Source organism: Chelonoidis abingdonii, chromosome 3, assembly GCF_003597395.2.
Source record: "Chelonoidis abingdonii isolate Lonesome George chromosome 3, CheloAbing_2.0, whole genome shotgun sequence".
NCBI lineage: Eukaryota > Metazoa > Chordata > Testudines > Testudinidae > Chelonoidis > Chelonoidis abingdonii.
Window position 1 is genome coordinate 111,642,690 of NC_133771.1, and position 72,089 is coordinate 111,714,778.

A 72,089-nucleotide genomic window follows, 5' to 3' on the forward strand; every position below is an offset into this window, starting at 1 on the left:
TATTTTTTTAATTAGTTCCAATCAAGACAGCTTCAGACACACCAACTACCTTTAGATATACAACAGGTAGCATGATCACAGTGACAGAAAAATAACTGACGTCTGCAGTCCCATCAATACAACGTGTATACTTGTTAGAACTGGGCAAATAGCTCGTAACAAATAATTTGACACATTTTGACTTTTTTTGCGTCCACAAATTATCTGTAAACACATTAGCCTAATTTTATGCATTATTCAGAGTTTGTTCACCAAATAATTGATCTGTAGCTTGTTTGTGAGCAGACCATTGAATTTTCTATAGACAAATTATGTGGTTTTAACTAGATATGTAGGGCATATAGTACATTTCTGTTGCCAGATTGAATGAATTTAACTCTTAGATTTTGGGTTTTCAGGGCAAATATTCATGATTATGAATTTGACATTTTCTTTTCATTAACATTCTGCAATATTTATTTTAAGAGTGCTGGGCTTGCGTTGCATGAGAATAATTAGAGAAAGGCAACACAAAGGGCTAAGACCACAGGAAAGGGATTTAATTTATTTAAAAATATTAATAAATATTTATGAGGGTGTTTTTACAATATCTGCCTTTAACATTGTGTAGGGCATATTATAGGAATCTTTAGAGACAGAATACTTGTGTTTGCAGAAGGATTTTATTGTGGATCAGATCCTCAGCTGTAAGATCCTTGGATAATGAAGCTTTGTGCCAATTTACATCAGCGGTGAATCAGGCCCATAAGTGTAGGTGGAATTTTCTTGACTTTGGATGAGGAATTTACTTTGGTCACATTATTATTACGAATTGCCAGGCTACCACTCCTTAATGCAAATATGGTCTTCCTGCCCATGTTGCTGATATTGCAAAACATGATAAATGCCTCAGCAGCTTCTGTGAGAGGCTGGCTTCTGTTGTGTGATTGTGTGCATGTTCATGTTCAAGTGCAGGGGATATTTATTGTGTGAACAATGCTTTTGCTTAATAGGCTGTGTTGTTTAAACATATTCCTTCAAACAACTTCACAGCATAAAAACAAAATACAGTAAGAAATGAAAACTGTGTTTAGCTCCTTAATCTGCTGGCTCCCTGTCCTTATGGATTAATTTTGAGCTGTGATCTTGGATAAATATGCCTGGCAAGCAAACTGTCTGTTGTTTTTTTTTTTACTTTTAAATTCTCCAGGCTATAAAGCCTAAAGTGAGTTAAATTAATTTCAATGAAGGAATCTCCATTTTCCTGTCCCCCAGCACAATATTCAAGCTGCATATCCCATAATAAATATCCTGGTAGTTTTGTGATTCATGCATTGACACAACCTATTTACTTTTAACTTACTCATGGTTTCTGAGTCTGCTTGGCAAACTTCAATTTGAAACTTTATTTGGGGAGTTTTTAAAGGGTTTTCTTTGCCACAGTTGAACCTTGGCAAGTGCAGGCTCCAGCTAATCCTATTTGTCTTCATCTAGTGTACCTACCTACCTAGCTACCAGTTACACTTGAAATGCCTAAAATGCAAGTTTTACCATTTTGGAAGATATTTTCTATACATACCATGGAAATTTTAAGGGTCTCATCCCAAACCCATTGAAGTCAATGAAGAGGTCCATGAGTTTTGGATCAGACCTTAAATCTATGCAGCTCTGATAATTTATTCCATGACTGCCATAACAGTAATATCTGAGTGCTTTCAAAGTACTTGGGGGAGGGAAGAGTGACTATTCAGAGTAACATCTAGAGCCAGGGATACAGTGCAAAAATGTTTCCACAAATATTAAGAAGTCCAAGCAAGCTGAAGTGAATTCATTTCTAACTATGTTTTCTATGAATATGTGACAGACTGAATTTTACCTATGCAAGTACTCATGGCAAGTACATTTTAAATGTAAAGATCCACGCATTCAGATTGGATGTGACATATTTTCTGTGAAGTGGGACACTGCTTTGTACAGGAAAAGGACTAACTTTTACAGTTATTGCCACAGCGCTGACAATGAGGGAATCTCTTGAACCAAAAATTCCCTACCCCTTTTTATCTGTTACCTCTCTGAAAGAACTGGTACACAATGGCTTCTTTAGCCCTCCTAATTTAGGAGCCAGATCTTTCTTGGGGGAAACTGGAGTAGCTTCACTGAGAAGTAACAGATAAACAGAATTACAGAATTTTGGCAAATTTTAAACCTTACCCTTGTTGGACCACACAATATTTTGTCTGACACTCCACTAAAATTAAAAGTCTGGATGCAGTTTTCTGTCATTAGTCACACAAGTAATTGCTTATGTGCAATGGACCTAAGCCTTAAAACAGTAATGCTCATCTAATTTAAGGACAAAAAAGCGGGACTAATTATGTGACAACTCATAGCTGCTAAACACACCTTCCGTTTCCAAAAGTCAGTTTCTGAATAATTGAACTAAGCTACTCACAAATACCAAGTGCTAAAAAAAGAATGTAGATACAGCTTTTTTTAGAAAATGAGCATGAAGAATAAAATATTAAAATTTGCTATATGTTTGTGGACATTCTACAAACAGAAAATAAGGCTGAGTTCATCGAATAAATTATTCGCAGCTAATTATTCATCCTGCTCTAATATCAATGGAAACATCAACTAGAAAATGTAGTGCAATAATTTAGCAACGTGAATGAGAAGCATAGCTGTTGTCTAGTGCAGATGAATACAAGATGCAAAACTGTATGACACTAGCCCCAGGATATTGTTTCAGATTTTGTACTGTATTGCAGTCTGTATGACTAGCACTGCTGCAGTAGAAAACAAAAGAAAACAAATTCAAAACCTGTCTACTGGCAAGAAATGTAGCAGGTAATATCCAATATCCCTAAGGATCATGAGTTCAGGTTAAGTCATAAGTGCTCACTTGGCCAATCACTTTCTATTTTCCTTTAGCTATTACTATAGATATTTGTTGCTTAGAGAAAGGTCATTCTTCAAATCCCAGCTTCTTTTTTCGCTTTGATCCTTTAGCGAAATCCTAATCCTATGTCTGTAACATCATAATCCTTTGCTATGGAAATTAATGTGGTGTCACACAAATTCAGCATTGTAGGACTTCAGTGCTGGAAGGGACAGTGAGCCTTGAAAGGATCAAGCTTTTCTTTAAAACAAAACCAACCACCCCCCCCCAAAAAAAATTAAAAACAAGTTAATAAATAACTTGAAGTGGCCAGAAATTATGTAAAGGTTACATCTGCACTAGCAACTGGACATGGGTCCATGTGCCTTGTTGTGCCCAAACCCCCTACTGTCTACCTCTAAACCCCGGAAGCACAGGTTTCAGTTTCAAGGCATGTAGGGGCAAAAACACTAGCTTACCTGATGAGTGTGGGTATGAACGTGCCTTGGGCTGTAGCATGGCTCTGTCTGTGCCAGTTTGTAGTGTGGATGAATGTAAGGGGCATATACCATGTCCTGAGTTCAGTAGTCTTCTAGCTCCGTTCCTACAATGTGCTGACCCTTTCCTGACTGTTCCTTGCCCAAATCTATAAAGGTCTTTGTCCTGCCATTCTCACTGGTAGTAGTAAGTTGTGTGGACCGTTTCAGAACAGTTCTCCACTTCTCTCTTTTCACCGGTATTCATGAACACGCAACATGCTCCGAGAGCAGCCACCTGGTCCACCAACCACATTCAGGTGTGTAGCGAAGTGACAACTCACTAGCACAGTGCCTTCTGCTGGTCATCTAGAGAATTAGCTCTTCCCAGCCCAGAGCACTCTCTGCAGGCCAGTGTCCCGCCTGCCGCTGGCCCCATATCCCTTCCGGACCCCAGTGCCCCCCTATGTCAGGGTCCTGCCCCCTGCAGTAACCCACAATTTGGGTCTCCCTGCCCAGGGGAAACCCCAACCTCTTATCCTCACCTTGCCTCAGGGGCTACTGCCAGTCATCATCTAGCCCCTACTCCCTGGGGCAAATTGCAGTCTATAAACCACTCATCATTGGCAAGGGGGGTTGAACCAGCTGCTGCTGCCTATATCTGGGCTGCCTCACTGCATCCCTAGGACTCTTTTGTGGGCCCTTAACTCGGCCTGCAGCCTGGGGCTTTGCTAGGCTGGAGCTCCCCAGCTCCCTCTGCCCTTCCCCAGCACTGCTCCACACTAGATACCCTTCTCAGCTTCCCAGGCGGCCTGGTCCTTCTCTCTCAAGGAAGCTGGACTGTCTGTCTTTTTCAGTCTCTGGCTCTCAGCCCTGTTATAGAGCCAGCTGTGGTCTGACTGGGGCATGATCCAACCTGTAGCTGCTTCCCCCAATCAGCCTAGCCTTTCTCCACCACAGCCCTCTCCAGGGCTGCTTTAACCCCTTCTGGGCCAGAGCGGGGTGACCACCCTGTTACAAAGTGTTCATCAGTATGTGGTTGTAGTTCATTGTCCTCTGTAACTTATCCTTCAACATCTGAAACTTACACCTGTACTGAGAAGTTTTGGAGAGGCTGGCACAGGCAGACATTCACCATACTCCGTTCCAGTGCCAGGAACAGATAAAGCACCTGAGGTTCCGGTACTGGAAAGCAAAAAAGGTTCCAGTAGATGCTCTGGGAGGAGTCCTCCAAATATGCCTGTTCTTTAAGGAGTTGGACCAAGTGCTCTCCAGTGTTCCATATACTGAACCTAAGGTAATTCATAACACCCCTCCTTAACCCCATTGACCTCATCATCTGACAGGAAGCCAATGAAGGCCAGGGTGTGGAGGCAATGGGTACTGTGGAAGAGGCAGCTCCAGAAGCCGAGGAGAAAGAAGACCAAGTTATCTTTGACCTCTTCCTAGAGGAACCAGTTCATCAAGCACCTCCTGATGAGTCAGAGGATCCCAAGACTCAGCAGAAACTGGAACCTGAGGATGGTAAGTTAAAACCCTCCCCTCTCCATCAACAGCTCATCCCTTTTTCTCTGGGGCTGCATGTAGGACTGAAAGACCACTCCTCCCCCAACAAAGACACAACTATAATTTCAACATTTTATTGAATTTCCACAAACCACTATAAAACTCTGGTAGATGCTCTAGAACAGATTATCAGAGAACTATCATATTGCCCTTTGGTCTGTGCTTTTGTCAGGCCACAGGCTGACAGCTAGGGAAGGGGTGGAAAGGCCCAGTTTAGGTAAAGGACATTTATAAAAGATTAATGGTTCTTCAAAGTTACAACTATTTTTCTGCTTCTTTCAAAGTCACAACTTTCACTACAGTAATCCCCACCTCTTACAAACAGGAGCTGTGCAGAAGGTGGGGAGTAGGTTTAATATCTGGGCCAGTTATGTACAGGAAAAAAAGAAGAGGAAACCTTTGCTTTTCCAAAGCAAGTCACTGCAGTCCTCTGTCATAGTACAAATTTTTCAAGCATTCCCCTGCCTGGGTGACTCCCCACTTGGAACCATGCCGTACAAGCTGGGAGAAATGGGATTGAGTGAGGGATCTCCTCTGGGGGCTGCACAAACACAACACAGTGTTCCTTTGCAGTGGGAACACAAGTGGGTTATAGTCTTGATCAGAAAGTTGTCCCTGCTCACAATCATAGTTGGCAGAAACCAGTTGTAAAAGCCTCTCCCAACCCCTTCATCAATCATATTCTCTAGGTCCTTCAAGCCTTGAGTAATCCTCCATAAACTGTGGTCTTGCTAACTGTTGAGAACATTAACACAAAACAAAAGAATAATAAATTCAATTTCACTGGGCTGACACCCTCCACAGAACAATCACAAACCAGAAGATGTAATATTTGCAGAGGCAACCTGCCCCAGTTACCCATAATGAATCATTAGAAGATAATAAGGTGATAAGTAACAGTCAGCATGGATTTTTCAAAAACAAATCATGTCACACCAACCTGATAGCTTTCTCTGACAGTGTAACAAGATTGGGGATGGGGGAAAGTGGTAGACGTGGTATAACTTGACTTTAGTAAAGCTTTTGATACTGTCTTGCATTACCGTCTCATAAACAAACTAGGGAAATACAACCTAGATGGAGCTACATAAGGTGTGTGCGAAAGTGGTTGGAAAACCGTTCCCAGAGAGCAGTTATCAGTGGATCATAATCATGCTGGAAGGGCATAATGAGTGGGGTCCGGCAGGGATCAGTTTGGTTCTGTTCAATATCTTCATAAATGATATAGATAATGGCATAGAGAGTACACTTATAAAGTTTTCAGACAATACCAAGCTGGGAGGGGTTGCAAGTGTTTTGGAGAATAGGATTAAAATTCAAAATGATCTGGACAAACTGGAGAAATGGTTTGAAGTAAATAGGATGAAATTCAATAAAGACAAATGCAAAATGTTCCTTTCTAAGGGTATGTCTACACTACCCACTGAATTGGTAGGCAGCGATTGATCCAATGGGGATTGATATATCATATCTAGTCATGACGCGATAAATCAACCCCCAAGCAGTCTCCCATCGACTCCTTTACTCCAGCACCACAAGAGGCGCAGGCAGAGTCAATGGGAGAGAGGCAGCTGTCAACTCACTGCGGTGAAAACATCACGGTAAGTCGATCTAAGTAAGTCGACTTCAGCTATGTTATTCACGTAGCTGAAGTTGCGTAATTTAGATCGATCTCTCCTCCACCACCAGTGTAGACCAGGGCTAAGTGGAGCAATCAGTTGCACACATACAAAATGGGAAATGTCTACAAAGAAAGGAGTACCACAGAAAGGGATGTGGGGGTCATAATGGATCACAAGCTAAATATGAGTCAACAGTGTAACACTGTTGCAAAAAAAGCAAACATCATTCTGTGATGTACTAGCAAGAGTGTTGTAAGCAAGACACAAGAAGTAATTCTTCCACTCTACTCCTTGCTGGTTAGGCCTCAACTGGAGTATTGTGTCCAGTTCTTGGTGCCGCATTTCAGGAAAGATGAGGACAAATTGGAGAAAGTCCAGAGAAGATCAACAAAAATGATTAAAGGTCTAGAAAACATGACCTATGAGGGAAGATTGAAATAACTGGGTTTGTTTAATCTGGAGAAGAGAAGACTGAGAGGGGACATGATAACCGTTTTCAAGTATGTATAAGGATTTTTACCAGGAGCAAGGAGAAGAATTGTTCTTCTTAACCTCTGAGGTTAAGACAAGAAGCAATGGGCTTAAATTGCCACAAGGGAGGTTTAGGTTGGATATTAGGAAAAACTTCCTAAATGTCAGGGTGGTTAAACATTGGAATAAATTGCCTAGGGAGGTGGTGCAATCTCCATTATTGGAGATTTTTAAGAGCAGGTTCGACAAACACCTATCAGGAATGGTCTAGATAATAATTAGTCCTGCCATGAGTGCAGGAGACTGGACGATATGACCTCTCGAGGTCCCTTCCAGTCCTATGATTCAATGATTACCTAAATGAATGTCTAATGACCCTTGGGAGGGGAACAAAACTATGTGCATTGAAACAAGTGAGTGGCAATGTTTCCTTTTGTCAACATAAACTATTCTTTTCATTATTTTCTCTGTAGAAAACACTAGAACTAGCCCAAAATATCAGATTATATGAATTTTGTTTTAGATAAATTGTCATATAATTGCTGAGCTAGAACTTTGATTCTGAAAACAGGTTGAAAATTAATATAAAGCTAGGTTAGGCTTCTCATGTGTGGAGAAGAGAAAACAACTCTCAAAACACTGACAGCACCTCTGTCAATTCAGGCAAGAGTCACAAAAAACGCCCCCCAAAAACAAACAAACAAAAAACCCAACACGTACAATCAAAACACCATCCTTCAGAAGGAACATTTTTCAAAAAAATCACCTTGCACATTCAATTGATTTCTACATCGCAAATCCCAGCCCTGGTGGGAAGACAGCTGTTGAGAAATTGCAGTTTATGAATGTTATAATTTGGAATATTTTTATGTACATCCCTTATAATAATTGGGAAATACAACTAGTCCAGTTTTCAAAATGTATTTTGCCACATTTTTAACCATAAAGCTCAAATATTGCCGGCAAATTGTTTATTCAGTGATTCATTATATTGCCCAGCAGGCAGTGAAATCAGCAAGAGCATGGGCTTGTTGGGTTACTCCATATGTCTATTTGCTAGCATATACAGAAAAAGCATCATAAACATATCCTAAAAATGCTGACTACAGCAAATGCAGTGAAGCTGGGAAGGAGAGAGTGGGGGTGATAAAAAGAGACTCTGAAATGCAGAAAGGGAACCTTTTTTATGGTAATGGAGTGAAATAAATGTATAGGAAAAGACAAGGGACTGGATCCTAGATCTTTTGTAAGGTTCCTTTGAGGTATCAAGTGCAAATAGACCTGAAACAATCTCTAAAGGGGCTGATGAAGATTCACCTGATGTGAAGGAATCACCATCACCTGTCCTATACCTCTTCCCCCAACCAATCAATACAGGAAAAGTGTAAGAGTGGCTGGAGGCAGGATGGGCTATGTTCCAAGAGAAGAAGAAAGACACTGCAAGGGCCAGAGCGTAGAGTGCCCTGCTAATACATTTATTTTTTTTCCCTTTGAGTCCTCAGTCATAGATCATGGCACCACTGTGCCAGGCGAAATATTAACAGACAACAAAAAGCCCCTGCCTTGAAGAGTTTACAATCTCTGCAGTTGGAACAAAAGTCCCCAGGGGCCTATTCTTCCCAGTGCACGTTAGAGTAGCTGGCATATTTTTCAACCTGCTGGCCAGCCCAGGATTGGGGGACATCTCCACTCTGACTTCCCGCTCCTCCCTTCAATTCTATATATGTTGGTGATGTCCACCCACACAAGGCAGTGCAGGTTAATTAACCTGATAAGCGGCAACTGAGGGACAGCCAGGGATTGAAAGGCTGATGAAAGATGGAGTTTAGCTAAGAAGGACTAGGCAGGGCTGGTATAAATCCAGGAAGCTGGCAGCAGAAAAGGGCTGCAGGGGAAGTAGTCTTCAGTTGTTCCCTGGGAGGAGGGCATTTGGGTTGATAAGACCAGAAATGGGAGCGGTCAGAAGATAAGAACTGAGAAGTAGGAAGGAGTCTAGGAAAACAGAAATAGGGTCTGGGTTCAAGCAGACCATAGTTGCTGGACATAGGGTCCCAGGACTGGAACCTGGAATAGTGGGCAGACTTGGATTCCCCTGCCAGCTGCTGGGAAAATAGCATATACTGGGCAATGGAACCAAAGACTTCCTAGGACAGTTGTCCAATGAGAATTTGGTACCACAGAAGGGGAGGACTGTACAGTGACTTGGCCAGAGGGCTGAGTCACAAAGAAGGAGTACCCTGAGTCCCAGAGAAAGAGAGAGAGACCTGGTCTACACTATGCGTTTAAACCGATTTTAGCAGCTCTTTAAATCAGTTTCTGTACTCTTCCCTAATGAGAGGAGTAGCGCTAAAATCTGTATTACCATATCGGATTAGGGTTAGTGTGGCCGCAAATCGACAGTATTGGCCTCTGGGCAGTATCCCATAGTGCTCCACTGTGAGCGCTCTGGACAGCAATCTGAACACAGATGCAGTGGCCAGGTAAACAAGAAAAGCCCCACGAACTTTTGAATTTCATTTCCTGTTTGTCCAGCATGGAGCTCTGATCAGCACGGGTGGCGATGCAGTCCCAAATCCAAAAAGAGCTCCAACATGGACTGTACAGGAGATACTGGATTTGACCGCTGTATGGGGAGACAAATCTGTTCTATCAGAGCTCCATTACAGAAGACGAAATGCCAAAGCATTTGAAAAAAAATCTCCAGGCTATGATACAGAGTCACAGCAACAGTGCTGCTTGAATCGTAACAGAAACAAAAGAATCAAAATGGACGCTCATCTTGGAAGGAAGGGAGGGGGTACCGGAGGAACTCCAGCTATCCCAACAGTCCCTGCAGTCCTCCGAAAATCATTGCATTCTTGGCCTGAAGCTCCAATGCCTGTAGGGTCAACAATTGTTCCGGGGTGGTTCACAGTCTAATCTTGTCAATTTACAACCCACCCCCCCTCCGTGGATAGAAAAGGGGATCATTGACTTTCTTTAATATGTCATCCCTATGTATACCTGCATGCTACAGGATAGATCATAGTGCTGCAGCAGTAAACAGTAGCATCCTTCTCCTCCTCCCCGGTGGCAGAGGAAAAGTGCAGTTGGACGATAGCATCCTCGCATGAGCCCATGAGATGCTCCGGGCTGGCCTCAAGTGAGCGCGGCCGGGGTGCCTGGGTAAAAATAGGAATGATCTCACATCATTCCAGTAGATGGTAACAGAAAGGCTGTAACCATCCTCATCTATAGCAACTGAAGGCTGAGCTCCATCACCCCTCCTTTTCATGTGAAAGAAAATGATTCTGTATGCGATGGACTATCGTAGCAGCGAGATGCTGGGTCCTCTCCCCGCACCGTTTAATGTCCTGCCTGGACGATCATAGCAGCTGGAGGCTGCCTCCCCCTCATTTATATTCACTAACATCAGGTTTCATTCCTGCATTCTTTATTACTTCATCACATAAATTGGGGGGCGGCACTGCCCATGGTAGCCCAGTGAAGGTTGGGGAGGAGGGAAGCAACAGGCGGGGTTGTGGCCAGGGCACCCCCCATGATGGCATAGCCATCATTTCTGCGGGATCTGCACGGAGCGCTGTGCTCTCTGATTCTCTGGATTCTCTAGTACAATTTGCCCCATATTCTAGGAAGGACTGACTTCTATTCTAGGAACGAACTGACTCTATTTTAGATACCATAAGGAGGGAATGACTCGGGGAGTCATTCCCCTTTGGCCTTACGCCCGGCCAACGCTCAGCCGGGGGCACCCATGACAGTAGCAGACAGTAAGAACGATTATAACCATTATCTCCTTGCCAATTACAATGGACAGAGATGGTAACAGAACGACTGATAAACCATCTCACTCGCTATCATGCAACGCAAATGATGGTGCTGTGTAGCACTCGCCAGTACGTCTATCAGCCGGCAATCCATACACATACTGTGAGTTGTACAAAAGGCAAACAGGCTCCATAGGTGCCATGCTATGGCATCTTACTCAGGAAAATCAGGGAAAAAGGGACGATGATTGGTCTTACCAATTGCTTTCTTGGAGGAAGAGATATGAGTTGACGACAATTTACCCAGAACCACCCGCAACAATGATTTTCTTGCCCCTCAGGCATGGATCTCAACCAGATCCAAGGGCGGGGGAGACTGTGGGAATTATGGATAGCTACAGAATAGCTACCCACAGTGCAACGCTCCAGAATCGACGCTAGCCTCAGACCATGACGCACACCGCCAAATTAATGTGCTTAGTGTGGCCGCATGCACTCGACTTTATACAATCTGTTTTACAAGAACCAGTTATGTAAAATCGGATATTCCATAGTGTAGACGTACCCAGAGACACCACTGGGTATGAAAAAAGGCATAGGACCAGAGTGGATTAATCCCCAGATTCAGCCATCAGGAGGCTCCCAGCGTTAGGGTATGCAGTGAAAAGCTTCTTATATCATGCTCATCATATCTAAGTGCCTCCCAGGAGTCCATTAAGCAATGTGACTAACATCTGTCATATGTTATTCTCCCATCTCCTCCCTGGAGGAGAAGCAGATGCAGTGGAGCGTCTTGGTTTGGTAGGGCTTTATACATGCACACATACATATATATATGTAGGAATATACACAGTAGCATTTAATTTCAGAAAGGAGAGCTACGCAAAAATGAGGAGGTTATTTAAACAGAAATAAAAAGGTAAAGCTCCAAAAGTGAAATCCCTGCAAGCTGCAGGGAAACTTTTTAAAGGCACTATAATAGTGGCTCAACTTAAATGTATAAATTGATGGAACACAAATTGAAAAAACACAGTAAGAGAACCAAAAAAGTGTCACTATAGCGAAACAACAAAGTAAAAGAAGCAGTGAGAGGCAAAAAGGCATCCTTGAAAAAGTGGAAGTTAAATCCTAGTGAGGAAAATAGAAAAGAACATAAACTCTGGCAAATGAAGTGTAAAAATATAATTAGGAAAGCCAAAAAATGAATTTGAAAAACAGCTAGCCAAAGACTCAAAAAGTAATAGCAAAAATTTTTTTATATACTTCAGAAGCAGGAAGCCTGCTCAACTACCAGTGGGGCCACTGGATGATCAAGATGCTAAAGGAGCACTCACGGACGATAAGGCAATTGTGGAGAAACTAAATGAATTCTTTGCATCGGTCTTCATGGCTGAAGATGTGAGGGAGATTCCCAAAACTGAGCCATTCTTTTTAGGTGACAGATCTGAGGAACTGTCCCAGATTGAGCTGTCATTAGAGGAAGCTTTGGAACAAATTGATAAACTAAACAGTAATAAGTCACCAGGACTGGATGGTATTCACCCAAGATTTCTGAAGGAAATCAGATATGAAACTGAAGAACTATTAAGTGTAGTCTGTAACTCAGTGGTGGGCAACCTGTGGCCTGCGGGCCACATGTGGCCCAACAGAGTAATCTGCTGGCAGGCCATCAGATAGTTTGTTTATGTTTGCATGGCCACCCGCAGCTCCCAGTGGCCACAGTTCACTGTTCCTGGCCAATGGGACCTGCGGGAAGTGGCGCAGGCTGCAGAGATGTGCTAGCTGCCACTTCCCGCAGCTCCCATTGGCCAAGAACAGTGAACTGCAGCCACACGGAAGTTGAGGGTGGCCATGCAAATGTAAAAAACTGTCTGGTGGCCTGCCAGCGGATTACCCTGATGGGCCACATTTGGCCTGTGGGCCGCAGGTTGCCCACCACTGCTGTAACCTATCGTTTAAATCAGCTTCTGTACCAAATGACTGGAAGATAGCTAATGTGATGCCAATTTTTAAACAGGGCTCCAGAGGTGATCCCAGCAATTACAGGTCAGCAAGCCTGACTTCAATACCGGCCAAAATGGTTGAAACTATAGTAAAGAACAAAATTGTCAGACACATAGATGAACATAATTTGTTGGGGAAGAGTCAATATGATTTTTGAAAAGGGAATCCATACCTCACCAATCTACTAGATTCTCTAAGGGTGTCAACAAGCATGTGAACAAGGGAGAGTCAGTGGATATAGTGTACTTAAATTTTCAGAAAGCCTTTGACAAAGTCTCTCACCAAAGGCTCTTAAGCAAAATAAGCTGTCATGGGATAAGAGGGAAGGTCCTTTCATGGATTGGTAACTGATTAAAAGATAGGAAACAAAGGATAGGAATAAATGGTCAGTTTTCAGAATGGAGAGAGGTAAACAGTGGTGTTCCCCACGGGTCTGTACCGGGACTAGTCCTATTCAACATATTCATAAATGATCTGGAAAAAGGGGTAAACAATGAGGTGGCATAATTTGTAGATGATACAAAACTACTCAAGATAGTTATGTCCCAGGCAAACTGTGAAGAGCTACTGAAGGATTTCTTAAAACTAAGTGACTGGGCAACAAAATGGCAGATGAAATTTGGTGTTGATAAATGCAAAGTAATGCACTTTGGAAAAAAAAATCCCAATTATACATAAAAAATGATGGGGTCTAAATTAGCTGTTACCACTCAAGAAAGTGATCTTGAAGTTATTGTGGATAGTTCTCTGAAAACATCCACTCAATGTGCAGTGGCAGTCAAAAAGCAAAATGTTGGGAATCATGAAGAAAAGGATAAATAATAAGACAGAAAATATCTTATTGCCTGTATATAAATCAATGGTACACCCACACCTTGAATATTGTGTGAAAGATATAGATATAGATAAAGATATATTGGAATTGGAAAAGGTTCAGAAAAGAGCAACAAAAATGATTAGGGGTATGGAACAGCTTGCGAATGAGTAGAGATTAATAAGACTGGTACTTTTCAGCTTGGAAAAGACACAACTAAGGGGGTATATGACTCCAGTCTATAAAATAATGACTTGTGTGGAGAAAGTAAATAAGAAAGTGTTATTTACTCCTTCTCATAATACAAGAACTAGGGGTCAAAAATGAAATTAACAGGTAGTAGGTTTAAAACAAACAAAAGGAAGTATTTTTTCACACAACACACAGTCAGCCTGTGGAACTCTTTGCCAGAGGATGTTGTGAAGGCCAAGACTATAACAGCGTTCAAAAAAGAACTAGATAAATTCATGGAGGACAGGTCCATCAATGACTATTAGCCAGGATGGGCAGGAATGGTGTCCGTAGCCTCTTTTTGCCAGAAGCTGTGAATGGACTACAGGGGATGGGTCACTTGATAATTACCTGTTCTGTCCATTCCCTCTGGGGCACCTGGCATTGGCCATTGTCGAAAGACAGGATACTGGGCTAGATGGATCTTTGGTCTGACCCAATATGGCCAGTCTTATGTTCTTATGAATATATTTATGCTAGAGCAGGCAAGGACAAAGAAATTCACCTCACACTTGCTGCTGGAGAAGGTTTGTAGTGGTCCTTAATTCCTGGGGGAGTTCATTTTACAGTCTTGGACCAACCCTCAAGAAAGTTCTCTCTCCTGCACAGATTAACTTTACCCTTAGTGAAAAGAGTTTGATTGTGCCAGGATACCTTAATTGTTAACCATGGTCTTTAGCCTAGAGCTTTAGATGGTCTTTTAGATAATCTGAGACCAGGCCATGATGTGCCTTGAAGATAAGGATCTTGAATCTGAATCAGAATTCCAGTGTACAGAACAGAACACAGGTCTGAGGTGGTCATGCTAGCTTGTGTTGCTGAGGAGATGTGTTTCAGCATTCTGTACTAGTTGGAGTATTATACCCAAGGATAACAGATGTCAGGTATATTTAGGATATGCAGATGATATATACTTCTGACACTTTTTGGTGTGCTAGTGTTATTCCAAAACTTTCTTCCAATCAGTAGTACTCTTGAGAGATGGAGTTCATTTGACTGTAATGTCCTGCCCAACTCTAGGATTTTGTCAAGACATAAGAGCTATTGCTTTGCATGGCGCCTCAGTGAGGAGCCCCATTGACTTCAACGAGACTATTTTTGAAGTAAATTGCTATTCATTGAGTTAGGAGTTCACAATCTGACTCTGGATGAAGAACCCAATAGGCCCCAAGAGATCAGGCCCTGTTGGCCTGATCTCTAGTCAGTCCCACCCTTAGCTCTACCATAGCTTAAAATAAAGCTCATTGCCTGTGTATCCTAATGAAATTTCTGTTTTAGTCGTCTCCTATGTGAAGTAGTTACTAAGTTGTTGCTAGGCAGGCACTGAATAATTTATGCATGGAATACTGAAAAGCCATTTCACCTGTCAGGATTCTAGTTTCATTGAAACTATATATCTAGAGCTCCCTGTTTCTATATAGGGCTGGACAAGAGTGATCAAAATGTATTTTCCTCATAAAATATTTGCCAAAGTTACCTTCATTCACTACGCTGGTCCTGTTTTCCTGGAACTATATTGCTATAAGATTGAACCAAGAATTTAAGTTGAATTCTGTGGGAGCGGGAACATAGTGTACTCTACTCTCTGACAATCATATAAGGGCTACAAGTTCCACAACTATCCTAAAATGTCTACCTTTCAAGATTTGTCAAAGATGGATTGATCTGGGCTGCTGCCTTAGTGGCATCCTATTGGCTGTAATAGAGATAAGTACTCAAAGGAGGTTGTGAATTTCAACTTGATCTGTAATACTAAACAGATGATCTATATTCCTGAGATTTATTATAATACTGAAATGGAATTGTCTCAGTAACCAGAATGCGGGAATACTGGTGAGTAATATAGCCTCAATTTTATTTTATCAGTTATGCAATTCCTTACATTCTTGTTCCAGATATCTGTCTTGCATATTATTTTTAATGCTATTGTGTGCAAATCCCAATACTCTAAATGGCTGATAGATATCATTAGTCATCATAATGCAGATATCTCTTGTAATAACAATGAGTAGAATCTTCAAAAATGCCTAAATGGCTTAGGAGTCTGTGTGCCATTCTCTTTCAGTGGGACTGAGGCCCTTTTGAAAATTTGACTCTGTAATGGTTATTTTTCAGTAAATTGATACAATATTCAAAACTTTCTCTACAGCATTCAGCAGTTTCACGGGTCACATTTTTGTAACATTTCCTTGTTTTTATTTATAATGTTAAAAGCTTAATTAAAATGTGAACCTAATAATAACTTAAGGGTGCTTCCATTTAAACTCAGTAGTCATAATATACTAGTCAAGTAAAACTCCTTGACCAATATTTTCAAGAGACAAATAATTTTAGATGCCTCCATTTTTAGGTAGCTAATCTGGGATACTTTAAAGGTGCCTGATTTCCAGTGGAAATACTTAGCCATTTCATTGTCCCTATTTTCATCTCCAAATCTGTGGCACCCAAAATCACTAGTCACTTTAGAAAATTTTGGCCCTTGGTCTCTGAGGTTGTTTGGGATGAGTACCTCAGCCTTCAGTTTCTGTGTTTACTCACCCCAAGATATAATTATTACAAAAGGAAGCACCTTCATGTTACTATTCTAGAGATAATAATTTTGGGAAAGTTTAGGCTGGACTATTCACCTGAAATCAAAGTTTGAGCCCATAACTAGTGAGTTTAATAATGAAAATATCAATTAGACCCTTTGCTACAGGAATACTGTAATAATACACCTGTTCAAAATGATCTAAGAGTCTTTAAATGAAGATCTTCAATATAAAACAGTAAATCAGAAGTCAATGCAACAAAATGGGATCATGTTATTTTCAACTTTATTTAATCTGAGAGAAATAAAGATCTCTGCTTCCTAAAATTCCACATTAGAGTGAGAAAGGCATTTTGTAATTTACACCTCTGACATTAAGCTGAAAAGAAGCATTACAGACACCTGCTTCAGAATTGTCATTGTTTCCATGGTGCCACTTTCCATCACCTATTTTTAATAGTTTACACAACAAGATCAAGGGTGTCCCAGCTGTTACTGCCACTGTTGCTAGGCAACCTTTAAATCAGAGTTCAAGAAGACAAAGAATCATGCTTGAAAAATTTCTCAAGTGTCTGCCTTCCCCCCCTTTCTTCTATCTACACCATTTTTCAGTGTTTAGTCAGAAGCCATGTTTTCTTCCCCCCTCCCCCGCCACCACCACCCTTTAATTCTTTATATAAACTGATGACCGTCTGCTCAGCCTCTGACAGAATAAGCTAGTTTTTAAATCAAAATTCTGAATACAGTAAACACTTCTTTAGGCAACAGAGACATCGTTGACCCTTAATAAAGAGTTGATAGTATTTCCCTTTTTTAATGAAATTTGAATATTTTTAGGTCGTCATGATCTGCGGCTGGTGTGTAACATCGCTGTGCATGAGTGCATTGTGAAATGACACATAGATCAATGGACAGAGATTCGGTGCCTGTAGAGAATCACAATGCCCTCCTATGCATTCTGGAATCTTAATAGCATCACCTGCAAAAGGGACAGAGGTAAAAAATCCACAGCAAACGGAGGTGCCAGCTAGGAATGGATGAACTCAGATAAATTTTGGGATCTTTTTCTGCCCTAGTTTGTTTAATCAAATATGAAGATGTTTAGAACTTCTTGAAAACCATTGTTTGTCTCCCCACAAAGGGTAATTAGACTACAAGCAATAGTACATCTGTCTACCTAAATCAGTAAGTACAAATCTGTTGTATGGAAAATAAACATAAAGAAAAATCGTAGGGTTAGATCCCTTAGCAATATTCTTTACCATTTTTTTCTCCATTTGAGACCCACCCAGAGAGCTTAGACTCAACTCCTCCTATATTTCTTTGTCTCCGCAGCCCTTTCTCTATTCCCCAAAATTCTTTACCGTATGCCTCCAAGGTCCCTCCTCCTTTTGTCCCTCTTAGACCTTCTTCATCTCTTTTCACATCTGCCTGGCTCATCTTCTCAGCTGCTACCCACTCCACCACCTGCTGCAAACCTTAAGGAAAACTTCTCCTGCTGTCTGTTGCACCTTCTATTCTGTGTGCATTTTCAATTTCTTGTAGTTCTCTGTCACAGATCCATTTGGGCACCCACTTGTTGACCACCAACAAAACTGCTGTGAGAGGAACCCAAGCCTCTGTCCCTGGATCCTGAGGTGTTTTCAGCCTCCAGAGCCTGAACAGAGCCCAGCCACTACTCCAGTCTTGTGGGGGTGCATATTCATCTGCGATCTAACATTCTCTTCTGAGAAATAAAACCTGCTGTCCACTGTCATCCCCGTCTGGGCACAATGGGCACAATCGACCGCAGAGAAGGCAAATGCTGCACATTCAGAATGGAGTTTGCAGCTTGGTAAAGATATCTAGAGATCATAATCTCATCAGAATTCATAAATTGAATTACCAATTTTCTCCTAATGACAGGTATCTCATCTTCTGCAGGCAAGCACCATTGCCCATCTACACTATCCATTCATGCTCCAATGCCACCATTACTCTCCAGCTAATTCTGTCTTTTTTTTCTACATATTAGTCCATGGTCAGCCAGCCCACTGCAGTATGATTGACAATGCACTCACAGATGAACCACATATCATATACCTCTTACTGTTAACTTATAAAAATCACACCTGTCTATTTTTCAGTTTTTTTAAAAAAATGTTTGTATGAATTCAGTGTTCATGAAAGGTGCCAGCTGACAGACCTAGAGCCTGATGTTTTCTATGTACAGAAGTGGAGCAATCTGGCCGTGCCAGAGTATTCTGCCCCAACTGCTGCCTCATTAATGATCCTGACATTCAGAGACTATTTACAAGGTACAAAACATAGCTTGGTCTTCATACCTGTTCAGCCCTTACCCGCCTGCTTGATTTTTTTGCAGTGACTGTCACCAACAGTGTCAATTGTGGTTGTGGTGGTGTGTGGTTGTGTTTTTTGAGGACACTTATCCACTGGGAACAGGACTAAGATCACAAGATTCATTTAACAAAGACCACTGAACTGCTGGATGATGTGACTTTTGGTCTCCTAATTTGCCTAATTTGAATCTGAAACAGCTGCTGAGAAATTAATGGCACTCTTCCCTGAAGCAATTTGGTCCCCTAGGACCTAATTCTTATCTCGTATACATTGGTGTAAATAAGGAGTAACTTCAGTGAAGTCAATGAATTCCCACTGATGTAAAACTGTTTTAAGTAGGGGTATCAGGTTGCTAGAGTTTTTCTCTAAAAGTAATTCCATTGTCAATGTTTGATATGCTCCCTGAGTTATTTCTAACATCCTGAATTAATGAACATCTCTTGTCATAGATTTATTTATATTTGTGCCATTCTGTTTTTCCTTGACAAGAAGTCATAGCCTCCTAAAATTTTTAGGTAGAAATACATGTATGACAGTTTATCTATCCCCACTAATACACTGAAAACATTTTGTTATTTATTTGGAATCTAATGTACACATAGCTTTTTCTACCTAATAACACTTGAGGAATATACCTGCTCTAAATAATTGGTAGTATGATAAAGACTTTTTCTGTCTGTGTCGGTTGTTTTCTCTCCCCAAAAGGAAATAATTAAACTCTGAATCAAAAGGTTTCTGGCTGACCACTGGATGGCTGTGACTGTACTTTGCTTCTCCCCTATAGGAATGTGGGAGCTTCAGATTCTTATTTCACCTTAGTATGATTGTGACAGGTCTTTTTGTTGTTATGTATTTACTATTGAATGTTAGAAGGTTTCTGTTTTTCCATAATCTCACATACAGCTAAGCAAACTAATCAAAGTGGGGTTGGATAAAGACTCAGGAACTATAGGCCTGGGCCTAATTTTCATTTAAAAAACAAAGTGTTTCTAGTCCATATGAAGTAAAGTTGGAAAATGTGACTCAAAGGGTTAATGATGCAAGGATGACTGCCTGAGGCTGTAGCCTGAAACAATAGTTCTAAGGTTACATCTCCTGGTGGAGTTAGGAGTATGACTCCCAGCTAGTATAGACATACGCACACTAGCTGTCATTGTACTAGCACACTAAAAATAGTTATGTAGCTGTGGTAGCATGAGCAGTGGTGAGCAGCAATATGGCCTAGCTGCCCCAAGTAGGAACCTATGGGGTCCAAGCAGGTTTGCACTCACAGCAGCTAGCCCATTTTTTATAAATTGAGCCTTTGGAAAAAATACATTGTTTTTCCCATGTTTAAAAATTCTGGTAATCTTTTCTTCGAACAACCCCTATGCTTTGGAGGCTGCCTTTTGTATCAGGAATGTCTGCTACTGCCCATTGTACCACCTCTACACTAGTATGCTTAGCATGCTTCCTTGACAAAAGCTACTGTGCATATGCTGGGAATCACACTCCTCGCTCCAAGTGTAGATGTAGCCTAAGATGTGTGAAGTATCCCACACAGCTCAACGAGAAGTTAACCTCATAGTCCACTACTTTGAGGAAATCAGCCAATACCACATCAGTAGAGAACTCTAAGTGGCTGGAGAACATGGTATTGACTTTTTAAAAAAATATTTCCCAAAGAGCTGCTAAAATGGCTGTCTGAACTCATATAATATTAATTAATAAACTATTTCTACTGTAGTAGTGCCAGTCCTGGAGCATAGCCTCCCTGTTAGACACGAAACAAACACATAACAACACGATAGTACAAAAACTCATTCTAACACATAGCCACAGGAGTATACATCTCTCTATGTGAATATTCTGAAAACAAAAATTAGTTATTTGCGTAAAGAGACTAAAAGGGTCACAGATATTATTGAAGTCAACTTGTATATTTTGCAAAAAGAACAGGAGTACTTGTGGCACCTTAGAGACTAACAAATTTATCTGAACATAAGCTTTTGTGGGCTACAGCTCACTTCTTCGGATGCATAGAATGGAACATATATTGAGGAGATGTTCCATTCCATGCATCCAAAGAAATGGGCTGTAGCCCACGAAAGCTTATGCTCAAATAAATTTGTTAGTCTCTAAGGTGCTACAAGTACTCCTGTTCTTTTTGCGGATACAGACTAACATGGCTGCTACTCTGAAACTTGTATATTTTGTTCACCCATATATAATCTCATGTAAGGTAGTATTCAAATATTATAATGAAAATTAAATGTACAGAGCAGATTAAAATAAATATGTGGGTGGGGTGATTTTATGGAACAATATAATAGAAACATTTTAAATGCTGAAACAGCACAGCGTAGCTATAATTCCTGATATTTCAATTTCTGCTTCTATATGAGATTAAACCAGTGTTAACAATGCTACTGTAATACAAATAACAACAGAAAACTCATTTCAGAATTTGAATGCATTGCAGTTTTGGTTTCTAGATTTGGATTGCAGAGGTTCCTCCTACTATTTATTACTCATACAATATAACAGACATGCACCTCCCATCCCCTCTACCTACGTCCCACCCTCTACATGTGAATGTCAACAAAAGGAAAATGAATGTACTGGAATACAGATTTGCTTCAAAGACACTTTGAAGATCAGGACAATGAATTTGGAGACTATGCCTCTGATGGGTTTAACCCTTATTAATATTAATAGATGTGCAGGTTTACTGATAGGATTCCACTCTTTTTTTCATTTAGAAAGTCAGTTATGAAAGCAGCACAGTGTAATTTATAAGTGCTTGCCCAAAACTTCCTTCAGGAATCACAAATCACCACCTTTAAAAACTTCATACCAACACTGAGCTAGTTTCTACAGCAAATCAGGGTTTAAAAATGGCTGGAAGAGGCTGAGAACTGAGAGTAGTCCTGAAGCAAATAAATGACAGCTTGCACAAATAAAATGGAAAACTGTTAAACAATAAACAAAAGAGAAACAATTACTAGCTCATTTCAAACATGTCATATTGCATTCTTTATTCTGATTGTTGAAAGTCAGCCATTGACTACCAACTACAATTGATTTTCCTTCACAGCTGTTTTCTAATTACATCTGAACACTGAAAATTCTAGTGCAGCCGCTCAGCTGTACAACAGGTCTTGTTTCATTATTCTTGCTGTTATTACCACAGTGCCCAGTAGCACTGATAGAGTTAGAGGTACTGTATGTCTATGGTGTTTGTACTGCACAACCTGCTTTTCAGGAACGCTATAATTCAAAAATTTTAAATTACCTTGGGCTGGAACTCGGTGTACAAGCTGTCAGCACAGGTACAACTATTTTTCTTCTTCCTTTTTCCTTCTTACAAAAAAATTCTAGGTTAGTATATCTAATTCTTAGTCCTGGTGTAGTCTCTGGTTAGGATTTCAGAACTGCATTTAAAAAAAATTTTGTGGTGGGGATAGGGTAGTCACACTGCTCTGAGCGATGATGACCAGAGTCTGGCCAATCAATGTCATGAATGCATGTTAAGCAGAGTATATGGAAATTTATGATGGACAAATTTCCAGAGGTCTAGTGCAGATAATCAACCCCAGTGATTTTCTGGGCTTAGTCACATAATGGATGTAGCTCTAAAGTAGTAATGATGACCAAACTGAAATGAGAACAACACATGTAAGCAATATTGTAAGTGCATGATTTTTATTTTTAAAAATTAATTTGGAAAAAGCAAACTTAATCAGGCAGAGGGGAGACAGGGGAGAAACCAGTCACTGGTCACGTATTTAAATCCTGTATCATAATGCATATGCACAAAGGGACCAAATTAAGGTTGCATGGGCAAACTTAATTTTGGCAATACTTAACATCTAAGTGCTTGACTTTGTAGCCTTATTAATGTTCTTTTAATGTAGTTTTCTGTGTAACTTCCTAGGCTGTGTTTTGGTTTTGGTTTTTAAAAAACAATTCTTTAAAAAACAAATTCCAACATGTGGAGCCATATTGACTTCAGCATGGTTCATTAGCAGAGTTGCAACCTTTAGATCCCCTGCACTGACCTCTGACAATTAAGCTAAGAGAATAACTGATAGCACTTGTAAGTTTCAGGCCAGCCACTAGACAGAGAGAGTTGAGGCACACATTTTGCTAATGAGTTTCACAGCTATTGGCTGGCATCAGAGGAATAGTGAGAGGAATTCCGGCTTCTATGCCAAGTTCTAAAGGTGGGGGCAGTCTTAAGGGTGGGTGGTCAGGGCAATCCTCCTGGGTGCCAAATCAATATCTGAGTGTGTGTCACCAAATCAGGGGTTTTTTTCTCGGCTGTTCACGGGGCACAGAAAACATTTTCCATCCTGTGTTATGAACATGTAGGGCCCACCTTACTGAGGGAGCATTCTCTAGTCATCACAGATCATTCTCAGGGCACCCTCAAGCCTGATACCTTCCAGTTTGTCCTCATCCTAGTCCTCCCTGGTCTTCTACTCACATCCACTCCCCCATCCCCACTACTCCTCCTCTTCTCAGTCTCCTCTCCTCGACTCCATGTTCCCCCTTCACTTGTCCCAGTCCCATCACCCCCTTTAGTTCCTTGTCTGAATATCCCCCTCCTCCATCAATCACGAGCCCTGTGCATTCCAACTGAGCTCCCAGGCTGCTTTTTCATTTTCCTCCATGCTGCCTGGGCTCTAGCAGCAGGAGCATTGACAGCACAGGAAAGACAGTCTCTCTGCTCCTATTTCTCGTGCCCAGCATGACAACGGCCCATGGCTGTTGTGGGGAAGAAAGTATTGCTGAACCGCTGCACTTCTGTGGGCCTTGCTGAGTTATGGATGGAATCTTTAGATAATTTAGCTGCCAAACTGTAAAAAGTCATAACTGAACATGTGCAAAGTGAGATTTTGAGAGGCTCAGAACTTGAACCAATTTGGGCAGAGTTTTAGAGGGACAGCAAAAGGCATATCCCTTACACCAGGGCACTCCTTGTGTCAAATTTCAAGCGCTTGCTTCAAAGCATGGGGGTACTAGAATTTCTCAATGAAACAGTTATATGGATGTTTTAAACATGGGCAGGACAGCATACTTTCCTCTAATATTGTCCTGCGAAAAGTCTGAACCATTTTGTAATGCTCTGTACCTTGGGAGAACCCCTAGAACCCCCATGTTCATCCTTGTAATATGATTGTTTGGTATCCAATGCAAAGTTTGTCATGTTGGGTGTCTTCGGAAGGCTCATGATGCGCTGAGCATGGTTGTTATAGTGATGTTATAGTAACTGTTACAATAATGTTACAAGTTATAATTCCATGTATATAGTTATGAGACTGAAAAGGTATCCTCATGGCTTAAAGCAAGTCCAGGCAAAAACTCTCCAGAAGCAGAGACCCAGGCAAAAACTCTCCAAGAACAGAGAGGCAGTTCTTACTTCATCAGGGCAGGTATGGGACAAACCAAGCCTAGCCTCACAGGAACAAAGGATGCTGGTCTAGGAAGCAACAAAAGTATCTGTTGGACTCTCGGGGGAGTCACCCCTCTTCCTTTGGTCAGTTTGGAACTGTGATGAGGTAATGCTCACCTGACTCTGAAGGGGTGGGAGCCAAGCCAAGAGGGAAGAAAGAACATGATAAAAGGAGAGACGTTTGCCATGCTCTCTCTCTCTTCCACCTTACATCTACAGACACCACACAAAGTGACTGAAGTGCTCATCAAAGGGGAGAGCCTGGCTGAAAAGCAACCAGCCAGACTATGATGAGAAGCATCTAAGTTTGTAAGGGCATTTAAAGTGTTAGGATCAGCTTAGAATGTATTTTGCTTTTATTTCATTTGACCAAATCTGACTTCTTGTGATTTGACTTATAATCACTTAAAATCTATCTTTCATAGTTAATAAATCTGTTTGTTTATTCTACCTGAAGCAGTGCATTTGATTTGAAGGGTGTCAGAGACTTCCCTTGGGATAACAAGTTTGGTACATATCAATTTCTTTGTTAAACTGATGAACTCATAAGCTTGCAGAATTCAGCAGGCATAACTGCAAGACGGAGGTTCCTAGGGTTGTGTCTTGGACTGGAGATATTGGCCAGTGTCATTCGCTTGCAAGTAGCTAGGAGCAGCTTACATGCCAGAGGCTGTGCTTGAACAGCCCAAGACTGGGGGTTCTCACAGCAGGTAAGGCTGGCACTCAAGGATTGGAGTGACCTAGCAGATCACTGGTCCAGATAACACCAGAAGGGAACATTACACATTTTTTCTGAAATTAATCAATAAAAATAATCAGACTGAGGCAGAGACCTGGCATGGAAAATTTAAGCCCAAATGGTCAAAGTGTGGCAAAATTATAAACAACTGGAAATAGAGTCTGATTCTGGAAAGTTTCAGGCTACCTGTGTTGCCTATTATGAGCTGAACTACTTAACATCTGTAAAAACTGGGTGGGTGGGGGTAAAATATTCCATCCTTGAATGTCTTTTTCATTTAAAAGTCACTAGATACATGCTAAATAGACAAAAATCATCTGTCTTACTATATAGTTATGTGCTCTGCTCATATGATGTACACACTCAGACTGTATTAAAGACTCAGCAATTACCACTCCACATCAGTTATGGTATAGGGGAATTTCCTAGTTTAATAATAGCAAGAAACCACATGAACTCTTACACTTCCTTGGTTTTATCACAGGAGTCTCTATATTTGATGTTTTTCTTAAACCTTCAGATCCTGGGGTCATGTGAATGCGATAATCTCCGTTTTCCATTACAAAAAGAATTCTAGCCCTCCTGATTGTATGATTTGAGGGCAATCTGAAAGCTCAAACATCGTAAGATGAAGACTGTAACATTTTTTAAAAGAGTATCATGATTTTGAGGCAATGATTTTTCAGAAACTGATTCCTGATTTTTGATAGCTTGTGGTATTGTAATACTGAATTGCAAATGTTGTACCTGAGGCTTCTAATGTTGAGTTTTTAAATGGTGCCTACTGTAGGTTTAATCACTTCAAATGCATAAATTAGGTATATCACAGACAAATTAGCAGAAGACTAATTGAAATGCAGGTGGATTCTTAGGTCTCTGTGCTAGGAAAATGTGCACATATTTTCACAGTCAGTTAGACATCGGTAATCATTAGACATCAATAATCAACACTTTGGTTTACATATTACATATTAGAATGATTTGGTTAACTTACAAAAATCCCCTCACCTGCTGCATTTTTGTAAACCTTGCAGAAAAGAGTCAAGAAAGATGAACTACTAAATTAACTTCAAATTTAGTTGTGAGAAATGATATGTCAAAATAGCTTTTAATGTTAATGCTTAGAGCACATGAATGCATAAAGTTTCTAGATCCTGATCCAAAGTCCATTAAAATTAATAGGGGTCTTCCATTATATTCAATATATTTTGCATTAGATTCATAACAAGGGGGAAAAGCATTTAATTTTAAAAAATGATGAAACTTGGTGATATTTGTCCTTTGTAATGGAGAAGGGAAGCCAATATAACTCTTGACAAAAATGTTGGCATCTTAATTGCCAAGTACAGTGTGGTAGCACACAAAAGTAAAATTATTTGGGACAGTACCTCTTTGGAAGGAGTAATTCTGTGATATCAGTAGTCATGTCAGCTAACACTTTATTAAAATCTTAGCTTGTGTATGTTTGTGTAAACTGTAAAATAAAGTTTGTCAGTATGACAGCTTTATGAAAGCTGGTCTCTAGTTTCTAGTAATTTGAGAATGCTGGCACTTATTGAAAGAACAGATGGTGAAACCAATCAATATTCTATGGAAAGATCTTCCTTTAATGTTGGAACTTACACTAGCTAAAATGTGGTCTTAATTTAAATTTAGAAAGCACATTAATAGGAATGTACATCAGTGCAGAAGTATCCTCTTAATTGATACACCCAAGTGGAAACAAACATGCTAATTAAGCAATCATCCTGATGGTAAGAACCTGATAGGAATACACAATGCTCATTTTTATTTCAGCAATTGCCTTAAAAATAATAGAGTACAAAGCTTAAAATATTTAAACTATATTAAGGTATGTGACTCATTTAACAACCATAATAGAACAAGGAATCAGCATGAGGTGAACAGGGCTGCAGTGGAGAACTTTATTACACAAAACAATCTCACAGCTTAAGACTACTTTGAATAGTCTTGTGGACAATATCATATAGGCATTTTAATTTGACAGGTGTGCCAGTTTTCTATTCATTGGTCACTGAAATGCATTGCATTTAATCTGTTTCCTACAATCATTTATTTTAAGCAGACATTTTAACAAGGGTGCCAGTTTAGGGTCTGATCCTGAACTTCTTGTTCAGGCAAAATTGCTCTTGGTTTCACTGCACTACTTGGAATTCTTAGTGCAAAATCTTTCATGTGTTATATTTTGGTTTGAGAATAGTCTGCAATGGATTGAAGCCACAAAATTTGCATCCAAATTTTTGAACACTCCTTTTCACAACTGCATCTTCAAAGCCTTGTAACTTGATACAGTATTTTTTGTCCCATCACAGTTTTACCACAAATAGTCTTCCACTTCAGGAAGGTCGGGGTATCAGGCCACTGGTGTCTTCACACAAGATGTTTCCTGACGAAGGAAAGAGTGTTGAACTGCATTCTTACTTGGCTTCCACACTCCTAACTTTCCACATAGGAGTTTTTGCTGGGGAAAAAAAAAAGGAGTTACTGGGCCTTGGGTTCCTGGTTGCTATTTGTGGCTCCTCTGAGAGACAGCAGATCTCCAGAAAATTCCTTCAGGTTCTTGTATGAGGGACTGTAAGACCTTCGCATGGAAAGCCTGCTGCAGAGGTGAGTAGATTGATCACATTAGAGGACTATGTTAGGGTAGTGCTTAAAAGCTTCAAACAATATCAGGGCTCCATTGTTCTGGACTACATATAGTATAAATGCATACTAAGAGACGGTGCCTTCCTTAAGGAAGTTTACTCTCTAAATAAGTGTAGTTTTAGAGAGTGTAATCTATTTTTTGGAATGAGAACACAGATAATGTTTTCAAAGTGGCACGGAGAGGAGGGCAGCCAAGTGCCTCCTCCAAAACAGTGTCTAAAACAACTAGAGAACTGACTAAAACAGGGATATTCTGAACTGGTGGTGACATGGGGCCATAACTATCCTATCCTTTCCACTTTGCTAACGGGTGTGTGGGGGGAGAGTCTCCGCTAAATCCCAGTTAGCTGGTGGGAGCTTCTTGGGAATGAGGGGATAGTCCTAGTACGGAAAAAACTGAGAAATTCTGATCTACAGAATAGCTGAATCAAATAGGTTTTATCACAGAAGTTCTAAAGCAGATGCTGATTGGCTGAAATATTTTTTTGAGACTTGGAAACCTCCATCTAACCCTTGACCAAGCAGTCTCATACTTTGATTGATACTGACTTCCCAGTTGATATTTACCTCACTGAACATTTTCCATTCTTCTGTCTATTGTGTTTATACCATATGGTGTTCATCACCATAGCATAAAATGTATAATCGTATGTGAGATATTTATGGAAATTTTTTACTCAGGTTGCCTATTTCCATAATTTAGAAGCTTTCATGAGCTCTAAAAAATAGTCCTCTCTCTCCTGTTAATTCCATGTGCTTTGCTACAATGGACATTTATTTTAACAATTGAAATTTTTGTTTAACTTTCTAATTTCTTCGTTGATAAAAAAATTTCAGCTGAAAATAATGGATGGACACTAATAATCTGCATGGACTTCACAGCAAGAAATTTCATCCCCATGGAAAGATCATATGCATGTTACAATACTGTATTGTACAGTACTTTATGAAACACTACAGCTTAATATTTATTTCATTTAAATACAAGTAAAAACAATAGACTTCTATTCCAGGATGTAGGCTTCTCAACAAGACATTTAAGTGCAATCCATCAGACTAGAATAAAAATCATATAATGTTACTGCAGTACTTTTGGTAGCATTTTTATGAGGAAAGTATCAAGAAGAAAGTTTTTAAGAGATGCACCAAGAAATGGGAATGTTTTCACATGATAGTCTGATTCTTGTCAGTCCACTTCTTGCAAGAAGGAGTTTTTATATTAGAAATTAAAAATAGAGTTTGGTATTAAATAAGGCCTTGATCCTGCAAAGAACTCTGCATGGGCACAGAGATCTCCTTGCACAGGGGTTATTTCAGGATCTGAGCTTTACTCAGGATGCAGTATGTGAAACAGACAAAGGCCTGGTCCACACTAGAAAATGATGTCATCTTAACTATGTTACTCAGGGGTGTGAAAAATCAAAGTTCGTACATGGTGCAGTTAAACCGACTTACCCCCCATTGTAGACAGCATAAGGTGAATTACCCTATGTTGATGGGAGAACCTCTTCTGTTAGCATAGGTAGTAACTACACTGAAGCTCCAGAGTGGCGCAGCTGTGCTGCTAAGGCATTTCAAGTGTAGGGAAGCCCAAAGATCACAAGGTTAAAATTGTATGAAAGTATCATTATAGACTTTTTTGAAATGAGTGTATTTTAAAGAGGGATTTGAAGGAATTGGGGGTGGGAAGCGTAGCAGATTGGATTAGGGAGGAGATTCCAGGTGAAGTAAATTGGGCAGAAAGAGACATGACCCTAAGAGTGGGAGACATTAAGTGTCAGATTTTTAAAGGTATTTAGGCCCCTAACAATGTACATAGCTGCCTAATGGGATTTTTAAAAGAGTGTAGGCATCTGACTCCCTTGAAATCAGGCCCTGATCTTGCAAACACTTAAGCACATGCATATCTTTACTGCTGTGGGTGATCTCAATGAAATCAGTGGACCTGTCTGTCCATGCTTGTAAAGTTAAGTACGTGCCAGTGTTTGCAGGATCAGAACCTAAGGATCAGTTAATCATATGATTTCTAATATTTAGAAGATTATAATTTTGATTTAGTCAATTGCTATATCAGGAGGAGATGACTTTGGATATGGCTGTGCTCTCAAGGCACTGATACTTTCAAAAGAGGTAGTCAGTAGTTGTATTCATACCAACTTAGCTCTTAAATCTGAAAAAGTTTATCCATTGTCATAGTCGTGCTGAAGTCAATTGAATTACTTTCAGTACAAAAAGCTAAGCATCTGTGCAAATCTTTGCAGGATGAGGATCTTAAACTTCCACGAAATTAGTGTGATTTTTATTCTAAAGAAAAAGAAGAACAACAAAAATTCTTTGGACAATCCATTGCAAGGTACAAATTCATATATTTTGTCTAAGTCATGATGCATTTTTAATATTTGTCACTGTCCTTCTGGTTGAAGGATGGTGCCTGAATGATATCATAAAAGATACTATCAGGTCCATCTCTGAGTTTCTCTCTATTAAGTTTGCATTTTTGAATGTATTATCACAGATTCTGACAAATGATTGATTAGGTGTGACACAGAAAAATAAAGTATGCTTGACATAAAATGTCCTGCACTGGACTGTCAGTGCTTTTCTAGCTAGGTGAGCAGATATTTTTCTCCCTCTCTTTTCCTGCCAGTTCATTTATTTATTTTACAACTGTAATTAAACTAAGTTAAACCATTATATTTTTAACTCAGGTTTTAAGTGTACCATTGTAACACAGAATTTAAAAGAAAGAACATTTGGCTCACAGACCACATATAGTAAAATGGAAACACTAAAGGCATCAAAAGCATACAGTATTTAAATGACAAATAGAGAAAACAATGCATTAGCAAAGTAGCTTTATTCTTCTATTCATCATACAGTCTGAGGTTCTTTGCCAAGGAAAACAAAAATATGATTGTACTATTAAAATTAATTCTTACAGATAGTTTTTACAGGATATTAAATACCTATATGGTTGCCATGCAAAAATGCAAATGGCTTTTTTAGGTACTACAACATATTCATTAATAGATAATCATTAACTTTGTATTAAAGATTAAATGCTACAGTGAGTGATTTGGGTATAACTGCCCAATATTCCAACCATGGAAACAGACTGTTCATGACAATGCATTTGTCAAGAAGTTTCAAGCAATATTAATAGGTCATGAGGATGTGGGAACTGGAGATTTAAGTATATTGCATCTCTCTCTGAATTTTCCAGGCTTGTTGCAAGAACAGACATCATACTTTATTTTAGTGGCAACTTCTACTGCACAACATAATGAAATTAATTAGTAACTGTGTATGACACAATGTTTTGATAAGTTTCAACCTCAGGAAATTTAAATTGACTAAAAACTGTTTTGTTTAAAAGAGAAAATTTCAACTTTTTTAAAGACAATTTTGCAGGCCTCAAAACTGTCACCAAGTTTATCTTGCCTATTGATGTGTGAATCTTTAAAGGTTTAGCAGTTAGGGAAAAAAAAGATCCTAAAAGGTTTAGATTTCTTGCTGCACAAATTTCAAATAGTAATATTCTCTGATCCACATCAGAATTGTCTTAAGTATACCATCTTTCATTAGGGGATAATCTGAGCAAGATGTGAGAAATGTTAGATACAGAACTGTCAGAAAGCTAGTGGGGGTTCTCAGTGAAGCTTAGTACATACCATGGAGAAACTATCCAATCATTTCTTCATATAATTTCCTACTGAAAAATCACTGTTGCCTAAATGCATTCAATACACCTTTCAGAACACATATTTGTTACTTTTTCACTTTAAAGAGAATGTCCTATGCTTACTGAGTGACTTGTTGCTCTATTTTGCTGGGGACCACAGTAGCTTGAGGTCAAAATTGGGCATTCTATTTCCCCAGGTAAGGAAGATCCTGGGTAACTGAAGTTGATGGTGGTAGATGAACTGCTCTTTCATTCCTTTTTACCACCTGACTTCATAGTAACATTGACTGCAAACTAAAAGAAAGCTAAGCCTCCCACTCCTCTGGAGAAGCTATTTGCTGCAAAGTAGGAGGTGAATGGAAATGACACTTCCACTAGTGTCAGTCAAAGACCTATAAGTAGTCTCCATGAAGGTTCTCAGAGCTTGTTACCTCCAAATCAGAGACAATCTATAAGATGGAATTAGTGCTTTACACAAGAAGATACATTGTCAAGTGCAGATTGACAAGTGTCATTTTCAAAGAACATATGAGTTCAAAAGGATAGTTAGGATTCCTGAATATTGCAATATCTAACTTTTAAGCACCTACAAAAATCAAAGGAACAACACTACGATCTACAGAGCCTGAGTTACACACTTATGCTCCCTATATAATGAATGGGGAGTGCCCTCTAATACACATTAGGTGCCCTCTAATACAATCTACACAACCTAGCATGCTAGGCATGAATCAGCCCATCCATTGATGCTGGTAAGAGCCCTGCCTCTCTCAAAGTCAGGCACCTATGTACCCCCCTGATTTATCTTTGCTAGTGATTTACAAACCAAGGGAAGAGTGCCTCCGCCTAACTCATGTTTGAGGCCTGATCCAGTAGCTGTGCTCAGAGGCCATCAAACTATACATGATGCTGTTACTGCTACAAGCTTCCTTTAGCCCATGGTCTACAGTACTCACCTTGGAAGTGCTAAAGCCCCTAGTTCAAAACCCCTACAGCTACCTGTGGAAAAGGTATTTGATCAGGGATCTACTATCTCTCAGCTGAGTGACTTAATCACTGGGCTATAGAGTTAGTCTCACTCCATGGTGCAATGTAATTAAATTAGAACAGCTTCAATAGGAGAGAGTGAGGAAGCCCTCCCCTAAAATACCTTATAGCCCAGAGATTAGAGCACTTTCCTGAGAGGTGGGTAAAGCCTTGTTCAGATCTCTCCTCCTCAAGCAAAGGATGAACTCGACTTACATCCCAGCTTAGTGACCTAACCCCTGAGCTAAATGTTATAACGGAGGCTGAAGTAGTGCTGTGACAATGGAGGCATCATGTGTAGTTAGATGGCCCCCAAGCACAGCTGCTGGACTGGGCCCCACACGAGTTCCCCTGATTTGAAAATTTATTGCAAAGGTAAGTCCAGGATGCAGGGAGCACCTGGGTGCCTAACTCTGAGAGTTCCTATCGCCTTAGCAAAAGGAGAATTTCCACAACTATTGGTGGTAGTAGTAGAACTTTTATCCTCTTTGAGGGCCAGCCTCTGGAGTGGAAACAACCAGGTAGGTTTGATTCCATCCAGCCAAGGGCAATGGTGCACATATTGCCTTAGCGATGACCTACAATGGCTTAGAGCTATGGAATAAGGCTCCCTATAATTCCAGTAGTAGCATTTATAAATGTATATGAAACATACAAATTAAAAATGCAACTACATCAGAAGTTCAGAACAGCAGTTTGATTTAAATGTAAATTAACAAACTCTCCTTTGCTGCAATCTCACAGAATTGCATAGAACACTGACTTTAATTAAGATGGGCAAACTAATTCTGCTAAAAACAAGGAATGATCTCTACATTTGCCTAACACTCAAAATAAGTCTTTTTAGAGGATGGGAAGAAGAGAAGCTGTTAAAAGTTAATTTTTCTAGGATCATATATTTCCTCTCCAATATTTTAGAATAAAAGGTTTAGAAAGTACGACTAACTGAAGATATTTATTTTCATTGAACCTCAGAGGTTTTGTATGTTTGCCCATCATTAATTATTATATCGGCAGTGAAACCACCTTGTATTCAAAATTAGGTTACATGTGTTTAGCCAATGTTGCACTCTGAAAATTCTTTAGCGATCTATACTCAAGGGATATAGCATGTGATTCAAAAAACATAGTAAGCAATAAACAAATTCCCACTGATTTCAGTAGGCCCAGTCCAAAGACCATTGTTCTTTATTTGGAAATCAGCTCAAAGGTATGAAACAACAAGGTCATACAACAGAATAGTGGAGACAGGTGCTTCCTAGAGGCCTTAACACAGGACTGTGAGAGAAAGGTTTGTAGGATCAGGATCCAGGTACTTGAATGCAAGGTCTTACAATCTAAATAGGTAAAGAGATGGGACACAATATCAATAATGAAGTTAGCACATCTTATAAGTTCCCAAATTTTTGTTTAGTGTTTATTATTTTATTTCTTATCCTTATTTCTGTATTAGGATATTATTAGTTATTAGTTTCTTGTGCTTGGTGCTGTGCCAACATAAAAGACCCTTTGGTTCATATGCCATATGACACACGCTTTATATAATCACATTTTCTTTTCCGTAGGGCACCTGCCTCACTCACTGCACAGGGTGAATGTAAAAGGAGGGAGAATTAACATTGCAAAGGCAACTGTAAAATGGGCATTTCCAAACTTTCAACTTTGCAACCCAAATAATTTTTTAACATTGTATTTGGTATGTAATATGTATAGTGTGTGTTTATTACCTATATAATATACACACATTCTAAAAATATATTTTTAAGCTTACTTAAAGCTATGTCTGAGAATGAGTACTCTCATCCATTGAAATCAGTCAGGAAGAGAGTCTTTCATCAGACTTGAACTGCTCGCTTCTTCATCAAGGACACAGCATCCATAAAGTAGGCTAAAATATATCCACTCATGACGTTAACTTTATCACAGGAGGCTGTGTAACTTAGTGGAAAGAACACTGAACTGGAGACCTGGAGTCTATTCTCAACACGCTAATGATTTCTTGTGTTACCTTGGGAAGGTCACTTCACTCCCCCATGCCTCTATTTCCCTATAGGTAATATGGAGATAATGATATTTAACCTCAAAGTGCTTTGAGACTGATGGGAAGTGACACATATGAGCTGGGCTATTATTGTATTAAAATCTGATCACTCTGATTTCATTTAAAAAGCAATCAAACAGCCTCAGGGACATCTTGTAGTGTTTGTCCGCTTCTATTACTGATGTTTGTGTAAATACTTTCAAATAATATTTTCAGTGGATTTCCTTGTTGGCTGCATAAACCAAACATGTTACAAGGTGAAATCCTGGTCCCACTGTAGTCAATGGGGGTTTTTACTATTAGTTTCAGTGGGGCCAGAATTTCACCAACATTGTCCAAGACAGACAATTAAGATGCTTATAATAGTTTCCTTAATAAAGGATAAAGGTCCTGTGCAATCAGTATATCATGTATACCTCCTGCCAGTGGCTCATCCAAGTGGGTTCATTTCTTTTGCCTCTTGTGATCTTTATATCCAAATACTTGGACGTATCTCTCTATCTCATGAGACTAACTGGGAACTATAAATTCTAGAAATAGACAGGAGTTCTAAGCACTCCCTCAGCTTATCAGTCAGTATAAAGATCCCTCAATGTAGAGCGGAATCCATAATGGCGCTCCTTGGTGCATTGTCGGATTCCACTGGGGAATTCTCTCCACAGATTATGGGAATGGGAGGCATGGATCTTCCTCTCCCCGTGGATCACAAGGTGCAAAGAAAGTCTTGTAGAGGAGTTTCTTGCCATGAGTTGGACACTAGCTGTTCTGCAAATCAGGATAGAAATATAGCATTCACTTGCCTGTGTTGTAGTCGATGCTAGTTAGTGCTGTAGATTAGAATAGCAGGGCCTGATCTAAGTATCAGTATAACTTCTCACTTTAGCAAACATTTGGCTTGCAGCATCAAGCATGTGGGTTATATTCTCTACAGTAAAATACAACCTATGTAACATGTTATTTAATATATTAGTTTCCTATTGAGGTGCTAATCTCTGTATGAGTCTACTACACAGTTTACAATATTCTACAGGCATTGTCATCTCTACACCAGTCTTCTGTATGGATTAGGGTATTAAATAGTGATTGCAGAATCCATAAAATATTTAATGGCAATATTTTTCTAAGGTGCTTTAAATTTTCTGTTTACATTGAAAGTAGAGCTCTGCAAATCATAAGGCTGGAAGGCACCTCAAAAAGTCATGCCCAGCCCCCTGCACTGAGGCAGGGCCAAGTAAACCTTGGATCACTTGATGATTGCCCTGTTCTGTTCTTTCTCTTTGAAGCATCTAGCGTTGGCCACTGTCAGAAGACAGGCTACTGGGCTAAATGGACCATTGGTCTGACCCAATATGGCCGTTTTTAAGTTCTTAGACCATCCCTAACAGGTGTTTGTTCTACCTGTTCTTAAAAATATCTTCTCAGGATGCCTGCAGTGACTCAAGAGCATGAGTACTAACCTTGGAGCACACTTCTAGGAAGCAGGGCACAAACTCCAAACTGATTGTGCATTCTATATTTTGATTTCACCAAGCAATTATCAAGTGTAAACTCCTCAGGTGCTGTTAACAGCCTAAACACAGAGTCACAGAAAGTCCCCTTGTACTCCAATCTATCTTGCCACCCAGGTGAGCTTACCTTTATGATAGATGCTGCCTTACACCAAGAATCACAGCAATATTCAGGTTACTCCCAGTCCTAAAGGATGAGTCACTTACCCCAGGTAAATTACACTTTAGATCCCATACCAAGGAAAATGCTTGTAGCCAATCCTATAATAAACTATACACAGATTTATCTACAGAAAGAGGAAACAAAAGTTATTTACAAAGTTAAAGCAGGTAAACATAGATTCACAATGAGTTATAATCTTAAAAGGAATAGAAGCTTCTATAAAAAAGCAAGCGCTATATATCCTTTAGAGCTAATCCAGGCTAAGCAGCTGGGGACCTTTTGCATATGCCTAGAAAACTGTGCTCCCCAGAGTCCAAGCAGCACAGAGATACAGTTCTTTCTTGTTGTCCCCCTCCACTTTTGTACAGTGAGCTGCAAAATCAGCTTATGGGAGGAATCCACTTGCATGACTCCTCTTCACAGTTGTGAGGGGGAATGTCTTCTGTTCTCTTTATGATCCCGCAACAGTCCTTCTGTGTTGATGAACCTTTCCTGTTGGGCAGGACATAACACCTTCTGTTGGAGATTAGCATTTCACACTAGTTAATGTGTCTCTCCTGTCTGATGATTTACATCATGACAGAGTCTTACCATACAACTGTGCAAACATTAGCTTACAATAAGGGTTACAGATGTTATGAGTGAGATTCATGCACCAGCTCACAAGCATTCAATAAAGTCTGAACACTAAACACATTCTTATAGTTCTATACCTATTTTAACAGTAACAGCACATAGGTGAGCCAGACTGACTCCAACTATGTATTTGTCAGTGTTCTATTGAGACATGGGGACTATGGCATAAGCTGGCACCTGGCCAGCATCACACCACCAGTATTTTTGGGGCTTCCACAACCTCTCTTGGAACCTTGCTCCAGACGTTACCTACTTTTATAGTTAGAAAGTTTTTCCTATTATTTAATCTAAACCACCCTTGCTGTAGATTAAGCTCATTGCTTCTTGTCCTACTACATTCAGTGGAGTTCAATTGATTACAATCCTCTTTATAACAGCCCTTAGCACATTTGAAGACTATTATCAGGTCCCCCTCATATTCTTTTCTCAAGACTAAACATGGCCAGATTTTTAACTTTTCCTCATAGGTCAGGTTTTCTAAAACTTTAATTATTTTTGTTGCTCTCCTCTGAACACTCTCCAGTTTATCCACATCTTTCCTACTGTGTGGTGCCCAGACACAGTACTCTAGGCTGTGACTTCACCAGCGTTGAGTAGAGTGGGACAATTACCTCCCTGTCTTACATAAAACACTCCTGTTAATACAATCCAGAATGACATTAGCATTTTTGCAATTGCATCACACTGTTGACTCATATTCAGTTGTGAACTCCGATGACCCCCAGATCCTTTTCAGCAGTGCTACTTGCTAACCAGTTGTTCTCCATTTTGTAGTTGTGCATTTGATTTTTTTCTACCTATGTGCAAAGTACTTCACATATTTTTATTGAATTTTATCTTGTTGAATTCAGACCAATTCTCCAATTTGTCGAGATCATTTTCGATTCTAATGCTGTGCTCCAAACTGCTTGCCACCCCTCTCAGGTTGGTGTCATCTGCAGATTTTATAAGCATATGCTTCACTCCATTATCCGAGTCATTAATAAAAATATGGACTAGTACCAGACCCAGAACAGACACCTGCATGATCTCACTAGCTACCTTCTCCCAGTGTGTCAGTGAAACACTGATAGCTGCTCTTTTAATATGTTCTTTCAACCAGTTGTGCACCCACCCTTGTAATTTCATTTAGGCCACATTTCCCTAGTTTTCTTATGAGACTGTCATGTGAGATTGTGTCAAATGCCTTCCTAAAATCAAGTCAATTTGATACCAACATTTTTTGGAAAAGTGTTGGAAAAATTTCATTTTGGGCATTTTTATCCTTTTTTAATAAAAGGCAAGGAAATGAAGGACCACAATCACAAAACTGAAGTGGAGGGAATGCCTGCCCTCTCATACTCAGTAGCTCAGTGGTTTAGAGCATTCAGTAGTGGTATGAGAGACCTAGGTTCAGATTTCCATTCTAGAGCACTCCCACATCAGTGCCTTAACTACCAAGTTATAGACTACTCTGGGGTGAATTGCTGTCAGTCTCATCTGTTGAAGATAAAAAGTACCATTTCATTTAACACAATCATTAGGGCAGGGACTTGGGTCCCCCACCACCCATGACTCAGTGACCACTCAGCAGGGGAGACTGAGAATGCCCTAACCACCTGGCTGTTCTGGGTAGGCCCCTCACCTGGAGGGGGAAACGTGGGTTTGAATCCCTGCTTCAGAGCAGGGACTTCAACTGAAGTCATATCCCTTTCAGGTGAGTGCCCTAATCACTGGACTATTGGATATTGGGGGGTTATCTCCTCTTCAGTTTTGTGAATGGTGCCTATTAAAACCCTTTGTGAATCTAGCTTGAAAAATGGAAGGGTTTAGTTTTGACTGAAACATTTTGCCAAACCAACACAAAATCATGAAACGTGTCAGTTGCTCTGAATATGCACTTTTTTAGTGAACAAAATATTTTGGATGAAAAATTTCACCCAGCTCTGATAGAAAGAAATATATCATTTTCTAGGATCACGACCTCCATGTTTTATACTTTTTGTACTACACTTTGGTGTCTTGTGATGATTGCCATCGCTGTAGGGGTCTTCTGTATGTTTGTGTCTTCTACAGAGTATGGCAATTAATGTCTTCTGCAGTGATTGTAATCTCTGTAACATTCAGTGATGCATATCAGATTGCAGTAGCACACATTCTGTTCAGAGTCACTGATGCATATGCAGTTCTCTGCTGTAGCTGCTGACACATAACCAGTCATTTCACAATGAAACCTATAATAAATTTCCTTTTCAACTAAATTTTGTCAGAACTGGCACCTAGATACTAGGATTGTTGTTTATATAAGTATCTAAGACACAGAAAACTAGCCTATGTTCTACGGTAGTTCTCATGTAGGACGAAGTCCATGAAAAGTGTGAACAGGTGAAAATGAGACCATATTGTAGTATAGCTTCTCAAGCCTTTAGACACATTTTTTAAAATAAAATGTATGTTACACTTACAATATCCACAGTTCAAAATGGGCTTGGCTGATTTACTTTGAACCATCTAACACACATCTCTCCTGGCTTCTGTGGAAATGAGAGAATATTCGGATAAATGATGGTTTTATAGGTTTTTATGCAAAGATGTGGAAGGGATTTGTTCTCCCTCCCCCCTCTGGACACAAGGTTTAATATAAGGCTTAGAATGGACTGACACCATACAACTCATTAATAAAGGAATGAGAGAGGTCCTACATTACTGAACCTTGACCTACATCTCTGACCTATCTTCTGCCACATTTCCTTCCTGCCCCTCCATTCCATAAAAGCCAACCTCAACACTCCCTTCATTTTCTTCTCCACTTTCTGCTTCTGTGGCTTCTTCCATGCTCCATCCTGTGCAGCGAACCTCCTTCCTTAAACTTGACTACCAGGCTATCATTCAGTCATCTGAAAGACATATTTCTGTTGCCTCAGCTACAAAAAATGAGTTATTTAAAAATAGCCACATACTTTAACTTAAAAAAACTCCAAGATGTGTTCAGGCATTAGGTGAGTAAACCCATGATCCTGTTATTGTAACGCTTACACTGTGTATTGTCGTGTCTGCAATTACTTTGTATATATTTAGGGGCACAGATTCACTGTTCTTGTGACTTTTGGATGAAAAAAAAAATAAGGATGGTTAGAGAAAAACTAAGACAGCAGTGGGCAAGAGAAGAATGAAAATAGGGAAAGGCAAGGCACCTTCTCACTTCTTGCTCCCTTTCCTTTTTAAACAGTTACCTTTGTTTTTATTTAATAGAGTAAAAACTCTTCTAAAAGCTTTTGTTGTTGCTGCTGCTGCCACCTGGCACCCTGCAGAGTCAATATGGCTTTCCAGGGCAGCACAGCCTCTAACCAGAACCTTCAATGGCTGTGGAGGTTGGATGGATGGGGCAGCTACAGAATCTGGTGGCATTGGTTGCAGCAGCAACTTTCAAAATACGAATGCATCAAACATCTGTACTAGTTTCTGGAACAGTTTGAGGAAGTTTATTAGTATACCAGGTAAATCAGCATAGCTGGTGTACAGTTCCTTAATCTAGGCCATTACCTACCATCTCGCTCATTTCCACTGTATTTTTCTAGCTCCTGGCATGCAGATTTTATTTAATTTTTGCAATCCTTCAATTAACTTTGCCTTTGAGCTTTAGAACATAGAATCATAAGACAGGAAGAGACCTTGTGACCTACTCCCCAAAACCAAGCCTTATCTAGACCATCCCTGATGGGTTTTAAAACGTGGTAAGTTTCAGTGCATCAGTGGATGAAAAAGAAAGCAGTGCTATTATACACATAGTAATACCATTATGAAGTGCCATAATAGTACCCATATAAATACTTATACTGATAGCAGTTACTATATTCATATCAATAACAGGACCCTTCTCATATCTATACTAGTATCAATACCTATATCAATGTCTGATTAATGTCAGGGCAGCTATTCAATATCTGAATAATCTGGAACAAAAGGATTTGTCAAATCCCTACATCCTGGCATTAGTCTCAATTGTAAAGAATTTAAGAGCTTTCACTTGTATCCTTTAGTGATATATTGTTTATGTTGCTAAAGTACTGCACAGGCTAGAACAATAGAGGTGGATTCAGTTGCATTTGCAGAGCTGGAGTAGGGTGTTGGCAAGCTCTTTACATAGCATCTATGCAGTGATATTGGTTCACTTTTATGAACATTTAATTCCCACAAAACGAAGGACGAAAATTATAGTCACCCATAACTTTATCATCTTCTGAAATCAAGGATTGTCTTGTGGTATCTTTTTTCCACCTAAAAGCAACTATTCTCTCAGAAACAGGGATTTGGGACCCTCTAACAATCTCTTCTACTTTGTGAACCAGTGGGTCAAAAGCAGAACAGTCTTCAGCTTCTTGTGCTCGAAGGATAAAACAAGTTGTTTATAACAATGTCTATTCTCAGTGCAGTTTATAGGTTTATAAAAATGTTTTTGTTTTAAGATCTCGGAATAATATCACTGGAATACGATGTCCAGACCAGAAAGTACTCAATCAGAGGAGAGCTGGACAGGGCACTTGCCTGGAGAAAAATGTGAACTGTACTCTGTGTACCTTCAACTGTGTGTTTTGCTAACAGCAGACATCTGGGAGCTGGAACAGTAGATGAAGGTACCGCAATCACAGTTTTTCTCCCTGCCATCTCTCATTAAGCCTCCATGCATTATAAGCACTACTTGAACTATTGGCCCTGTCCAACAACAATGGATGTAGCTCTACAGATGCCTCTGTTGAGGGTTTGGCCTCCTGTTTTTAACAGCTGCACTCTTGCAGGCACACTATGTGACTGAGTCAACGTAAAAGTAGTTCTAATAGTAGGAGGCTCAGTGTCAAGGATATTCACTTGTCTCTCAACTTCAGCAGAGTATTTTCCTGTTATCTGCACTTAGGAGTGGCAAGAAGACAGGGTGAGTCCTTGCACCTCCCCCTCAACCCCCCAGGAAAATCCTTATCTGATCATACTGACTGTGCAATGTAGGTTATACTGCCTCTATAAGTGCTTGGGTTGGCAATGGCAACAGTTGTTGCAGTCAGTATGAATCAAATCTGCGTTGTATGTTGTCAGGCTCTAGGCAGCACTGTTCATTCCAGGTAGGCAAGATATCAGTTCAGACTGTTCTCTCCCTTAATATAGAATGTCTCAACCAGTTTTCCTACGAGGTAGCACTTTCATCATGTGCAAAACACTTGATTTTAGGGTCACCTTAAATGTATTTAGTCTTGTAGTCTGAATTTTACTATTGCTGAGAATATGAAAGGCAGGATCTTATCACCACACTTCATATTTCTGAAAGCTGCTGTGATGTTGCAGTGAATCCCCAACTAGCACACTATGCTGTAGGAGCTAGTAAATGCCTTCAAAACATCACGTTGGCATTCCTGCTTTCTGAATGGACAAACATTAATGCAATGTGGATTCAGTGTCAAGTGCTTATTAGCAAGCATAGTTATCTTTAATATGAAAGGGCAGCTGCAAATGCTCTTGTCAAAGGATTTGCCTGTTTTTATCCATTAAGGAAACAAATCTTTTTAGTGCAATTTGATGCATGGGTCACATTATGTCTAGTTAGATCAGCCTGTGCTGTATCAAGAATACACACTGAATGCTGAGTAAGCCCAAAGCAATATAGTACAGGACACAATTTCAGCCAAATAATTGGGGAGTTACAGATGCATCTCCCATTAACAATTACAAACATTGAATTATTTCTCCCATGTGAAGCTTTGCACAATTGACTAGGTGCGTTATAAGCAAAGATGGTATTAGCATTTTGGGGTGAGGTTCCAAAGAGTATGTTGCCACATCCCTGAAAATGTTAGAAGCTGTGCTAACACCTCTATCCATATGGTCAGTATAAGGATTATTTGAGATGATGCTTTGGCATGTCTGGAATTTAACGGAAGAGAGTTTTGTGTGTATTCTGGAGAATATCAGCCCTCAGCTAATGCTTTTATAAGCATTAGCTAATTAATTCTCACCACATCCCTGTGAGGGAGTAAGTATAAATAAAAGCAGAATGGGTATGGCTTGACCAAGGCCTAAGAGTGCGAATGTGTGTAAGGGTCAGGATTAGAAAGAACTCAGGAATTCCCTGTTCTCATCGCTGTATTTAGTCCATGCATCTTTGCACTACAAGGCTCAGTAGTAGCTACTCGCTTTTGGAAGCTCAGGACACCAAGACACTCAGGGGTCTTATCCCTTTATGCACCTGCAGTTCTAGAGGAAGCCCGGAGAACATCAGGCACTCTGGTCCACTTTATGCTCCTCTATCACCTGCAGCCTGGGACATTTTATGGACTCATCACTGAGCTTTGTTCTGTAACCAATAGTAGTTGTTCTTTGCCCAGTCTTTCCCCAACCTGCGTTTCCCCTCCACAGCCTGGCCTCCCTTACATCTGTCCATCATGCATGTAATCTCCTTCTGCCTCCATACTCTCTGTCCTACCCATGTATCCTCTCCCACCTTCTTCTCATCTCTGAATCTTTCCCACCTTCTTCCCATATCTTAATCTCTTCCACCTTCTTCCCATCTCCATCTAACTTCCAATTTCATCACCTCTCTCCTTTCCCCTTTCCTAGGACAAGAAATACTTCTCCCTACCCTTTTTATCTTCCCTTCAACTTCTGCCCATCTTCATCATGCTACCTGACCACCCTAATATCAGGAAAAAAGTAATATAATTGTACCTTATATTTTAAAACAAATCCAACCCCCTTCAGCTTATGGAGCATACATACAGCCCAGAAAAGTTACCTCATTTAGTAATGCACCCTCATCTACTTCCTCACTCTTTCTTTTGCTGTCTGCTGCGTTTGTTTGTTTTTCTATTTTCAGACAAATCTGTGTAGGCAAATACAGTCTTTGTGTTTGTTCTTTGATGCTCCATTTTTGGCATCCTATAGTTTGGTATACTACTCCTGTGCTACAGTGCTTCCACTTACCACACTCCCCTCCCACATATGTACAAACCCTCCCCTCTTTGTGTCCAGAAATCCTATTTGATGCTCAACTGTCGACCCTGCCCAGGTACAATAGCTGGTTGGGAAGAAGCTGCAAGTGGCCCTAGTGCCATCTGGCCATCTGCAACAGCCCAGGTGGCATAATCCACTCCATTCACAGGCATAAATTCTGGCCCTGAGTTACTGTGGAGAATAAGTTGTACATAAACACACACACAGAGACATGTATATAGGTAACTCAGAGCATCTACTAAGAAATGTGGTTTTGGAGTCTTTGGTGTTCAGTGATTATTTACTGGTATAGTAACAAAATATGATTTCCACAAATCAGAACCAAGTAGTCAAAAAACTTTTTGCGCAGGCCCTTAGTTACATCATTCCAGTGATGGATACTACGCAGGAATATAGATAATAAAATCTGTTTTGAATGATTTTAAATTATTTTTAATGCAGAATGTTTCATATGGTATTTCAGATTTTTTTGGGAGGGAGAGGGATTTTTTTCTTCATCAAAAACGTATCTCCTGCTCCGTGCTAAATGTTGGCATGTGAAGAAATGGAAGCAGGACCCACCCCACAACCACCTCTTTATAGCTAGTGGCAGATTAAGACTAAATAAGACTTGGATGCATTCTAAAAACAGTAACGCAAACAAAGCAAAGCATTCCTCCCCCGCTCCCATTTCTGTCCAATTCTGATGCATAAACATTCGTTTTTGCAAATTACTTTTTAACAAACAGCTGTTTTATATAAAAACTTTATATTTATGTTCTAAACCATTGGTTCTCAAACTTGTTTGATCAGTCCCCCTGTCTTTGTGTCTGTATTCATTCATACCTAACCCCTACAAATACTTATATCGCCACCCAGCTCTGAAGGAAGAGCGGAGAGCAGGGACTGCTGGTCAGGCACCCAGCTTGAAAAGCAGTGCCATGCCAGAAGCAGCGAAGAATTAAGAGTGGCAATGTGAAAAGTGATATTCATCAATATCCCCTAGTTGGGAATCGTGATTCAGTTTCTTGGTTAAACTTTTCACAACATGTAAAATGAGCAAAGCAGTCCCTCATCAAGTGGGACTCGAAAAGAACTAGTTTTTGCCTGAATGCTTTCAACTGGGTGTGCATGTCACAGATAAGCCCATTTTCCCCTTGTAGGCTAAGACTGAAGTCATTCACGTGCCTGGTCAAGTCTATGAAAAAAGCTACTTTCCAAAGCCATTCACTGTTTGTGAGTAAAGATAGAGGTCATTTTTTTTTAATTTAAGAACATTTCAATTTCAGTTCTAAGCTTGAAAAATCATGACCTTTCCACAGCTAAGACATCGAACTGAAGTCATGGTATTTTGATTCTGTTTCCACCAGAAATGCTTGGAACTGATGATGGTTAAGTCCATGCAAGCGAATGAAATTCATGTCATAACACATGACAAATCCAAATATTTCCCGCTCAATGCTTGCTGATGAAGAATGCAATGAAGAATCATAGGCTTGGGACAGCCCGCACTTTCACAAACTTTGTAGATTTGTCCAACCAAACCTTTTTTTGAAACACACGTTTCTACCTCCATCGGTTGTAACACACTTCAGTTGTTTCTATTGCAGGTTGTAGTGAGAAAGTGACTTTTCAACTTCTTTGAAAATCTCTTCACTTGTGGTTGTTCCAGGCATACTATGCACAGAAGCTAGTTCTTTTGTAACTTCAAAATTACTGCCAACCCCACGAATAAACAACAGCAGCTGCGAAGTATCGGAAGCATTGGTGGACCCTGTGGTGGGACCCTGGCTGGCAAGAGACTAGCAGCAGAAACCCCAGAATGGTGGTGGGGTCAAGTGCGAGGGAAAACCACTCAAAGTTCTTAGCCTTTTCATTCAGCTGTAAAATTATATAGCTGCCAAGGTCCTCGATTCTGTGAGCAACTGTATTGGTTGAAAGACTAATTGTCTTAAATAAATCTACTTTTTCTGGACATATTTCTTCGGCTGCTTGAATCATACATATTTTAACTCGCTCGCCATCAGTAAATGGTTTTCCTCGTTTTGCTAGTAGGTGTGCCACTAGGAAGGTGGCTCTTGTTGCAGCTTTGTTCTCAGTTTTCTTCTTAAATATAAACTGCTGTGACGATAAGCCACATTTCATGGATTCTAATTTATCTGAAAGTAGCTTTCCCATAAATTGAGAGTAGTTCAACAAGTGCTTGGTTTCATAATGTTGTATTCTTTTAGCACTGTGATAGTTTTGTTACATGTTAAACACAATGTTTTCCTACCTGATTCAATAATGAAATAGTCCACACTCCATTGTTCTCTAAATATGCAATATTCAGAATCAACCTTTCTCTTCTGTCTTTTTCCCAACATAATCACCCCAATAGCAATGGACTTAAACACAACAAATATACTTTTATCACTAGTATAACATGCTAATACAAAAACTGAGGGAAATAACAATGAAATCTGGCTCCTTCTGCCGCTACTAACATACCTACTGTGTGCTCACTGGCTCTGTGACCCTGGCAGGAAAGCAGTGACATCATGAAGTTCCACCACCATTCTGGGGTTTCTGCTGCTGGTCCCTTGCCAGCCAGGGTCCCACCACTGGCACCACCCAGCGCCCGCTGCTGGCCTGGGTGAAGGAACCCAGGCAGACTGAGGGCTGAGACCCCAGCTGGCAGAAGCCCACGGCGGGAACCCCAGAGTGGCGGCAGGCTGGGATTCCACCACGGGCTCCTGCCAGATGGGGTCCCGCTGCCCGATGTTGATTGGGGGGCCGGACAAATCGAAGCCACAGGCCATAGTTTGCAGACCTCGATCTAGACCATTCCTGACAGGTGTTTGTCTAACCTGTTCTTAAAAATCCCAATGATGGGGACTCCACAACCTCCCTAGGCAATTTATTCCAGTACTTAACCACCCTGACAGTTAGAAAGTTTTTCCTAACGACCAGTCTAAACCTCCCTTGCTGCAGTTTAAGCTCCTTGCTTCTTGTCATATTCTCAGAGGTTAAGAAAAACAATTTTTCTTCCTCCTTCTTGTAACAACCTTTTACGTACTTGAAAACTGTTATTATGTCCCCTCTCAGTCTTCTCTTTTCCAGACTATATTTGAAAAAAGATTTTTATTTAAGACACAATGGTCGTTAGTGATTAATACTCTAAATAAAAGCACTTCATTAGTCCTATCCATGCCCTGAAATATGTCTTTATTCTCAAGTCAAGGGTACAATTCAAAACATCTCTTTTTTTCATCAATCCAATTTTTTTTTTCTGTACTAGGCTTTTGAATTCTTTTTAGTTAAGGCTATTCTCTGTCAGACCTTATATTTCTTATGTCTTCAGCTGCTTTGTCCATCATTTCATTCCCTGTTATCATGATAAATGCTGGGATCCAAGCAATGCTATGTGTATCCCCATCTGTACTAACTCTGTTATTAGAAATATAATTTCATTGATTAAATCACTTCTGCATACTGAGTCACCCTTTTTTATTGCCATAAGGCCTCAGATGGATTCCTAAAATATGACACTCACTGGTTGGTGTCCATCTCAGATCCAAGTTAATGATTATTGCTACTAGTTTGGCTGTCATGACAGCTACATAGTCTGATATTCCTCGGGATGTACTAATTTCCAATTTTGGTATACAATATACTATCCCTACTCATCCTGCTGTTTTTTAAAATATTTTTAGACCCATCTGTATATATTTGACAAACCTGATTCCACTTTTCATCTATATACTGATACACTTCATTTTTAATACCTACTGTCTCATTTTTACCTATAATTTTATAAAATATATCTAAATTTACATTTGGACATGCAACTGTCCATCCATAACTAATTTTCTCATGACTAAAAGTTTGGAGTTCATTCAGTTTTTTCTTGTCTTTCAATTCCTACATCCACACTTTAACTCAAATGGTGTGTGCAGGAAGACTGTAAGTTCGGAGGCCAGCCATTTCCAAAGGTATAGACATTCAAGTGCCTAGATTTGATAGTGCAGGATAATGGTGAACTTAATCATGAACTAAATGGAGAAAAGTGAATGGAGTGATCTGCAATAGGAGAATGCCTGTGAAACTGAAAATTAAGCTCTACAAGATGGTAATTAGGTCTGCCTCCTTGTATGGCTCTGAATACTAGGCGCTGAGAAAGAAACAAAAGCAGATAGTGGAAATGAAAATGTTCAGATGGATGCTTGGAGTTACAAGGATGAACCATGTGCAGAACAGAAGAATTAGGGGAGGTGTAAAGGTTGTACCAATTATAGAAAAGCTGAAGGAATCCAGGTTTAGATGGTTTGGACATGTGAAAAGAATATTAGAAGAATATACAGGAAACAGGATGTTAAACTTAGAAGTGGAGGGAAAGAGAAGAGTTGGAAGTCCCAAAACTAGATGGATGGAAGTCATACAAAAGGATCTGATTAGCTGTGAGTTTCTGAGGAATTTCTTCAAGATAGACTAATGGAGAAGGAGGACTCGAAGAGCTGGGACTAGGGCTAGAAGAAGAAGAAGAAAAAGAGGAAGAAGAAGGGAGAGTGGGAGGAGTAAGCCATAATAGCTATAGGGGTGTGCTAAAGACTTTCTGGATCTTTAGCACCCCCTTTCAATTGATTAACAAAGTTCATATCAGAGATACTCTTTGCTCATTCTATTTTGAATGATCTATCCTAAATTCTGACCATGTGGGTAGCATTGGTGTGTCTGTAGAGAGCTCAGGAGATATGATTTGAATTTGTGCTGGTGTGTCTTCAAGTGATTTACTGTAGACTAATTTCTTAATTTAATCAAAACAATTAACATTGATATTTGTGGAAACAGTACATAATATCACTTCTTGTGTCCTTGTTTTTGTCATGCCAATTATATTCTGCATTTTCAACCAAACTGATTTTGTGGAAGACTCATAATGAGATATTGAATGTGACTTGAGACTTTTACTTTATCACTAACAAAAAAAGGAAAACTCAGTTCCCTCCTTTTCAAAGAGGTATTTTAATTACATTCTCTTTTTATTATGGAAATAATCCATTACATCATATAGCCACACAAAACAGCTTGCATTTCTTGGTTTAAAATAAAAATTGTAGTGTTCATCAAAAAGATATATAGAGAAACTGATAGCCCTGAATATAGCAAGACACTGCGCAGCAGGTACTGTGAAAGCTTCCCCACACAGCTCTGGTGATGAATTTGAATCTTGACCTGCAATATCGTATGTTATTTTATTGTCACTGAATGCCAATTAAGTTCTTTATGAAAACTGCAGCAACCTGTTCACCACAGTTTGATATCTCTGCTGAACAAACAATACCAGACTTTCATGCAAAAGCTCACAAATGAGTGTACCAATATCCACCTGTTTAAGCACACAATGAAATTGATTTTTAAATCATGTCACTGGGCCTATCAGAAAAGTCCAACTCTCTATGATTGGAAGCCAATAAGCCTGCTTAAACGAACTATGATATTGAAAAGATATCACTGAAAATGTTTTCGTGTGGAACTGAAAAATTCTTCAGTGGTGGAGGTAGTGCTTTGTGTGTCTTCAGCTGATCCTTGGAGAGAAACATATCACTGGATGGAGAATACCCAGCTTCTTTCCCCTACCCCAGCAAAACAATTTTTTTATGAAATATAATTGAGACCTGATAAAGTTATGTGTAGTACATGTTTTCTTTGCCACTACCTTACTGTGTGTCCTTGAGTATGATGTTTAACCTCTCTCTACATCATCTAACCCATCTATAAAATGGAGATTATTCTCTCTGTCTTTGTAAATGCTTTGAGAGCTTCAGGTGAAATGAGGACTGTAAGTAAAATGCATGTATTTTTATTAAAAGATACTGCCAGAAATAAATTTTATTTTTATTTATCAGTATCGGAGAAGCAAGTTGAAAAAAAGAACAATGTGGCGTCTAAATCTGCAAAATTTTCCTTGAAGAAATATTTTTCGGTGGATGTGAAGTACTTCTCCCTTGTAGAATTTGTTTTGTGAACTCATGGGCTAAACAGTTCCAAACTGGAAATAAAGCAACCACAACTACTTTTCAATGAAATGCTTCCAAGAGCAGTTAAAAAAAACCAAAAAAACCAAAAAAAACCTCTTCCTGTACAGCAGACTCAAGCTTTCAGTATCAATAGTGGGAAAAAGATCTATCTGAGAACTAAGTTATGGACTAGTAAGTGGATCGTCCTCACTCCATATATAATTATTCATTATAGTCTTATTTTCACTGGGGAAATCTACAAGCAAATTCCCACTAGCTCTGCTGGTCTAGTGTTAGCTCTGATAGGAGAGCAAATGTAAATAAGACTCTTCCAGTCAGACCCATTTTCATCGCCATCTTGTATAGGTTAGCTTTCAGCAGGTTTGACTAGTGTGATGGTGAACACAGGTCTGAGTACAAGACACTTCTCTTTACTATAGCTTCCTCTTGTGCTAACACTATGTTAGCTGAACCAATGACCACACCACTGGGAATATTTTAGTACATTTTCCTATTGCAGAAATGGACTTTGAATCTCTTTTAAGTCACCTGCATATAGTACAGTACCCAGTTTCTCATTCTCTGGCCAATATTTGTTGTCAAGTGATGGAACTGTCTGGTGTGGCTCGGGTTCTCTCCAATTTGCGCACAGCGATTGCCAGTGAAGCTATATTTTTAAATTAGCCTCTCCCTTTCTGTGTCTGAATTTATTGCTTTTGTTAACAAGGCAAATATGGCAAATGCTATTTAGGATGGAAGAATTTAGTCATGAGCCATGTTTGCACATAGCTTTAACTTGATTGTTCATGATTTTATGAGCAAACACAAGAACATTAAATTGCACACAATGTCTGCAGTCATATCAGCTGTTGCTGCAGATGGAAAACTGCCTGTGTATGCAGGTAGAATTCCCTCCCTTGTAGGTTTGAACAAATATTTGAGTGACACAAAGTCATTAGCAACTGTGCAATGACTTAGAAGGTTGATGACTAGCCACTCGGTAGTTGAAGCCAGTTCAGTAAACTGTTACAGAAAGACAGTGTGTATTATCTGAAGACTTATTTTGCTTCTGACATATCAGTTTGTTTAAATTTTTTTCAAATATTCAAACAGATATTAGAATTTATACCTGTTTATTGACTAGTGGCAAAGAGGAAGAGAAGGCAGAGGTCAGATAACATGAACACTTTGCACATTTATAAATTCATAGATTCCAAGGCCACAAGGGACCAGTGTGATCATCTACTCTGACCTCCTGTATGACATAGGCCACAGAACTTTCCGCAAATGGTTCCAAGAGCATCTTTTAGAAAAACATCCAGTCTTGATTTAAAAAATCTCGGTGATGGAGAATCCATCACAAATTTTGGTAAATTGTTCCAATGGTTAATTGGTCTCACTGTTAAAAATGTATGCCATATTTCCTGTCTAAATTTGTCTAGGTTCAATGTCCAGCCATTGGTTTGTCGTCAACGTTTCTATGCTAGATTGAGGAGCCCATTATTAAATATTTGTTTCCCAAGTAGGTACTTATAGATTGTAATAAAGTCACCCCTTAACATTCCTTTTTTTAAGTTAAATACACTGAGATCCTAGATGATATTACTATAAGGCATGTTTTCTAATCATTCTTATGGCTCTTCTCTGAACCGTCTTCAGTTTATCAATATCTTTCTTAAATTATGGATACCAGAACTGGACACAGTATTCCAGCAGTGGTTGCACCAGTGCCAAATACAGAGGAAAAATAATGTCGTTATTCCAGCTTAATATTCCCCTGTTTATGCATCCCAGGATTGTGTTTGTTCTTTTGGCCACTGCATCACACTAAGAGCTTATGTTTAGGTGATTATCCACCAGGACTCCCAAATCATTTTTTAGAGTCACAGCTTCCCCACACAGAGGCCTCCCATCCTGTAAGTTTGGCCTACATTCTTTGTTCCTAGATGTATACATTTACATTTAGCCATATTAAAGCAAATATTTTGTGTTTGCACCCAGTTTACCAAGCGACCGAGATTGCTCTGAATCAGACATCTGGTCCTTTTCACTATTTACCACTCTTCCAATTTTTGTGTCATCTGCAAATTTTATCTGTTGAGGATTTTATGTTTTCTTCCAGTTCATGGATAAAAAAAAAAATTGAATAGCAAAGGACCAAGAACTGATCCCAGTGCGATCCCACTGGCAACACCCACTTAGTGATGATTCTCCATTTGCAGTTAGATTCTGAGACCTATCAGTTAGGCAGTTTTTAATCCATTTAATATGTGCCATATTAATGTTATATCATTCTAGTTTTTAATCAAAATGTTGTGTGGTGCCAAGTCAACAGCCTTACAAAAGTCTCTTATATCATCTTCCTTTTATTCCTTATTAGAGTCTCTATATAGCACCTTCCCTCTGAGGATCTTTGCATACCTTGCAATCATTCATAAATATATCCTTGTGACACCCTTCTGAGATAGATAAGTAATTATCTGACTATCTTACACCTACAGAACTTTGGTACAGACAGCTAAAGTGACACACCCCAGGGTGCACATTAAATCAGGATTAGAAACCATGTTCTTGACTCCTACTCTGTTCTGTACCTTAATCACAAGTCCACCTTTCCACTCTGCTAAGCCTATGAAGAATAAGATGCACATCTTGGAAGGAGAAGATGACATTGTTGGTGCCGTGCTTTGGCTCATGCTCATTTTCTTCATTATAGATGGCTTATGGATATTCAATCCCCACTCTGAGGTTCATATTAGAACCTAGATACTAGGCTTCTTGGTATCCTATAAATACCTAAGTTAATATGGAGACGAAGGCCAGATCAGCCTGTGGTGTAAATAAGCCTGATTTTTCTCTTTTGGGAGTGTAGAGATGAAGGTGAGAATTATTCCTCACTCAGTACAATTGATCCTGAAAACCCCGTCTCTACCATTTCTCATAGCACGACCAATGTTACACTGAGGGCAAAAGCCTGTTTTCACTGAAGCCAGAGGGAGGTTTGCACTGAAATTCAATAGAAATAGAATCAGGCCCTTAGTGTGATTTAACCCCAAAAGAACAGTTTTTGGTTGATTCTTATTAAACATATTTTTGATTGTTCTTTTGACAACTTGTAACTTCCCTACCCTCTCAAGCTGACTATGAGCTCTACCAGTAACATGTCTCACTCATAGATTGAGATTAAGGGACACACAAGGCTTTAATCTCATTTTTGACCTTCAGTACCACCTCTATAGCAAGGCGTGCAGCCTCATCTCAGGAAGGGAAACTCAGTTGCGTTTTGCTGACTAAAACTGTCTTTTGTTAATGGCAAAATTAGAAAAAATCCCTCAAGGGAAAAGTGTGTGTTTATTGCCTTACATAAAAACTGGCAAAAATGCACATTTTGCCAGTTTAGGTTTCAGATACAGCCCTCCCTCTCTTCAATATTCTTCTGAACAGAATATCAATGTCACAAAACAGAAGAGTCATCTTTTCTTTCCTTTCTTTCTCTCCTCTGTTCTGCCATTACTTACTCCTCAGCGAGTTTAAATTTCATTTACTTTGGCAGGAGGACTCTCTCTCTTTAACAGTTGAATCCACCTTGTAACCCAACCTGAAAAGAAGTGAATTTAAACTGCAGTGTGTTCTAGAAGAGAAAACCTACTTTATTTATCTCTCAGTCCTACTTTACCATACGCTGACCTAATTACAGCCCACACCACAAGGGGTATAAGGAACAGCAGAAGGAGTGCTTCTGCCACCTAGTGACTATCATTCCCCAGCAATATCCAGTAGGATTCCTTTGTGAGCTTTACATTTTTAGATGTCTAGCACATAAGTAGGGTGACCAGATGTCCTGATTTTATAGGGACAGTCCCGATATTTGGGGCTTTTTATAGGGACAGTCCTGATTTTTCACGCTTGCTATCTGGTCACCCTACACATAAGTGTAAACTACCTTCCCTGCATGTCTCTGTGGATACTGGGGAATTATGCAGCTTGCATTTTTCTGTTCATTCACAGACTCAAAATCAATTTATTTGGTAAAAGCATTACTTTTCATGTGAAAATAAATTCTCTTTTCTTAGCCTGTCCTAGGTCTAGTAAACTATATTAATACAGGCATGTGGCATTTAAAAAACATTTAAGTGGTGTAAAATATTGCAGTAAAAATATAACACATTAATATTATTAATAAAAGACTGAGTGCAAAAATAATGTATACATGGGATTCAAGCAGGGGTTCTTAAAGGATCCAAAGGGATTTGGATACCTGACTCCTGTAAGATTCAGGATTCCCAGATTTATCATTTAAGAACAATTTGTGCTATCAGCACTTCTACCTGATTCCATTTTTAAATGTCCTGCAATGGAAATCATTATAACCTAGCTCCAATGAAGTCATGGGTAAACATATACTTATTAGTTCACTTCTCAGTGAGACCATTTTAAATAAGGGGCTTGATGATAATTTCCCCCCCTATGGTCATAAACACAAACATTATAGACCAAAGCCTAATTTGCCTGCTTGAAAATTAGATCCTGCCCCCCGCCCCCCCGCCCGGATAAATTTCTATACTCAAATCAAAAACATTTCAGTATTCTTTTCACGATTCCACTGCAGGTCATTTTTCTTAATTGGAATGATAAAACTTCTAAATTACATGTAGATCATTGGCATCACTTGCTTCACATAATAACACAATAGAAAAAAAGTATATGCTGTTAAGGGCAAATAAAAAGATTAATCCTCAGTACATGAACATTTCAATTAATCCTAGATTATTTCTTCATCCATACGTTTGTTTAAGCCTCACTGTTTTTATGCTTTCTATAGGTGTTCAGGTTAGGGAGACTGCTATAGACTTAAGCAAATGTTGATATCTACTGTGTGTGGTGTGGTTGGTTGGTTGGTTGTTTTGTTTTGTTTTGTCAAAAACTTTGAAAGGTTTCAGATTTTTGAAATCTCACAGTATTGTAGCGTATCAAGCATAGCCAAGCCCTGAATGTTGATTCAACCTATTCGGCCAAGACAGGGTGGAGCTTTTTTCCTCTTCTCTGACTCCCCACCAGCTTGGTTCCCCTATTTTCCCATGATCCACTGCCCAATCCTGTCCCTCACCTCCATCCACCTTTATATGGCTGTTGATTCACACTTACACTCAGCTCTGTACAGGAGGTTGGAGGGAGCTGGGCTGTGGAAGAAGCATGAGGTGATTGGGGATGGAGAAAAGAGAGGGTTTTTATAGAGTTTTATATAGTGGAGATCCCAGTTCCTTTGATCCAAAGTGCCAGAGTTTGAGGACTCTCCTAGGCTGCTGCCAGGTACCTCTTGGTTTGCTGTGCCTATGTGCAGAGACATCTGGGTTCCTCAGCACTGATGACTTAAGCTTAAGAGAGCCAAAATAGCAGTGGTGGAGGAGAAGGGTGTTTCTTCATTGATGCAGAGACCCAGGGCTCACCTCCATGCAGTATCCCAGAACAGCCACAGATCCTTGATCTTCCACATTTCATACTCAAACCTCTTCATGTATTGGACTACACATCCCTGCTAACTAACCCTGCCTCCTTGAAGTTCTGTTCATCCCTCTAATTTCTTCTTGTCCTTCCCTCCTTCACAGCTACAAGACCTTTATCTGTCCCTCAGAACCTAGCTACCTACCCTTTATTACTCAAACTGGTACCCTATGTATTTTTGTTTGTTTTTAATTAATGGAGCTGGTGTAGCAAGTTGGCAGCATTGAAAGATAAAAGAGAATGACAGAATTTTAAAGTTACTGATACATCAGCTAGTCATGGTGAAAGTCATCTAGATTATCCTGAATTGGGGATACTCTGTGCATTAAAAATTAAAGTTTCAAATGTGGCCTATGTCTGCAGTCTTATCTGTGTGCATGTGAGAAAGAGAGAAGTCTGGAATGTCTGGGGACAGTGGTTGTTTAGGTGAAGGAAGCCAAGGGAACTTTTGGAAAAGCAAAGCAATATTTCATGGTGTATTATCTAATGTTTCCTATTCCAAAAATTGTATATAGTGGAGTGATGGGACAAGGCTAGATGGCTACAGTAAAGTACTGAGAAACAGGTATGTTAGCCCCAGGCTAAACAAATCCCTAGTACCCTGATAACCAAATGGCAGTTGCTCCAGGTTAATCAAGGCACCTGAAGCCAATTAAGATCTTTCTAGAAGGCAATAGAGATAGCTGCTTTAATTAGAACACCTGCAGCCAATCAAGGCAGGCTAATCAGGGCACCTGGGTTTAAAAAGGAGCTCACTCCAGTCAGGCAGGGAGGAGCCAGAGGAGAAGGAGCGTGTGTGAGGAGCTGGGAGCAAGAAGCTGAGAGTGAGAGAGTGTACTGCTGGAGGATTGAGGAGGACAAGCGTTATCAGACACCAGGAGGAAGGTCCTGTGTTGAGGATAAAGAAGGTGTTTGGAGGAGGTCATGGGGAAGTAGCCCAGGGAGTTGTAGCTGTCATGCAGCTGTTACAGGAGGCACTATAGACAGCTGCAATCCACAGGGCCCTGGGCTGGAACCCAGAGTAGAGGGCGGGCCCGGGTTCTCCCCAAATCTCCCAACTCCTGATCAGACACAGGGGGAGCTGACCCAGACCATGGGTTCCACAAGAGGGGAAGATCACTGAGGTGAACAAATCTGCCAATAAGCGCAGGACCCACCAAGGTAGAGGAGGAACTTTGTCACAATAGCTATTTGAAAACTGTATAGAGAAGTCATGTGTCCTTTCAAGAGTTATCCTGCCAAAATTGGAAGCTAAATTTAGGGTGGGATTTTCAAAAGCTCACAGCATTGGCCCAAGTCTGATTCCATTGAAGTGAAGGGAAATAGAGGTTAGGCCAGTGCTGAGAGCTTTTGAAAATCCCACCCACAGCCTTTAAAGAATGAAACCAAGCCATGAATTATGATTTTATAATCTGACCCAGTGACTTCTCCATTATATTATAAGTGGGGCTGAGAGGATCACCTGTTATTAAGGTTGCCCAACAATTCCCATTATAAGACCCTGATTTCAAATGCTTTAAACTTTACAGAATTTTAATCATCGAGGTTGAATTTTTCCATGCCTTGTGTCTGCTTGAATTTTAGAAATAAACTTGGCCAAAACAGTTCAGCTGTTTCCAAGACTGAAGTTAGGGGGAAATATTTTGTTTTGCCTTGGTTAAAAAATATTGGTGACTTTTTCTTTGAGAAGCTTTAGCACACCAATGCATTGCAGAAGGGAATTGAAATTTGGCAGGAAAATGGCCTTTTTGTCAGGAATGTTCTCTTATATAATCTATGAAAACATGGCACTATTTGGGCAGGTTATCAGCCTTTGAAAACATTGCAGTTTGAACACGCTAGGTAAAGAGAGGTAAGAACATCACAGTTTACTTCACCACAGATTCTGTCCATATTGAGTGTGCTACAGCTCGGGCTGAACAGAACTTTCCCTGCCATTGTAGTTCTGGGTTGTGCTAGGTCCCTGTCCAGGCACCAGAACTGAGAGACAAGAGCCTACACTATCAATGAGCTTTTCCTGGCAGCGTGGAATCGAATGCAGAAGAGACAAAAAAACTTTGGGGGGGGAGGGGGCGGAGAGGAAGACTGGGAATGGAAGCAGGGAGAGAGGGGTAGAGGGAAAATGGGACAGGAATTTGGAAAGGAAGTCTGAGACTGGCTGGGCAAAGACAGTGGGACTGGGAGCCAGGGAAAGAAACAGAGTGGCAGTGATGCAACAGGAGCCACTACGTGATGCGGGGACTGAGATTGGATGAGGAGTTGTGGGAGGAACAGAGATTGGCTGGGCTAGGAGCCTGGGAATGAGAACCAGTAGTGAGAGGGAAGACAAATTTGATGAGGAGCTGAGGCATGGAGGTAAAACTAGAGACCAGGGCATCTGATTTTCTGAAGTTTTAGCTGCAACTGAGGTCAGAGTTTTGATCATATGACGTGGTACATAATGCTACATGTTCTGAAAAATCAGGTGCTAGGAGTCTCGAATTAGGTACCCAAAATTAATGGATACCTTTGATCTTAAACTCTCCGTGCCTCAGTTTCCTATGTATAAAAAGGGAAATAATGCCCACTCATCTCACAGGGCTGTTTGTGAAGAACTCAAATGTTCTAGTGATGAGAACCATAGGAAAGTCCATGCAGAAATTCATAATTCTGTCTTCAGAGCAGGGTGTGAATAGTGTGTAGTAAGTAATGGGGCTACACATTGAACAAGGAAGAGAAAACAAAATATTGAATAGCTGCTCAGCAATGGGCACTGTCGATTCTGTGCCCTGAATGAGATAGGGATCCTGTGGAACAAAATAGTATGTGACCATGTAATTAATGACTGTATCATGCATACACACACAAGAGGGATTGAATAAGATTCCATAAGCTTATGCAACCTTGATTCTGGCCGTCACAAATATGGGCTAGCTGCATTGCTGTCCCTTTCCTGGTTTCTTTGAGGTGCACTCCTGCAGGTGTCAAATCTTCTGTCTTTACCTGTCCTGGGATGGAATCATGTGATTCTCCCGTAGTAACCTATGTATCAACCGTTGTTATCCAGCAGGTCTAATTGAGTGTGAATACCTGTGATTCTTCCCTTTGGGATCTGTCACCAGGGATCAGCCAGCCTTCTCAAAACACAAGTATTGGTTAGCAGTAGGGGAAACACTAAGGAGGAAAAAACGTTTTTTTAAAAGCAACAATGTTCATGCAGGTCTACCTTACCTAAAGGCTTACTATCTCCTGACTGTGACCTAGCCAGGCCTCACTTCTTCAGGCACCCTTAGTGGTATATCAGGTGTCTCAGACTTCTTCCCCCAAACTGTTACCCCCTCTCTTTTTAAAACTGAAAGTGGTCTTTTGGTCTTCTCCATTCCCAAGTTTCTAATCAAAATAATCAAAACAATTTGAGATAGTAGTTGTAGCATTGTTCCTTGAAACATTTGAGGAGTGCTTATTGTGAGCCACTCTTTTTCCTTCCTGCTTGTTTTTATCTACAACCACTTATTAAACTAAACTAATATGCATACAGCAAACATCCCAATATCCATGTCAGCCTGCAATGTTCATAAATTATTACAGGGCAGCTCCAAATGCGTCACACTGGCATATTTTAATTTTTGAGTGTTTAACTTTGCAACCTGAATAACGTTCTTTTAACAACATTGTTTGTGTGTGTATTTATGATTACATAGATAATATAATTTTATACCTAATATCAAAATGCTTTACAGACGTTAAGAGACATATGGATCTTAGATTTTAAAAGAAACATTTTGGATCTTTGTTTTTACCCTCTCCATCAAGATGTAATCAATCACCACTTGACCAGCCTTTGGGGCAGGGACTTTGCACCAAGCACATTGTGGGTGTTACTAGAAATAATAAATAGCAGTAGTAATTGATTCCCCAGGTGGAAGGGAGCTTTTGTCTGTTGCTTTGAAGTATGTAGTTATCATAGAAAAGTTCAAGTGAAGAGGTGTGTGTTCCATTTTGTTGCGAAGGAAGGGTGGTAGTGGTAATTCGGAAGAATTCTGGGAATGAGTGCCACAGTCGTGGGCTACCTGCTAACTCTTTCTTCAGCACTCACCAGTCTAATTCTTGTTAGACTTTAAGGTCAGAAGGGACCAATATGATCATCTAGTCCGACCTCCTGTACAATGCAGGCCGCAGAATCTCACCCACCCACTCCCACAACTAGGGTGACCAGATCACCCAGGTCAAATATCAGGACACGGGGGGGGGAGGGGCAAAGGGAATAAAATGGCAGCAGAGCAAAAAAAAACAACCCACCCCTGATTCCTCCTCCCTCCGCAAGCGCTGGAGGGAGGCCCGAGAGACTCAGGGGAGCGCGGGGCCAGGGTGAGTGTGAGTCCGGCCTGGCCCCAAGCAGGCAGGACTTGGGCGCGGTACCTGGGCAGCAGGACTCGGGAACAGCCGCTGCTGCAGCTCCCACTGCCGCGGGGGGAGGAAGCGGCCGCTGGTCAAGCTCAGCGGCTGCAGCTCTGGTGCCCAGGCCTGAACCCCCCAAGCCCGGGCCTGCTGCAGGGACCCAGCATGCACGCTGCACCCAGCCCCTGGCCAGTCGAGTCTGGGCTGGCTGCCCAGCTGGTGCAATCCCACAGGCGGCCCCGGAGTGGAGGCAGCAGGCCCCAGCCCCCCTATCCTGCTCGGGTCCCTCAGGGGAATGAACAGGGCTGGGCTGCTGATGCCTCCGCCGCGGGATTGCACCAGCTGGGCAGCCAGCCCAGACATGACTGGCCAGGGGCTGGGACCAGCGTATGCGCTGCTGGGTCCCTGCAGCAGGCCCGGGCTCAGAGGGTCAGGCCCAGGAGCCAAAGCCGCAGCCGCCGAGCACCATGTGCTTGGCCACTTTCTTCCCCCAAGGCAGTGGGAGCTGCGGCTGCTCTCAAGTCCCACTACCCACGTGGGGAGAACAGCCGCCGGCTAGCCCCACGGGCCGCCCCCTACTCTCCCTCCAGGTACCCCGCACGAGTCTTGCCTGCTCGGGGCCAGGCCGGATTCACACTCACCCCGGCCCCGCGCTCCCCTGCGTCTCCTGGGCGTGGCGTGCTTGGCAAGAGGCAGGGATTTGGGAAGGGAGCCAATGGGGCAGTGAGGGGGTGGGGATTTGGGGAGGGAGCCAATGGGGGAAGGAGGGGTGGAGTCGGGACAGGGGAGGGCGCAAGCCCTTCCAGGCTCCAGAGCCTTTGCTTGTTTGTCCAGTGTCCCGACCTAGCATTGGTCGGGACGCGGGACAAACAAGCAAATATTGGGACAGTCCCAATAAAATTGGGACATCTGGTCACCCTAACCACAACAAAACTCTAACATACGTCTGAGCCATTGAAGTCCTCAAATCATGGTTAAAAAACTTCAAGGTGCAGAGAATCCTCCAGCAGACCCATGCTCCACACTGCTGAGGCAGGCGAAAAACCCCCAGGACCTCTGCCAATCTGCCCTGGAGGAAAATTCCTTCCTGACCTCAAATATGGCGATCAGCTAAACCCTGAGCATGTGGGCAAGACTCACCAGCAGCCAGACACCCAGGAAAGAATTCTCTGTAGTAATTCAGATCCCACCCCATCTAACATCCCATCACAGGCCATTAGGTATATTCAAAGATCAATTAATTGCCAAAATTAGGCTATCCCATCATACCATCCCCTCCATAAACTTACCAAGCTTAGTCTTGTTGTTGATTCCATTGTTTTAGTGAAACATGGCTGTCAAGGCTCATCTTGGTCTTAAAGACAGAGGCACAGTCCTTTAGGTACTGTTTCCATGGAGGGCTTTGCAGAAAAGGAACAAAGCCTTGAAGCTTGACTAGGTATTCAGTAGAAACCATGTAGGGACCACAGCACTGGGATGGGGTGCTGCTGATAGTTTGTGTTATGAAGGTGACCTGCTGCACTTTGAACAATTTTGCCCTTTTAATGGTCAGAAATGTTATCCTCTTACATACAATATATTGTATGGCAATAACCATGTGTAAAGCTCAAGAATACATAGATGACTGCAGCCAGGCCCAAGTCTGGCAGCCATATTTTTTTTTCTTTTGCAACTGTAGCTATTTGTCTATTCATCCTCTGACATGCCTCTAGGATGACCTCAATTATGTAGACAAATTGATGATCTGAGGACAAACAATCTTGATGGAAGATTATGATAGAAGCACTTTCTTTCTTCAATGTGCATTATACGTTCCCTCATAACCTAATCCACACAGGGTGTATCTGTTATTTCCCCCAGGTGGAGAAGATAGCTCTTTAGCTGAAGCTGGAGAAATTCATGATTTTGGCTCTAACAATTCCCCAGTTCAAATCCTGGCATTGGCCATCACACTGGGAAGAAAGGTAATTTCTTCCCTCACACTCTTTTCATACAAATAGCAGAGTATGATCACTTCACAGAACAAAATACATTTATTCTTTGTATAAAAGGATTACAGAGAAAACAGATAAAAACTATACATATTCCTATACACGTGCTAAAAGTTTATGAGAGGTCACCCATCAGTCCTAAGTGGTCCTAATAGGCCAAAGTGTTTCCAACCTTTCCTCAAGGGTTGCTCCACCTTTTTGGACAAAAGGTCCTGATCATATGCTTGATAAAAAGAAGGCTCAGTGTTAGTTTAAACTCATCCTTTTCATATGGTGTTGTAATTGTAGGGGTTCTGACCCAAAAAGGAGTTGTAGGGGAGTTGCAAGGTTATTGTGGGGGAGTTGCAGTACTGCTACCCTTACTTCTGCGCTTCTGCTAGTGGCGGCACTGCCTTCAGAGCTGGGCAGCTGTGGCTGCTGGCTGAGAGACCAGCTCTGAAGGCAGAGCTACCCCCAGCAGCAGCACAGAAGTAAGGATGGTATGGTATGGTATGGTATTGCCACCCTTACTTCTGCTCTGGTGCCTGCAGTGCTGGGCCCTCAGTCAGCAGCCACCACTCTCCAGCTGCCCAGCTCTGAAGGCAGCAGCACAGAAGTAATGGTGGCATGATATGGTATTACCACCCTTAATCTGTGCTGTGCTGTTGTTGGCGGGGTGCCGCCTTCAGAACTGGGCACCTGGCCACCAGCTGCCACTCTCTTGACACTCAGCTCTGAAGGCAATGCAGAAGTAAGGGTGGCAATACCACAGCCCCCCTAAAATAACCTTGTGACCCTCCTGTAACTCCTTTTTGGGTCAGAACCCCCAATTTAAGAAATATTGGTCTCCCTCATGAAATCTGTACAGATTTCATGGTGGGAGACCATATTTCACAGTCTGTGGCATGTTTTTCATTACCATAATTTTGATAGGGCCCTACTCACGTGTTCAACTCTGGAGATCACCGTTTCAGTCCCTTGCGTGTCAACCAACAGAGTGGCTTTCACACCTATTCATTGCAGACTATTGGTTTCAAATGTGTGACTATCACATGCAGTTATTAAATGTATCATGCCACCTTTCTCTTTATTGTATCTACTGGGAAACCTCCTAACATACAAGGCAAAGCAAGATGATGAGACATCATCTCTGTTCCAGTCATTGACCAAAGATAGAGCCTGTTGAAATTACAATAAGCAAACAGCTATATAACATTTATGTTGGATAAAAATTGAAACAACGTTTGTGACTCTTTGTTCCTGTTTCCCAACTAGTTCTCAATATTTTCTGAATAATTTGGCTTATATTGTGATTTGAAAGTTCTTACTAGTAAATGCATATAATTATGTGATCTAAAGAATACATGCTTTAAAAAATACAAAGTTTTGGCACTTTTGTCTAAATAATGCTGAATGGTACATCTATTTTAATGTTTTATCACTTAGGAATGACAGCCATTGATAATGATTTACTTAAAAGAGCTTCTGCAATTAAACTATGTCTATATTGGCAACATACAGCTGGTACTACTAAAACAAAAAAATCTCACTTAGACATTGCCTTGCTGGCATTCAATACACACTAGCAATTAAACTTTACAAAAAATGTGCAGCTTTTCTCAAATGTCTCTCAGTAGCAGATGTGGCTTGCAAAATATAAACTGATCTGCATGGTATTGTACTATGATGCAAAACATCTCATGTGGGGGGGGGAAAAACAAGATACAAAATGAACAGTTTAATCATATAAAATGTACTAGCTTTAAAGCCAAATAAAGTGAAGTAGGGTGATGTTAGAACAGTTGCTTTTCAAGGGTAATCAACCATCTAATTCTCATTGAAAGTCAGTAGGAGTTATGCTCTTAACTGTCAGGTCTGCTTTTGAAAATCTCCCCTTAATACACTGATCATTACTTGACTCAACATGAGTGGTTCCCTGCCACAAACAGTCTTTTGTTAATAGTTATTGCAATTTATAGCCCAAATTCTGTCATGTTGCTAAGTTGCCACCAAACTGGGTGCATTTTGATGCATAAGCAATATTAAAATGAACCCATATTACAGCTGGTTGTAGATCCCTATAAAACATCCTAAAAGAGATTATTCCAACTTCTTGCTGTTTCCCAAACTTTTGAAGACTGTCCCCCCATACAGGAAGTGAAATCCTCATGGTTTGTTGCAACTCTGACATATGTTTTAAAGACCTACATAATCCATACTTCTACACCCTGCCAGTTAATCTTTCACACCTCCTTTCCTTTCATGCTTCGGGAAATGCTAGTGTAGGTCTTCATTATACATACTCTCCATTCTTGCACATCTTGAGGAGCTTATATGGTTTAAAATGTTGACATTTACAGTGTTATTGACGTCTGTTAGCACCCTTTGAAATCAACAGGGACCTCAGGAATAATTTATTCAAGCTCTCTGCAAACTCAGGCAGTGCCAGTTATACATGCTTCTCATTTTGAAAGTTTTCTTCACAGCAATATTTGCTTGAGACTAGCTTTATTTTTTATTTTTTATTTAAAACTGAGACTCCAGGGAACATTTGAGGTCTTTGTGTACAGCCTTTCCACCCCACACCTATGGGGAAAACTGATGTAACTCATTTAAAAGCCATGTGGTTACATTCCAGACTGCCTGAGGCTTCCAGATGTTCTTGTAAGAATAACCACTGGAGACAGTGGATATCGCCCCATGTTATATGACTAGGATATTGACCTCAGTAATGTGACCCACACAGTAATGTGTGGACTGCACACTCAACAAGTTTGCAGATGACACTAAACTGGGAGGAGTGGTGGATATGCTGGAGGGTAAGGATAGGATACAGAGGGACCTAAACAATTAGAGGACTGGGTCAAAAGAAATCTGATGAGGTTCAGCAAGGACAAGTGCCGAGTCCTGCACTTAGAATGGAAGACCCCCTGCACTGCTACAGACTAGGGACTGAATGGCTAGGCAGAAGTTCTGTAGAAAAGGACCTAGGTTACAGTGGTGAGAAGTTGGATATGAGTCAACAGTGTGCCCTTGTTGCCAAAGAAGGCTAATGGCATTTTGGCTGTATAAGTAGGGGCATTGCCAGCAGAGTTGGGGATGTGATCATTCCCCTCAATTCAGATTGGTGAGGCCTCATCTGGAGTACTGTGTCCATTTTGGGCCCACACTACAAGAAGGATGAGGAAAAATTGGAAAGAGTCCAGCAGAGGCAAAAAAATGATTAGGGGCCTGGAGCACTTGACTTATGAGGAGAGGCTGTGAGATTATTTATTATATAACTATGTTTAGTCTGCAGAAGAGAAATGAGGGGGTATTTGATAGCTGCTTTCAACTACAACGGGGTTGAAAAAGAGGATGGATTGAAACTGTTCTCAGTGGTAGCAGATGACAGAATAAGGAGTATGGTCTCAAGCTGCAGTGGGGAGGTTTAGGTTGGATATATGGAAAAACTTTTTCACTAGGAGGGCGGTGAAGCACTGGAATGGGTTAGCTAGGGAGGTGGTGGAATCTCCTTCCTTAGAGGTTTTTTAAGGTCAGGCTTGACAAAGCCCTAGCTGAGATGATTTAGTTGGAGCCTGACCTGCTTTGAGCAGGGGGTGGGACTAGATGACCTCCTGAAGTCCCTTCCCACCCTGATAATCTATAATTCTATGATTCTATGACTCAGGCCATGTGATTGTGTGGCCAGGAAATACATTTCATTTCTCTTTCCAGCAGTCCTATAAGTCAGAATATTATTACATCTCCAAGTAGAGTGCATTATAATACTGTTGTTATGTATATGACAAAGATTATCCTATTACTCTGTCACAGTCTTTGTAAAGCTTAGATGAGTAGAACTATTCCAAGTGGTGAAAAGCCTGGTGGATAAAGACTGTCTTCATTCAGAGACATAATAATTCTCACTGAGAAGAGTTTTCTTATGTACTATGCAGACAAAATTGGAGTAGTCTTGTGACAGTTTCTGAAGAAACGCTGGAAAAGGCAAGAGGCAAAAGGAGTCTTTTTCTGGTTGAATTTTACTCACGGATGGATTTTCTGAATGTGCATGCTCAACCACCTACAAAATAAACTTCTGCTTGCCAAAAGGCAATGGAGAGAGCTTGGGTTTCTGATGGATGACAACAACTAATAACTCCTTTTATGAGATCAAGTTGCCTAACACTCTGAATGAAGATGTAGGTAGGCTCCTGCCTGGAGACCAGTTCTTGCTAACAATCTTATCAGTTTTTGCTGAGTCTCAAACCTTCGCTTTTTGGGGAATTGAGAAGGGTAGGGGTTAATCAACTGCAGCAACACCTAATTTTTTCTAATTTCTGGGATCCTGATCATTCCGACAGTTACCTAATAAGAGAATCTGTCCTGGGCAAGGCAGGTATTTTAAAGAGGCAATGAAGAAGGTCCTCTCTTAGAGGAGAAGGAGTAGGTGTTCCTGCTGCTCTCACGACTAGGAAGGAACGTAGAGGTATTGCAAACCCCATAATTGAAAATCATGCATCTCTCTCTCACAATCATAGGTTTAAAAATAAATATTGGGTTCCTTTCATTTACCTTATGGTTTTTATGTTGAGCCGAACACATACACCTCTACCCTGACGTAATGCGGTCGTGGGGAGCCAAAAATCCCTACACCGTTATATCGGGGTAGCGGTGGCAGGGCTGCAGCGGTGATTTAAAGAGCCTGGGGCTCCAGCTACGGGGAGCCCTGAGCCCTTTAAATCGCCGATGGAGCCCCGCTGCCACAGCCCCAGGGTAGCGGCGGCAGGACTCCAGCAGTGATTTAAAGGGCCCAGGGCTCCTCACAGCAGCCAAGCCCCAGGCCCTTTAAATCGCTGGCGAGCCCTGCTGCAGCCCCGGGGTAGCAGTGGCAGGGCTCTGGTAGTGACTTAAAGGGCCTGGGGCTCCTCACAGCAGCCGGAGTCATGGGCCCTTTAAAGTGCTGCTGGAGCCCCGCTGCTACAGTGCTATATGCTAACCTGTGTTATATTGGGTAGCGGGGTAGAGATGTAATTGTTTGTTTGGGGGGAGGGGGACTAAACCAAAAAAAAACCCAGATAAATTAATTCAGCTTTATTTGAACCAAATTTGATTTTGTTGGGTTTTTTTGTTTGTTTTTTTCTCTATACAGTTTAAAACCAAAACACTTTCATTTTGGATCAAAAAATACCTAAACCAAAATAAGCAAAACAAATAATCACTAAAATGAACCAAGTTTTTCAGACTTTCATTTCATTTAGTTATTGGGTTGGGTTTTTTTATTTTGAAATTATTTTTTTGTATTTTGTTTCATTTTTGCGTGCTTTTTCACTGTTTTAATTTAAATACAGCTACATTTCTAACTGAAATATTATTTCAAAATAAAAAGTGAAAACATTTCATTTTGAAATGGTCAAAATGAATTATTTTGACTTTTTTGGAAGAAAATGCAATTTTTTCAGCTGAAATTATTCACCCAATATGATCTAAATTCGCAAACAGATTCTGTATCTCTTCCCCTGATCACAAGAACTAGCAACATTGACCTATCCATGGGTCCACCAGAGCTAGGAGGCCCTAAGGACCAAACAATTGTCTGTTTCTGGTTTGCAGACTGCCTGGCCCCATGCTCCCTTTGGCTTGTATGCAAATAAATACAACTCCCAGCCAAATATACAGTATTTAACTGCTTTAGGCACTCATCCATTTCCATTTAATGTAATAGAGATATACTGAGAATGAATTAATAGATTTAATATAAAGGGTTATGAAATTGAAGTAAAATGCTTTCCTGTGATCATACCAACATTAGCAGAGAAACAGAGTTTCACAAAAATTAGACATAATTCCGCATATTTTCTTTTGCTCCTTAGACAAAAAAAAATCATTTCAGTATGTTTTGGATGATAAATATAATTATATGTTGAAAATGTATTCAACCAGTTGCTATTGAAATAGGAAGCATTTTGAAAAGAAATACACCTCCTACAGGGTTTGAACTTCCTACCTTCAAATCATAAAGTAGCTATCAGTGATATTTACTCATTTGGTTCAAATCACTTCTGTAAGTCTCAATATTTTTTTCAGGTGTCTATAATTGCAGAAGAAAGATGGAATATTTTAAAAAAACAGAATCTGAAATAAGCGCTTAAATAATGGAAAGTTTTTGATACAAACTGACAAAAAACAGGAGATAAGTTAAAGCAGGTAGATTTTGCCTCTTCTTGCTGCTAGGATAAAATATTGAGTATTGCTTGGAAGATGTGCTGTGAAGAAGAAAGTGACTGTTCCCCAAAATGAGACTGTAGTCCATGGAATGGGAATGGTGGTAATTTGACTTTGCAAAATTCCTTTAATAATAAGTTCTTAAGTTCTCTTGGTCTGGTCTTCCAGGGTGCATACCTATCATAGGGTGTCTTGGTTCTTCCTCTGAAACTTCTGATCATTGCCAGGATACTGGATTACATGGATGATGGGTCAAATAAGGCAATTTCTGTGTTTTAATTGCCAGTAGTCCACTTGATTGATCCAAACTAGAGATGCTGAATGAAGATTAATTTATTTTAATATTTTGGGGGTATCAAACAGCAGCAGTCGGTCTCCAGAAGATACCATATATCAATATTGAAGCTGATTGCCACTAGGTAGGGATGAAGTAGGTACAAAACTCTGGAATTTGAGTTGACAAGCAGAGAGAGTCATGCCATATTTTTGGCACAGTGTCAAGAGGGAGACACAGAAAAAGAGAATCAGGCCCTACTTACAATGTTATGTATATCTATATCAATTTGAAGTATATATGGCATTTTCAAATCATATTTGTAGAAATCCAAGACTGGAAAAACTGCTTCCAAACTTGGTATGTTTCACATTTCTAACTCTACTAAACTTTTGAAATTTAATTACTCCTTTTCTGGTTCTGGGCCTGTCACACTCCTTTAGTCTGACTAAAGATTTTGTTTTATAATGGACCTCATCTATTGCTTCCACACTAAGATTGTTTAGCCAAATTATACTTCAATGACATTATGCACACAATGCTATTGTACACTGGACAGCATGATTCTTTTGAATGAGATAATGCAGTGCTGTTGTATAATGCACAATAGTGTATTGTAAGTGCATAGGCTGAATTTCTCAACATTGAGAGAGAAACAGCTAAGAGGTATCTCCGTTTTGATCAGTGGATTTCTTTCAAGTAGTAAACAGACTGGTTAATCTGCGCAGCCTTCACTTTGTAGCTGATTAGCCCTTCAGTAGCTGATTTATCCCTTTCACTGTGAGGAAGTTACTGATTACTTTGCAAATATAATTGAGCAGATCTGATGTCTGCCTCTGCTGATGCAGAGGGAATTTTGAAGGAATAAAATGCTAAGTACTTTCTGGTTAAATTTAGGCTACAAAAGTTCACAGAAGTATTTAAAGGTGTTGCGTCCCCATCATCACACATCCTGTTCTTCAGTGACATTTCTTCTGGTGCTTGGTTATAGCCACTGGGAAATAACTGGGTCCATTTTTCATGGAGATTGTCAATGGCTTACTTGAGGAAGGCAGGTTAATGGCTTCTCTGAACAAAGCTGTTATGCAGCCTTTTCTCAGGAAACAGAAACTTGAAGTTGTCAGCTTCTAGTTGTCAACTTCAAGTTTCTGTTTCCTGAGAAAAGGCTGCATAACAGCTTTGTTCAGAGAAGCCATTAACCTGCCTTCCTCAAGTAAGCCATTGACAATGTCTAATCTTTTGGTCTTGGTTAAGATTATAGAAAAGATCATGACTAGAACTGGGTGAAAAACAATATAAATTTTTCATGAAAGTTTGCCAAAAAAAGTGTCCTTTTTCATAGCAAAATTTCCAAATTCATTTTTTTCCCCCAACCAGCTCTAGTTATGACAATTCAGAGTACATAGGTTATCTGTGGTCTGCTTTACACATGTCAGTAAGGGCAAAGGCTTAGGACCATAACAGAAACAACTCTAGCAACATTGGTAGATAATCTGCTCCTGGCAATGAATGAAGTTTACATGCCCATGTCAGTAGCTCTATTGGCTGTCTTTGATACTGTTGCTCACAAAGTAATGCTCACAGGCCTGGTTGAAATGTTTTTATAAACTGTTTTGTTTGTTTGTTTTTTTACAGAAATTTGGAGGTTTGACTAAATGAAATTTTAGTTATAAAACTGTCTGAGAAACAAAATAATTCACCCAAAACCCCAAATCAGTTTCAGCCTAAAGTATTTCATAGAATCATAGAACATCAGGGCTGGAAGGAATCTCAGGAGGTCATTTAGTCCAACTCCCTGCTCAAAGCAGGACCAATTCCCAACTAAATCATCCCAACTAGGGCTTTGTCAAGCCTGACCTTAAAAACCTCAGACATAAAAATGTTGTTTGAATGTTCACCAGAAAAAAACCCACCAGCTAACATTTTCTGCAGAACCATTTCCCACTTTTTATTTTGGACCATCTCTGGACTCTAGTGTGTATGGAAGGGGAAGCTCTTGAGTGGCTCTGTTCCTTCCTTGCTAAACACACCAAAATGGTGGTGTTTGGCAAATGCTTGACATCCAGAAGTCAGATATCGTGTGGACTTCCAGCTGTTCTCCTGTCTTGTTTAAAGTGTTAGGAAGGTTAGTGAGGATGTATGGGCTTCAGTGCTTTCAGTACACTGATGGTATCTGACCAAGCCTAGCCAGGGCTGCTGAATGCCTGGTCCAGTGTTCGGGTGAGACCGAGGCATAGATAAGCACTAGCTGGCTGGAAAACAATCTGGATAAGGCTGCTATGATGTTGATAGTTTTGCACAATTTTCAATCTCTAGGATCTGCTGATCCCCAGCTGCTGTTAAACAATCATATTATAGCAGTATTGAAGAAGGCTTTTTTCTATCTTCATCTAGCTTGGTGACTGCAACCATTTCTTTTGGATGTGGACCTTGCTACTGTGATCTATGCTCCTATGACCTCAAGATTAGATTACTGCAGTGTGGTCCTCATGGTGCTATCCCCTAAATTAACCCACAAAGGGAAGCTGGCACAAAATGTAGCATCCTTTCTTTAGCAGTATGTCTTGATCAGAGCGCATGACACCACTGCTCTGGGCTCTTCATTGGCTGCCTGGTGGTTTACAAGTGGAATCATAGCTCTTGGTCGTGACCTATAAAGCTCTAAATGGATTATGACATGCCTACTTTAGAGATTATCTATCTCCCTCTGTCCTACTGACACAGTTGCAATCAGTGGAAGGGCTTGATCTGAAGCCCTTTTCATATAAACCAGAGGAGCTGCAAGCACAGCATTCTCTAGGATAATCTTCAAGCTTGGAACCTCTTTTCCATCTCTATCCCCTTGGTCTCAGATAGCCTGAATTTGTTGACTCCAGGACACAATGAACAATATATCTATTTACCTAGGCGTTTAGAAATAGACGGTTGCTGCTTGGCTTGACTTTTTCTGTGTTGGCTATTTTGGGGTGTGGAGTGGTTGATGGCTTTACTTTGAATTTGATTGTATTTTGACTTTGACAAAGTTCTCTAGAGTTAAGGATTGGTGCTTTTTAATAGATGTTTTACAAATCTAAAAGAATAAAATGAACTGCCAATTCAAAATTGTGTCCTCTTGTAGAGAAGTCGCTTTATATGCTTAAGGCTTTCAACATAAGATTACAGAAGCTAATCTGATTTAAATTCCATATAGGGAAGAGGTTTAAATCAAGCCCAGTTACCTAATAGCTACTAGTATGTGTGAGTTGTGTACCGTAGTCTAAGCCCCTCAGGACATTCTCCTGTGAGACTGTCATCGCTCTTAACTCCACGCTCATTTACATTCTGTGGCATCTTAGCTTTGATGTGACAGTGTCACAAACAAGAACACTCATTTAGCATTTGGTTAAGTCAACATTTCCTTTGAAGTCTGTAAATGCACCAGCCCAGCATACATCTCTTGAAATGATGTATGTCAGACACAAAAGGTGAGTGAGGTAATATCTTTTATTGGACCAACTTTTGGTTGGTGAGAGACAAGCTTTTGAGCTTGCACAGGGCTCTTCTTCAGGTCTGAGAAGTGTACTCAGAATGTCACAGCTAAATACAAGGTGGAACAGACTGTTCAACCTAAGTAGTTAACACATATTTCAAGGGACCATTCAAGGTGAAGTGGCCTATTTACAGCTCTCCAATTATAGGGGGACATGTGGGGGAGGAGGGAAGAAAGGAAGTTGGGGGATTTGTTAGTGGGTTATAGATTGTTGTATTAAGCCATAAATCCAATGTCTCTGTTCAGTCCATGATGTTTAGTGTCTAATCAAATTATGAATTTAAGTCCCATGCTTGTCTTCTGAAACTGTTGTTCAGGTTTCCTTTTAGGATGAAGACTGATTGGTCAGGTATAGAATGATTGCTTTGTGAAAAGTGTTCACCTGCAGGTGATACAGTGTTTTGGTCTTTTATCATTTTTATCCCCCCTTTGATCATTGCATTGATTGTTTCAGGAAAAAAGTTGGCTGTGAAATATTTAACAAACATCACAACCACCACAATCTCTCCACTGCTGAGATGACACCAATACTGTCCCTGAAATCCCAACAGATAGTGATCAAACCAGCAGACAAAAGCAGTGCCATTATAGTCCTGGACTGTAATGACTAAGTTAATGAGGCCAATAGAAAATTCTCTGACACTACCTACTATAACTAACTTAAAGATGACCCCACACCACAATTTACCCAGGAATTTAA